Source organism: Erithacus rubecula, assembly GCF_903797595.1.
Source record: "Erithacus rubecula genome assembly, chromosome: 3".
Taxonomy (NCBI): domain Eukaryota; kingdom Metazoa; phylum Chordata; class Aves; order Passeriformes; family Muscicapidae; genus Erithacus; species Erithacus rubecula.
In genome coordinates this window covers 79820962-79872180 of record NC_136689.1, presented here as the reverse complement: position 1 = coordinate 79872180, position 51219 = coordinate 79820962, and the positions used below count along the sequence as shown (strand labels likewise).

General features: G+C 49.3%; 2 protein-coding genes across 2 annotated transcripts; both read right to left on the bottom strand.

Moving 5' to 3' along the window:
* Positions 1-3564: 3564 nt before the first annotated feature.
* On the bottom strand, positions 3565-12028 carry LOC306798958 (uncharacterized protein C7orf57 homolog; the record flags this gene model as incomplete). Its single annotated transcript, XM_079299366.1, has 6 exons — positions 3565-4001; positions 6119-6255; positions 7335-7435; positions 11232-11394; positions 11521-11629; positions 11863-12028. The coding sequence occupies 6 exons, from the start codon at positions 12026-12028 to the stop codon at positions 3961-3963; spliced, it is 717 nt and encodes a 238-aa protein (XP_079155492.1). The 3' UTR covers positions 3565-3960.
* A 3166-nt stretch (positions 12029-15194) lies between these two features.
* LOC306798956 (uncharacterized protein) lies at positions 15195-45482 on the bottom strand. The gene is given in 78 exon segments (XM_079299363.1): positions 15195-15286; positions 15369-15503; positions 16000-16095; positions 16523-16798; positions 16904-17029; positions 17230-17433; positions 17513-17821; positions 17904-18028; positions 18107-18272; positions 18348-18531; positions 18739-18935; positions 19339-19457; positions 19559-19685; positions 19775-20164; positions 20427-20517; positions 20593-20738; positions 20840-21016; positions 21248-21490; positions 21577-21705; positions 21814-21940; positions 22030-22166; positions 22349-22472; positions 22553-22670; positions 22753-22840; positions 22977-23050; positions 23155-23464; positions 23598-23768; positions 24055-24323; positions 24409-24547; positions 25198-25301; positions 25430-25528; positions 26169-26232; positions 26355-26637; positions 26735-26762; positions 26927-27083; positions 27630-27773; positions 28261-28606; positions 30303-30598; positions 31712-31846; positions 32274-32369; positions 32797-33072; positions 33178-33303; positions 33507-33710; positions 33848-34156; positions 34239-34363; positions 34444-34609; positions 34839-35022; positions 35230-35426; positions 35691-35809; positions 35912-36038; positions 36128-36517; positions 37163-37253; positions 37346-37491; positions 37615-37791; positions 38160-38402; positions 38473-38601; positions 38708-38834; positions 38917-39053; positions 39246-39369; positions 39457-39670; positions 39673-39778; positions 39904-39971; positions 40055-40364; positions 40496-40666; positions 40831-40980; positions 41088-41206; positions 41291-41429; positions 41509-41612; positions 41701-41799; positions 42001-42064; positions 42188-42286; positions 42665-42776; positions 43003-43030; positions 43151-43307; positions 43727-43870; positions 44298-44515; positions 45131-45188; positions 45464-45482. Coding segments are annotated over 76 exon segments (12252 nt in total). The 5' UTR covers positions 44499-44515; positions 45131-45188; positions 45464-45482; the 3' UTR covers positions 15195-15265.
* Between the last annotated feature and the right edge of the window lie 5737 nt (positions 45483-51219).

Below are 51219 nucleotides of genomic sequence, written 5' to 3'. Positions count from 1 at the left end.
CCACCTGTTCAGCTTGTTTAGATTTCCAATGGGTGAAACAGAAGGACAGGTTCCTAATCTATCTTCCATTTTTCTGCAAATATTTGTCAAGACTTCCAAGCTACAGTAGTGGACCAACACCTTAGAAGAGTGTTTAATTCTGTGGAAGAAAGTTTTCCTTTAAACAGGAATATTACCAACCCCTTCATCTCAGGCTCCAGTGAAAAGTCTTCTTCAGCTTTTAGGTCATTTTCTATTCAGTTATATATTAAGACACTAAAGTTACTACAGTTACCTTGACTGAAATGTTTAATAAATTATGCATTTCTGTGAGACCAACCTTTGTTCTCAGTTATCACTAGAAAACTTTAAATCTCCTTTTAGCTTCCTGGTTTTGTAGTGTAGTGTTTGGGGTTTCACTCCATTTTGTACTTTAGTTGGAAGTATTTTAATGCTGTTTGGAAAGGTGAAAAACACACAGCCACATACTGGGGTAACAACAACAATATACAGCTGGTGTCTTTTTTCAGGTTTTTATATTACATGGATGAAAATTTGAGCTATAGAAAATAAGGCTGTCGTCATAATCAAATGTATTCTTCTTTTTGCTCACCATAAACCATTTTTACAGTCAACTGATCAAATAATTCAATGCAGCTGTTTTACCCACTTCATTGTGATTCTTCAGTTATTTTGGATGTTTTTGTATCATGGCAACTATTAATAGAAGGACAAAATATGCTGAGACTGAACTTCTATATTTCTATTTCTAGCTTTTTCTCCCACGCTATAGCCAAATATGTAACCACATTCTGAAAAATTATTTGCAGAGAAGAGCAAGAGCAAAATATGAAGATATTTATTTACAGAAATAAATTTGGCTTCATCCTACATCTTTTACAACTCAGCCTGCTTATTCAGCACAGATAATACTATGTAAAAAATAGATAACCCAAAATCAATGGAATTGTAGATGCTTCAGAAGCACATGGGTCAATTGAAATTTTGTTTGTATTGCTACACAAAAAAAGTTAATGCACATGTACCCTTGATCTCTGAAAGCATGTTTACACTTTAGTCTGGTCCAAAACGACAGAAGTGGCTAGAATTATATATTAGATGTATATTAGATTTCATTACAGTGCAATGGCTGCATATAAAAGGAAAATTACTCTCTGGTCATTAAATTGACAAGTTATTAATAAATCTTGATCTGGAATTCGCTTTTAGAAACATTCACATGCTCAGTATACTTGGATGCAATTCATAAAATGTAACTGCACTTTGTTTTATCTTTGGGCTTGCAAAGCAATTAGTATTAAAAACAAAATCTCACTTCTTAAAGGTATTCAGAGCACAAGACAATGAAACAAATGTTTCAGCATTTAAAACAATAAGGCAAGATTTTGTAATAAGCACCCAGCTTTTGACTTTGGCATTTCTCTGAAAATCAGAAATAGAAAAACAGAAGCTTCCACTGTTTTTACATGGAACTGATGATGATTTTGAAACCTTCCAGCTGCATGACTGCATTGACACAGAAGTAAATAGAACAACGTGATTACTGCAATAAGGTGAATTCAAGCAGCACACTTCCATCTTTGGGTTCAGCTGGAGATTTTTGTTATACCACTGTTATACCACTTTGACTTCATGTCTCTTAGAGAACAGGCAAAGTATGTGTCTGCTGCAGCTCCTTTTATTCTGAATGCACAAACAGAATCCAGGATCACACCTCTTCTCTTGTGAAAAGAAATCTCAGGCTGTTAATATTCTAACTAACAGTATTCAAACTGTGATCCATTCAGACTCAGTTGACCAATAGTGCAAATCAAACCTCTCCTTGGCTTGACTAAGGAAAGCTGAATACACATTAATGGCAATCATTTAAGTTGGAAAAGACCACCAAGATCATCAAGTCCAACCTTCAGCTGAACACCACCTTGTCAACTAAGCTAGAGCACTGTCATGAACAGTTGTTTCTTGAACACTTCCAAGGATGGTGACTCCATCACTTCCCTAGGCAGTCCAGTCCAATGCTTAACCTTCCTCTCACTGAAGAAATTCTTCCTAGTGTCCAACCTGAATCTCTCCTGGCTATTTCCTCTCACTATCACTGGTTGGCTGGGAGAGACCAACCCCACCTGGCTACAAACTCCTTTCAGGCAGCTGTAGAGAGTGATAAGGTCACCCCTGAGCCTCCTTTTCTCTGAGCTAAACAACCCCAGCTCCCTCAGCTGTTCCTCATATGACTTACTCTCTAGAACTTTCACCATCTCTGCTGCCCTTTACTGGAGTCACTTCTAAAAGTTGTGTTCTAGCCTATTTTCTCTCCCCTGTTCTGCTGGGAAGGGGAGTGATAAAGAGGCTTGGCAGGCACCTGGTGTCCAGCCAAGGTCAACTCACCACAACTGGTCAGGTTTTGGTGCTCTGAGCTCCAACTCTGGCATCCCCTGCTATGCTAGCCTAAAAAACTGGATTTCCCCAAAAGCTCTGCCTCCACAGCAAAATTAATGGTTTCAACATATCTGGACATAATCCACAACATAAATTGTAAGTGAAAAAAGATATAAGGTAAGTAATCTCACACACCACTGAAGTTACAGCTTGATGTAAAATTTTCTACTATTTAGAAAAATTTGCTGAGTAGCCAATAACCGTACGTTTAAGCATTTGTGTATGTTTTAGTAATTTATTTTTTTAAATACAACTTAGTTAATTGTTCAAATTAATGGATAGCAAAGACAGACTCGGGTGCTAGGTCTAACAACATCAACAGCAAAATTTCTACAGTTTGCTGAAAATTTTGAAGGTTCAGATTAACAATGGTTTACCTATTTCAAATCAATTCATACATCAATGCTCTAAAGAAGAGCAGTATTAAACCAAATACTCTAACATTCTGTTCAAAGAAATTTATATTTAGTAATAAATTCTGGAATCTTCAGGACTTGGATTCAAAGGTTTAAAATGCACTGAATGTAATCTAAAGAGGAAATTCTAAAAATTAAGTTTACTTTTCATGGTATTAGCAAAAAGCATGGTAAGGAAATTGCATCCACTTTCTAGTGGACTTTATAATCAATATTTAATTATTAATAAGATTTCATAGATATATCCTAATCCAAGGAGATAAAATAGCAAGTGTTGAGCTATCAGTGTATCTTAACTTTTTCAAAATATTAAAGTACAACTTCAATACATTGCTATTTCAAAGTACAAACTTCTACTGGTGTGAATAAACACAGTGATCTAGCACATAATATTTTTGTTGCAGTCAAGACTTCAGGATAGATAATTTTTTTCTCTAACAGCTGAAAGTGCAGACATCATAGATAGCTGAGTCCATATAACAGGAAATGCCACCAGGTCTTTAATTATGTAGTTGAATACTATGACTGATCAACTAGTTCTTGTGCAGCAGGCACAGCAATAGAACTGTCCTAGAAAGCTGTTCAAAGTAAATGAGCTTTTGAGATGAAGGAGCACTCTTTCAGTGAAGGTTTGACTTTTTTACTTCAATTCTTTCCATCTACATTTCATCCCATACTACACAGGTCCCCTTCACCTTTCTTTGTGGCATAATTCATGAGTACAGCTGTACTTACCTGAAGAAACTCACTGATTTGGACACATTAATAGCATAGCTGTGTCTAGTCAAATCAGCAGCAATATGGTAACCCTGTTTGAGAACAGCAAAGCAACAGGAGTCTTGTGCAGGAGAAAACCACACTTTTGCTTTATTTGGTTTATTATATTAAGAAAAGGACTAAGCACTGACAGCTATTGTCTGCTCTTTAAATTTTGCTGTAATCAAGCCAAATGAAGTTCATCCATCTTTCAAACTTCTCAATCAGGGATTGGTTAAATTACAAAACTAATCTAGTCAATATGTAAATATTGGGTTATATAAGCAAGGCAAGGCTGTAGTTTCCCCAACAGTCTATCAAGTTACTTATTACATCCCTGAAATGGTGGCTTTCACTCATTGCTTGCAGATGGTAACTCAGTTCGTTCTGAATCTGAAATAGAAAAAAAAATTAAAATTTACAGAATAACTTCAATCATAATAACAAAAAGGTCAGCTAAAATGTTTGGTTTCTTCCTCATGTTAAAATACACATAAATTCCACTACTTTTAATTTTGAATTAACAAGATAAATAAGATACCTAAGAAATTTGCAGTATTATGCAAATCTGTATGTCAAAACAAAGGGTTTACAGATTTACATGTGGAACATCTCCTTCCTGATGTGTCTAGAACTTATTCTGTGCAAATGAGAACAGAGAAAGCTCCATCTCAAAAGGGAGCTGCAAGCTGCTCATGCTGCCAATTGCTCTGGATGAGCAGAACAAGGTACACAAGTGGGGGAAAAGTAAAAGCACTATCTTCACCAATCATCTAAAGAATGAAAAGAACAAGATCAAAACTGAATGAAAATACACATCTGGATGAAACCATATTGTTAAGAGCATTAAAAGCAATCTTCTTTTACACTGAGATACAGAACCAATCAGAATAGCTGTGATTGCAAACAAAGGCAATAGAAACAAAGCAGGTATCATGTTATAAAAAATTTTGAAAAAGAAAAGCAACTAAAAACTTAGATGTATCTATATGTCAATCAATGCTGCACACTGACTTTTCAGCAGCCTTTACAGTGTACCCACATTTTTCTTCTCTATTGCCTAAGTGGTATAACCAAACCAATTTCATGCTTACTCTGAAAAAATTCCAAGTTTTTTCTATATCTCAGATGTTTCATTAGAGGCACACACATTAAAGAAATCAACTATCACCAAATTAATGAAATCAAGATTTTTAAATCCCCTTTAATTTTACTCATAGTAATGGGGAAGAAAAATGTCAGCACATAAGAAAGTTAAATACAATCTGAAGACAAGGAAAAATATTCAAGATTTTCTTTCACGCTGAGGAAGAACAGTTTTAGATTGCATGGTTGAATTGCTGGGTTACTGAGCCTCTCAAAGCAGCATCCACTGCATGATCAGAGTTTGGATACTTTAGTTAACTTGAAGAGTGGCTTCTAAGGTTATGAATTCTCCTTCAGATCCAGACCAAAATCTGGCTTCATCCCTCAGTTTTATGACATTTTTTCTTCTGAACAAAACCACACAACTTCTAGTTCTCTGTTTTCTCCTGACACTCACCTGGAGGAAGAGGTTTTGCACACCAAAAAAAAAAAAACAAAAAAAAAAAACCTATACTGTAGCTACATTAATGGAAGACACAAAGATAAATTAAGACAGAGCTAAAATGCCAGATAAATTAAAATACATAGTCTCTAAGACTTTCATACATTAATATATCAAGGTCAGGGGAATAATGACAATGCCTAGTGTATACCAAAGTGTTCCCTGACACTAATTTTCTAAACAATTCTGGTGCATGAAATGGGAGGTCCAATAGCATTTCCAAACATTGCTATAGAAAACTGATACAGCCAGCATGGTTACCAAAGCAAAAGGTCTTTGACAGAAGTAAAGGAAAATTTCCCACCCTTTAACTTTTATATTTAAATGTTTCCAAGTGAAGTCTTTCATAGCTATTACCATTTTGCATGACAAAGTAAGGTTTGAAAGTATAGGGGAACATTGGATAACTTTTCTCTTAAACTGTTGAAATTCCACTGCCCTCAACAATGTGTATCTATTTATTTTGACAAATTTCTACAAACAGTGATCTATTTCTTAAAGACAGAGTATCAACGACACTCATGACAAAAGTTTTTGGAAAAATATTAGGCGCAAAAGAATATTCATAAGAAAGAGTCAACAAATATTTTACAGTCTGCTCAAATCTAGGCAGGATGGCTGTGCCTCTGCAGCATTTTACAGAAACACATCACAGGGACGCCCCTGGATGAGAACACAGAAGCCCCTGGATTGGAACAGAGCATACTGTAATTGTAGAGATGAAAAAAGTCCATGAAAGCACCTGCCTTCACTGACTACAAACAGGAGCACTCCTTTCTGTGGCTGGTCATAGGGTACTGTAAACTAAGCACAGTAATTCAATGTCTCACCACATTCAGAGCCACACAAATATTGAGGCTGCCCTCTGCTGTTACATTGGCAGTACAGCTCTTTTCAAAATGAAACCCTTCAGTGACATTACCTTCAGTGTTTTCACAATTTTCTGATGTTTCTTCAATCTTTTTTTCCCATCCAGAGCACTGCTGAAACCAGTCAGTCGCATAACCATTGCTGATTAATTTGCTAAAATTTACAGCTTCACTTTTTCTCTGAGCAGGCCTGTAAATACAAATATATTCCAGGAAAACAAAAGCAAAAGTAAACAAAAATGGGGGCTAAGTGGAAAAAATCGTATTTTGAACAGAAAACGCCTTTCAACATAATTTATTTTTAATTTTAACATTAATCTAAAAATACATCCATTTATAGTCTTTTAATTTATTTATAAATAACAAAACATATATTCTACATGTAATCATCTAAGAAGAGGAACCAAAAATAAACAAACAACAGTACAGAACTATGCCTGATTTAGTACTGTGTAAATTCACATGAGAAGAGCCATTTCTTTCATTGGAATTTTACATGTATAATGCCTACACAGTTCTGGTCTTCAAAACAAAAAGCACCAAAGGGAAATCCCAGGAAGAATGTGTAAGTGAAAAAGGCTGACAGTTCTCATTCTGCTCAGTATTCATTTTGGTGCACAAAAGTAAAATTGTGTCAACAATTTTCTCTTAAATTCATTCAACAGCTTAATCACTTATTTGGCAGCATTAACATAGTTCTAAAACATACTAGAATTACTGATGGCTGAGCAATAAATTTTAAAGACAAAGAATACAGAAACAATTTAACTGTGCACATCACACACGACACTAAAATTTGCTTAAAACACCTCTTCCAGGTGCTCATTAGAGTATTTTTCCTCTGCCAGGCCTTATAAAGGCTACAGTTTGTCTTTCCTTAGTGTTGGTACTACTTGTTTCTCTGTAGCCTACACTGACAGAACTAATATTGTAGATTATAATTTCACCTGGCATTAAGAAAAAACCCAATTTAGAATACCATAATAGTCTGCTGCATGAAGATATACAACTCTACACTTAGTTTTCCTAACAAAAAGTTATACTAAAATTTTTTCTTATATGAGTTGAAGTACTGTTATTTTAGTTGCTTTAGATGCTTTTAGAACTATTTTAGAATCACATATGATAGCAAATTTAACAGCAATAAAGATCCACAATGTCCATACACATATCCATAAATTCCTGAAATTTCACAAGGAGCATTTTACTTGTATGCATGAATAGTTGCAGGCTTCAGTGTTTAATGATTTTCATAAATGTACTACTTACATGGGTGGGAAGGAAAGCTTATTTTCTCCACTAAATTCCTTGTTTGTAGAAACAGTTGGCATTCTGCTTGGATATTTAGGGCTTATAGGTGGGAGCTTTACCTGTGTTAGAGAAATCTTAGCTCAAAAAAAAAGAAGTTACGAAAAAAATAATGAAGAAGATTATATGATGGCATAGACTTCAAAAGTGAGGGTGATATTTAAAGGCCTAAACGTATTCAAAGTTCCCCATTTTATTTACATCATTTCCATAATTTGAGGATTATTGAGGAATAACAAAAGATAAAGCAGGCCCTTAGTTAGTTATTCTGCATGAGATTGGTTGTCTGCTCTCTCCACAATGTGCTCCACACTTTCCCTCACTTCTATTCAAAATTAAGCTTCAAATTCAAACTTATCCATTGCAACCTCTCATCTTAGTCAATTTCTCCGTATGCAGAATATGAAAACAGAGCAGTCTTAATAAAATCAGGAGGCTGTGAGCAAGAGCATTGTTTTAAATGTTGTCTTTCTTGGCATTAAATGAGAGGCTTGCATAAGCTGCAGGGATCCAAACACTCCCTACTAGTCAAGTAAACTAATTAACAACAAAAGTAGCAAGGGAACAGATCAGAATTTGGCTTTGGAGGGCACCTGTAATCCATTCAGGTGCTAGTTGTTATTTTGCTGGGGAAATTCAGCACTAAAAGCAGACTCTTTTGCCACTAGACTCCAATGATTACAGCTGAGGGGGCTTTTTCCCTTTGACAAGCTTCTATTTAGTAGCAGCCATCAATTTTCCCAGATAAAACAAACTACAGAGGGCATTTTTTTACAAACAAACTACACGGGGCAAGTTCTTAGTTTAAAGTGTTTTCTCCCTTTGTGAAGGGACGGCAACAACATATTCTAAAAATTACTATGCTTATTATAAATACACATTTATTAATCTTGAATTCAAGAAACATGATGCAGAACATGCATTGTGCCTTGTTAGTATGTGAAGAACAATGGATATCTGCAGACAGCATGTAAGGTAAAAGCCTTTAGATGAAATCCTGGCTCCTGTGCGATCAAGGACAAAATTCTAGATTACATTTCAAACCTCTCTCTGAGGTAAAATCCTCAGATGAGCAATCATTTTGCTACAGCACATACCTAAGTATATTTGCATCAATACACAGACATTTCAGGCAATGTCTTTGAGTTTGAATTCATTCCCCCTTCTCCTGTCACTACATGCCCTTTAAAAAGTCCCTTTCTATCTTACTTGCAGGGTGTTATGGGTTGGACACAGGGTCCCTTCAGGTAGTGGAATGTCATAACTAGGTCATCACAAAGCCCTCCATTCTGGATGAACAATCCAAATTCTCTCAAGCTTTCTCACAGGAGAGCTGCTCCATTCCTCTAATCACCTTTGTGCCTTCCTCTGAACTCCTCAGTTCCCTGTCCTTCCTGTGCTGGGGCCCCCAGAGCTGGATGCAGCACTGCAGGTGGAGTTCCACCAGAGCAGAGGAGAAAATCCCCATCCTGGCCCTGCTGCTCACTCTGCTTTGGATGCAGCCCAGAACACATTTGGCTTTCTGGGCTATGAGTATCCATGACTGGGTCATCCCCCAAGCATCCCAGGTCCTTCTGGGTAGGGCTGCTCTTGATCTCTTCATCCCCCAGCCTGTGCTGATATCAGGGGTTGTCCATGCACAGGTTCAGGACCTTGCCTTTGGTTTTGTTAAGCCTTGTGAGATTTCCATGGGCTGCTTCTCCCTGGACCAGAAGTCCATTACTTTGCTATGAGAACAAAAATACTTCATGCACTCGTTGCTGATTTGCAAAATCCCCAGAAGAATAAGACTTATTGCTGTGATTAAGGCATTAGGGAGGAAGTACAGGATCCATCCTGAAGCATGGAGAACCATGTAGTGGTCCCCCAGATCTCCAGTCCTCCTCCTCACAGTAATAAACACAAGGAACAGTGGAGATTTTAATCCTTCAGAACAAAGCAGCATAAGGACTTAAACCTCCAGAGAAAGGGCCCACTTGGGAACAGTGTTTTCCAAACCGAGTTGAAGAGGTACCCTTAGAGGTTAAATGGTTTTGCACTTGTTTCTAAGGGCACCCTTTGGGATTTAACTCCACAGTTGCATCATACATGTCTCTTCTGAATAACTGCTTAGTCACACTGGACTGAAAAATATTTTCAATACATTCAGTCTCATACTACCAGAAATACTTGAGTAGCTTGCTGCTGCAGCAACATCATATAGTCAAATAAACAAATTGGATATTCCTTAGAAATTTTCCTGTGTTGTTTTGGAACACATTATTCTTACCTTTCAACATATAAGACATATGGCAAAAAACTAAAACTGAGACTCTGGTAGGGCTAGTTCTATTCTCTCACTTTGAAGACTCTTTGGGAAGGTACTCTAAACATGGGATAGAAACTTCCCAAAACAGTATACACTAAGCAGCCATGAGAGAAGTACCACGTGACATTCAAGGTATATAATATGCTTTTCAGTGCACAATAAATATATTGTGAAGCACAGCCAAATGAGATGGTGGAGGTAGAGCTAAACCTAGCAACACAGAATCTGTCTTCACAAGCACCTCATCTCACAGAAAAAGACTTAGTAGATGTAGAACCTTAGAAAAAACTTAACTTCAGCTTCTAGGAGAATAGTGAAAATTATACGTGAGGGCCTCAGCATATTCACAATCTGAGCTGAATATATAACATATTCACTTTGCATTTAGTCATAAAAAAAGCATGACTGAATGAAACTGGGTCTCAAGCAAATTCCACCAAAACTTAAATAAACCTCAATTTCACTTTACAAGTCAGCACATGGGTTTCAATTACTGTTATCGAAGTTGACTCTTAGAGCATTGAACGTAATTGGTTCTTAAGTAACGGAACAGCACTTCCTCTCTACCCTAACTTAACTCCTTGGAGGCACTGGAGCAGGTTTCTATTTTTCATGCCTTAAATCTATGATAAAAAAAAAGTTTCACCTACAAGCATCAGGCAAATTACAGTTCAAACATATGTTGCTTGTTTGCCTGTTACCACAGGCTCAGTAAATATTCCCCAGCCTATTCAGTAATGAGGTGTTTGTTTGCATTTACACCTGAATTCTGAATTTGCATCAAGTATTCATCTCAGCAGAGGCTGAGGATTTTTCTCCTAAAATGTCCAACATCTCCCCTTCTGCTCAAGAAGGGAGGTACTAGTGTTCAAGTCCATTAAATGCCTTTCCAGGTATACCCTAAAGGCCTATGGTAAATGTGGCAACTGAGATTACAGAGGACATTTTAAAAACATAAGGCTTCAGCATCTAAATTGGGCAGGGGCAAAGAGGATGAAAGAGGGAGGATAGTAGACGTGTCTAGTACAAAACACCAATGTCAGTACAGAAAGGTTTGTTTTGGACATCATAGCTTGTGCTATATTAATTTTGACTTGGATACACCTTTCATTCAAAGACAGCTAGCACAGCATCTTTCAGAACCCCATTGATTTCAAATTTAATTAAACTACTTTTCCAGAATCTTCTGTTCTTATCCTCTTTCTTCCTCACCCAAGGTTACTAAACAAGATAGTAACTCTCTTCACCAAGAATGAATTGCAGGGGAAATAAAGCACAAGAAGATAGAAAGTAACTACTGCTTTTTATTTATACTGAAGTATATGTACCATATAATGTGATGGAAAACTGCATTTCTGCTTCTTACGCTACACCTGAAGCACTTAAGAAAACATAGATTTCTTCTTGTTCTCTCACTGCAATATAAAAGCTGATTCTGGAATACAGAAACTCACACAGCTTCCCTCCTATAAGAAGCAACAGGCCCAGACAGAGATGTGTTCACAAGTTCTACAAACAAAGCATCATCACAGGATGCCTTTCCATCCTACCTTCTTTTTCTCTGTGTTTTCTTTGTCCTCAGCTTCCCGCTGCCAAACACTTTTTGTATCAAAATCAAAAGGCCCTCTTCTTGTCTCATAACTGTTACCACGATGGTCATCAGCCATAAACTCTCTGTGAACCATATAATCTGGTAGAGAGAAAACACACCTCCTGCAAGCAAAGATTTAATGCTTGTTTGTACAAGGTATACAAATCCTTCACTTTAGTACAGAAGCATTCAGAAATGTTATTAGATGAAAAGAGAGGCCAAGATGTGTTGGGCCTCAGCAGTCTTACCGTGGCTTCTCAATCCCTGCAGGACTGGCACAGTGTGAGAACCAGGCAGGTGCAGCATATGCTGCTGGAGGGGTCTTCATTACCACAGGAGTGTAGTGTTTCAGTAGGTCTGGAGAGAAAAAGACAAAAGCCAGTACTTTTCAGATTTTTTATCTAGTTGCAAAAGCACTACCTTTGTTTTCAGACTGCTGTTTTGTCAGGAAAAAATTAATGTCCTCATTTTTTCCACAAGTTCATTTCAAAAGTCCAGAGGATCCTTCCCTAGCATCTACGAGCACTTTATACCACACTCAAGCAAAGCCAAAGAAAACAAAGGAAAACCAAAGCAAGACAGATGCTCACCAGGTCGGCCTCCTTGCTTTGCCAGCCTCAAGTAGGCTGAATCAGTATCTTTGATCCACCTCCTGGGGTACCCAGACAGTGGCACTTCATGGGGAGCTCTTGAAAAGTCACTGAGATCCAGAATATGAGAGGAAAGTGGGCTCTTCTCTGGTTGCTTCAGTGCCATGGGGTATTGTTGTCCTGCAATAATGGAAAAGAAAATGTTTATGGTAAAAGTTAAATGCTAGCATCCCTTTTTCAGGCAACTTAACAAATTGAGCCCACCTGGAACATGAATGAGATGCTACATTTCATTATGAAGACAAAAGACCAGGCTTGCTCATTCTGGGGGATATGGCACAAACAATTTCTAGAGAATAAGATGCAAAACACTTTTGTTGCAGTTCTCAGATAGCATTCAAGTTTTCTGTAAAGTATTCTCATACAGAGAATCATGCCTCTTCATTCAGAAAACTACTTCCAAGGACACAACAAAGGGAGTGACAGGCACACGAGACAGAAAAAATGCACCTCAGCCTTTGCTTTCCTTTTCCCTCTAACGCACTAACTAAAAGCAAAGACAGTAGCTGTCTGTTGGCAGGTCTTTATTTGTGAAACAACCGCACCCAATCCCCAAATTAAGAAAACAAACAAACAAAAAAAAACAACACTAAACACTCTACCTCTCTATGCATCAATTTCTCAACTTCTTGTGAGCAAAAGAAAACATAAACGGGACGGGAGAATGGACAGCAGATAAATAAGAAAAAGTCAGTAGCAGGTATTGTGCCATAGCAGATGCAGAGGCACTTACCGGAGTGACTCCAGCTGCAGCTGATGCCGTTCCGCCGCTGTAAGGCACCACTTGCAGGCAGCAGCTCTCTGAGGAGCTCCGGGCACACACACACACTCTGGCTGTGCCCAACTCCGCCCCAAGAACAGCCCAAAGCGCTGCCTGTCCCTGGGGTCAGGATCGCAAGGCACCGCTGGTGCCGCCCCCGGGCCGGTCCGTCCCCGGCGCTCTCCGCTGATGATGCTCGGGGACCGCGCTGCCGCCGCGGCCGGAGCTCACAGACCCAAGGGCGATTCCCCGAGCGCCCGAAGCCCCGGGGAAAGGGCAAGGGGAAGGAGGGGAGAGGCGGGCGGAGCCGGATCCCGCCGGGAAGGAGCGGGACAGCGCGGCCCACGGTACCTGCCTGCCTCCCTCTTTCCCCTGCGGGCTTGGAGCTCGGCGCGGTGCGGAGTGGGGACGGCTCCCGGCGGGCTCCCGGCTCGGAAAGCAGGGGGGCCGTGCCGGGATGCCTTCCTCCCGAAGAGGGGAGGACGCCCTCCCACTATCCGACCGCCCGCCCGGACCTTGCCACTACTGTGAAACTCCATCCCAGCTGAAACCAGGACAAAGTCCATCCTTAATTCCATGTCATTTACCATTCTGTGCTATTTAATCTTTGCCTTTCATACTCTAGAAGTCTGTTGGTACCCTTCTGGGTCCTTGAAATACCCTCCTCTGAGATTTGCTTTGTATTCCTGGAATTGGCAAGTCTCTTTATCCACCACTGCTGTTTGTTCATCTTTCCATGTCTGGGACCTGGAGAACATGGAAGGATGATGCATATAGTGGGATGGTGAGACTGGGAGAACGTGCAGGAATGGAGGGATGTGAAGAAAATGGTGGGGTGGGGGAACATGGAGGAGATAGTTAGACATAGGAGATGGAGGGCCAGAAGAGTGGTGGTATGGGGGAATGATGAGTCATGAATATGCTGGAATGTGCAGAGGATGGACAGGGAGACTGTGGGATGTGTAGGGACGTAGAGGAAATGGCTTGGTACAGAACATATAGTGATACTGGGATATGGTGGGACAAAGGGCTATGGAGGAGAGGGAGGGACACTGAGAAACGGAGGATAACAAGTTGGAAGAGACAGGGCTGTTGGACTGAGGGGTGGTGGAACAAACAATGGAGAGGCCAAACAGATGAAAGCATTTGGGACAGGACAGTGGGACATGTGGGGAAGTGGAACATAGTGAGTAGTGAGACGTGCAGTTGGTGGCTAGGGGAACACTGAGACCAGGAGCAGCAGAAGCTGCAAGCTCAGGAACCAGGAGGTCCCTGAAGGGCTCACCCAGGCTCTGTGCCACATGTGGAGGTACCAGATGCTGCCCCCCACATCCTGGGGACCCTCCCTCCCCAATGCTGTATGTGCCCCCAGGCACATCTCTTCACACTCACAGGCATGGATTGGTGTGAGGCAGCTTGAGATACCCTGTGGAGCAGTTTGAGGTCGAGATTTCACCCATGAGTGAAATCATACTGCACTGTGGGGCAGGTTTCAACATCCTGTGGGCAAAGGTTGGCAATCCCCAGCATTTTTAGGGTTGGAAGGAACCTCTGAATATCAACCAGTCCAACCCCCTGCCAAGGCAGAGTCACTTAGAAAATTTACACAGGAACATGCCCAATTGGGTTTTGAATGTCTGCAGACAGGAGATTCCACAAACTCCCTGGGCAGCCTGTTCTTGTGCTCTGCCACCTTCAGTGTAAAGAATTTCTTCCTCATATTGAGGAAATTCTTCTTGTATTTTAGTTTAATGTCATTGCTTCTTGTCCTGTCTCTGGGCACCATCGAAAGGTCTGGCACCAACATCTGGACACCTGCCTTTGAGATACATTGATGAGATCCCCTCTGAGTCTTCTCTGGACTTTGATCCAGCTCCCTCAGTCTCTTTCTCTGGAGAGATGCTCCAGATCACAGATCATCTTTGTGGCCTCCACTGGACCCTCTCCAGTAACTCGTCTTTCTTGTGCTGAGGAGCCCAGAATGGAACCACTGTGCTGCAGATGTGGCCTCACTATAGCCAAACAAAGGGTCATCTCCTTCAATATGCTGGTCACACATTTGCCAATGCACCCCAGGACACTATTGGCTCTCCTAGCCCCATAGTCAACTTGTCATCCACCAAGACTCCCAGGTCTTTCTCCATAGAGAAGTTCTCTCATCTGATTCAGATACTTTCCCTAGCCTTTCTTTTGCTGCTGATATACTGATAGAAGCTCTTGTTCTTGATATCCCTAGCCAGATTCAATTCCAAGGGGACTTTGGCCATCCTCACTGCATCTCTGAATATTCTGACAGTGTTCCTATAATACTCCCACATGGCCTACCTCATTTCCCACATCCCATAAATTTCTTCTTCATAAATTTCAGATTTACTAGAAACTTATATGGGCTCCATCCATAATACAAGTGCCATATAATGGGGTAACCCCACCCTCCCAACACAAACCCAACCCCACACAAACTGCTGTTGCTCAATGCTTTTTATTTGCTGACCAAGCTTGGGGGGCTAAAGGGAAATGGGCACATGGAAGTCTAAGTGGGACAGCTGCGAGTTCAGATAGGATACTTGAGGATCCAAAGCTTCACTCTTCATTGAGCCCCTTCTGATGGAGGAAAAAAACAGGGCTGTGGTGGGGCAGCCATGGGGTGGCCCACGAGGCACCTGTGGGCAGGGGAAAGTCCCACCTTGGCTCCAATGTCGCGGCTCTTGGCCCGCAGCTTGTTGACCTGGGACTCGGCGATGTCGGCACGCTCCTCTGCTTCATCCAGCTCGTGCTGCGCCTTGCGGAACTTGGCCAGGTTGGTGTTGGCCTGCTCCTCCTGAGGAGGCAGGGACACCAGTGAGGCTCCCACACGGCTCTCTCTGGCCTCCTGACACCCCACCTGTTCTCCATACATCTGACTTTCTTATTGTTCCATCTGGCCCACAATAGAACCACCGGTTTCTTCAGGCATTTTCAAACCACCAAAACCATCTACTCAATGATCAATCCATCAATCCACCCATCCATCCATCCATCCATCCATCCATCCATCCATCCATCCATCCATCCATCCATCCATCCAATCTTCCACCCACATAAACTTCAAGCCGTCTGTCCTTCCTTCCATTCACTCGGCCATCCTTCCCTTCCTTCTTTCACACATCCAACCATCATCTCTCAGTCCCACCAGCAACCCACCCTCCTCACTCCCTGACACCCCACCCTTTGACCACCCCAAAGCCTCCTGCTACTCCCCACATGCTCTCCCACATCCTAAACCCACACTGTCCCCTCCTGGGGGGTGTTCACACAGCTGCCCGCCTGATGCTCACCGCCTCCTCTGCCTGTCGCTTATAGGCCTTGACCTTCAGCTGGAGCTTGTCCACGAGGTCCTGGAGCCGGACCATATTTTTACGGTCCTCCTCTGTCTGTAGGATGAGATACACATGGATCGTGACTTGACTCTACCTGCTCTTCAAATCACCATCAGAGCAATGAGGGTCAAGAAGCAGTTAATGTTATTCTTGGGGAGTGAAGTGAGGCTTCTCTAGATCTGTGGGTGGCCTTAGCTCTGTAAGCAGGAAGTGGGATGTCTTCTTGCCCCTGAGGTTCTGGATCATGCAAAGACACTGGACGGTGGGACACAGAGAGGTGGCCTGGGTGGCTCATGACCCAGACAATATTCTGGATCCCACTACAGTAACAGACATACAAACAGTGGGTGGTCTAGTATTGAGTCTAGACAGCTTGCATCTCTCTGGCCAGCACGTCATGTTCTAGATCATGTACAGGATAAGATAAGAGGCCCTATGGCCAAGGGGCAGTAGTTGACCTGGGCCAGCCCAGGAGTCCCACCTGGTAGCTGAGCTCCTTGACACGACGCTCAGACTTGCGGAGACCCTTAATGCTCTCGGCATTGCGCTTCTGCTCAGCCTCCAGCTCATTCTCCAGCTCCCGTACACGAGCCTCCAGCTTCTGCAGCTGCTTCTTGCCTCCTTTCAGGGCCAACTGCTCAGCCTCATCCAGCCTCATCTGCAGGTCCTTGATGGTCTGCTCCATGTTCTTCTTCATCCGCTCCAGGTGGGCGCTGGTGTCCTGCTCCTTCTTCAGCTCCTCTGCCATCATGGCCGCCTGCACAAGGACACAAGTAAGCAGAGAAGGAGGAGGGCCAAAGCATGTTCTCCATCACCCTCCAGTGGAAGGTGTCCTAGATGTTGGTCCCACCATGGCACTCACATCAGTGATGGCTTTCTTGGCCTTCTCCTCAGCATTCCTGCACTCTTGGATGGCCTCTTCCACCTCTGTCTGCAGCTGGGAGATGTCAGCCTCCATCTTCTTCTTCTGGTTGATGAGGCTGGTGTTCTAGAGTTACAGGAGAGGATCTCAGGATGTGTCTGTTGAACTGTTGACCCATCCTTCTTCAACCCCTCCAGTACTTAATGCACCCCTACTCCCTGCCAACTCTGCAGGCTTAAAAGATCTGGAGGTCTTGGTAACTCAAACCATTAGAAGCCCACATTCGTGGAGGTGCTGTCTCTCCTTGAAGGTATGTGAGGTCTCACCTGTGAGTGGAGAAGCTGAACCCTCTCACTGGCCTCAATCAGCTCTTGCTCAGCCAATTTGCGAGCCCTCTCAGTCTGTTCCACCACTGCCTGCATCTCCTCCAGCTCTGACTGGAGAAGGTTGTTTCTCCTCTCCACAATGGCAATATTCTCCTTCAGGTCTTCATTGGCTCTTACGGCATCATCCAGTTGCAGTTGGGTGTCCTGTTGGGATAAATAGGACGGACATCATCCAGCAGCTCCAAGGGGCTAGGAAGACCCCCTTAGAGGTGAGTGATCCCACCTTGAGGTGAGCCTGGGCTCCTTTCAGGTGGGACTGAGCTTCAGCAGCCACGCGGTTGGCATGGCTGAGCTGGATCTCCATCTCATTGAGGTCGCCCTCCATCTTCTTCTTCAGCCTCAGGGCCTCGTTGCGGCTCCGGGTCTCGGCGTCCAGCGAGGTCTGCAGCGAGTCCACCACCCGCAGGTGGTTGCGCTTGGCCTGCTCCATCTCCTCGTCCTTCTCGGCCAGCTTGCGCTCATAGTCTGCCTTCACCTGGTTGAACTCCAGCTGGGCCCTCAGGATCTTTCCCTCCTCATGCTCCAGAGACGCCTGGTGGAGACAGAGAGAAATTAGAGGCCCACACAGAAGACTGGGACCAATTAGAGCTTCATGGGGATGCGATTTGGCTCACCTCAGCCTCTTCCAGTGCAGCCTGGAGCTCCAGTTTCTCGGCATCCAGCTGCTTCCGGACTTTCTCTAGTTCATGGATGGTCTTGTGGCTGCCACCCAGCTGCTCTGTCAGGTCCGAGATCTCCTCTGCACAGATGATAACCCATCAGATTTGGTGGAAGGTGGTGAAGAACAAGGTGGGCAGGGGGAATACCATGCTCTTACCCTGGAGGTTCTTGTTCTCCCTTTTGAAGGTCTCCAGGTGCTCAAGTGACTCCTCATAGGCATTTTTCAGCTTGAAGAGCTCAGTACTGAGGGACCTGGCTTCTTTCTGTGATGCGTCCAGCTCCATCTGTGACTCTTCAAACTTCTGCTTCCACTCAGTCAAGATCTGGAGTAAAGTAGGAGGTTATCCTCTGTCCCTGTGTCTCCCATCACCTCCTGTCTCACCCCTGTGTCCACCTACCTTGTCAAAGTTCCTCTGCTTCTTGTCCAATGCAGCAGCTGCTGCATTTGATCGCTCCACATCTGCCATCAGGTCCTCAATCTCGTTCTGCAGCCTGTGCTTGGTCTTCTCCAGGGAAGAACACTTAGCATTGACTGCCTCCACTGCTTCCTCAGCCTCCTGCAGCCGCTGGGCCAGCTTCTTCCTGCCATGGGAGAAAACCTGGCTGAGGTGACCCATGGACCAAATGGGTTAACTCAAACTTTCTCCCACCCACTATTTGGCTGAAGCTCTGCTCTGGATCTCCTCTACCATCTCTAGATTCCTATAGATTCTCCAGGTCCTTGTACTGTGGAAGAGTCTGCACTCTGCCCTACCTCACAGACGCTCCCTTCATGGGGAGATGACTCACTTGGCCTCCTCCAGCTCCTCAGTGCGCTGGATGGCATCTGTCTCATACTTGGTCCTCCACTGTGCCACCTCAGAATTGGCCTTGGAGAGTGAGCGCTGGAGCTCAGCCTTGGCCTCTGTCTCCTCCTCATACTGCTCCCTGAGAAGGTCACAGTCATGCCGGGCTGACTGGAGGGCATGAGCCAGTGCATTCTTGGCCTGGGAGGGAGAGGCAAGGAGAAGGTGAACTTGAGCTATGTATAGGTGTTCAGAGTCAGTAAGCACTCAGCCAAATCTTCTCTAGATCATACCAAGCAAATTCCGCACATCTAGACTCAGAGAGATCTAAAGATGGCTGTTTCTAGTCTGGCCCAGTTTGACTTCCCCTCATCCAATGCCATCCAACTCCCCATAGGCTAACCCAGCTGCTTCAGAGCTGACCTGCTCAGCACAACCTGCTCAGCTACTAGACCAATGCAACCCAACGCAACCACTCTGAAATGCAACCACCCCACTGAACTGGCCTGAACTTGACTCCATTTGGTGCTACCACCATGAGGGGGAGGGACACCTTGTCTTGTGGCCTTTCTGGAAGCCTTATCAGCCATCCTAGAAATTTCACCTTCATCTCTTCCTCCAGCTGTCTCTTCAAGTCCTCCATCTGCTGAGTGTATGACTGCTTGCCCCTAGTTAATTGAGAGACAAGGGCCTCCTTTTCTTCCAGCTGGCGTGACAGCTCTCCTGCAGAGATAGGGCAAGTTTTCAAGGGTGTGGCAGGGATGGAAGATGTGAGGGAGGGGCCAAGGACATGGGGTGAGGGGTATGGGGGTCAGGGTTCCCACCATTCTCAGTCTGGAGCTTGGCCCGTTGGGTGCTGGTGTCATTGAGGACTCGTTGTGTCTCCTCCAGCTTGGCCCGGTGTTCAGCTGCCTGGTCCTCCATGGTGCGAGAGACCTTCTCCATGCCCACCTTGGAGGAGAATAGTATGGAGGGAAGGAATGAAGCAGGAGAATGGTGCCCATAGTGGAGATAAGATGTGTACCGTGGCCTCTTTCTACCTTGGCCTTTATCAGTTGCTCCATGTTGGAGCTGAGGTCATCCAGCTCCAGCTTGAGCTCGCTCTTCTCCTTCTCCAGCTTCTGTTTGACACGCTGTAGGTTGTCAATCTGTTCGCTGAGCTCAGCCACACTGTCGGCGTGTTTCTTGCGCAGAGCAGCGGCCGTGGCCTCGTGCTGCAGCGTGGCCTCCTCCAGATCCCGCCGCATCTTCTGGAACTCTGCCTCCCGCTTCTTGTTGAGCTCGATCTGCACTGACGTGGCACCACCAGCCTCCTCCAGCCGCTCACTGATCTCCTCCAGCTCCCGTGACAGGTCTGAGCGCAGCTTCTCCACCTTGGCTCTGCCTGTCCGCTCCGCTTCCAGCTCCTCCTCCAGCTCCTCAATCCGCGCCTGTGCTCCAGGGATGAACATGTTTTCAGCAGACTTGGCTCCACCCAGCTCCTCCACTCAACTCAACCAATTGAGCTGGAGAGTTTTCTACCCAACTCACCCCAATAAGCTAAAAACTCTTCAGCTCGTCCCAGACATCTGAACATTTGTCAACCAACTGGAAACTCCTAAACTCAGCCTAATCAGATAGAGATTCTTCACCTCAACCCAACCAGCTGGAGGCTCTACAGTCCAGCCCAAATCAGAAGAATAGATCCCTCACCTGCAGCTCTTTCAGCTTCTTCTGGAGCTGCAGAGCCAGAGCCTGCTCATCCTCAATTTTGCTGTTCTGTTGATTGATCTCAAACTCTTTCCTGCAAATGAAAGCAGTGAGGTCCCTGCCCTTGCCCCCCAACCAGTTTAGACTGGGAAAAGAGGTCTATCTTTACTTCTTGAGCTTCTCCTCCAGCTGCTGCTTGTCATTCTCCAGGTCCATGATGTTCTCCTGGGTCAGCTTCAAGTCACCTTCCAGCTTTCTTTTGGCCCGTTCCAGATCCATCCGGACCTTCTTCTCCTGTTCCAGGGAGCCTTCAAGCTGTGTGGAAACATGGAAATAGGGGGAAACCTCAGTTTTCCATCATACCTGCCCCAGAAAGCTCCTCAGCATTACCCATGGTGGGACTAGACCCCACTCACATCATCCACTTGCTGTTCCATCTTGAGTTTGGCCTTTGTCAGGGTGTTGACTTTGTCTTCCTCTGCCTGCAGGTCATCCAGTGTCTGCTGGTGAGATTCTTGCAGGGCCTTCTTTTCCTTCGTTAGCTTGGCAATGGTTTCATCCAGCCCAGCCATCTCCTCTGTGAGGTTCTTGACCTGAAGGAGGAGAAACACTAGGCCTCCAGCAAAGTACCAGAGGCAGAGCAAAGTTGGGTAACACTACTGTTGTCCTTGGCCAATTAAGCCACTGCAGTGGTAGAGAACCAAAAGAATGTTGAGTCTTCATGTAGCCCAGATCAACTAGCCTTGAATCTCCTCAGCCCAACAACCAGGTTGTGTTGACCCAAATCCCCACAAGTTAAGGTCAAGGCTTCTCTCCACACTCACCTTGTTCTCAGTGGCGTGTTTCTCTTTCTCCACCTTGGCCAGAGTCAGCTCTAGATCATCAATATCCTTTTTCAGCTCCGAACACTCATCCTCCAGCTTCCTCTTCCTAGCGGTCAGCTCTGCGTTCATCTCTTCCTCATCCTCCAGTCGCTCTGTCAGCTCCTTCACCTTGGCCTCCAGCTGTATCTTGTTCTTGATCAGCTGGTCACAGCGCTCCTCAGCATCATTGAGGTTGTCCTGCTCCTGTATTGGAGTGGTAGGTGAAACAGAGTGGCCCTGTAGGGATGCTGGTCACCCCCTGACATGGTTTGGGGGGCAGTCTCACTCACAGCCTGCACTTGGAGCTGAAGGTCATTCTTCTCCTGCAGCATGGAGACCATCTTCTCCTCCAGATCCTTGCGCCGGGTCTCTGACTTCTCCAGGGCCTCCTTCAGCCGCCCAAACTCTTCCTTCATGTTCTGAAGCAAAGCCCAGGAGACCAGTAGCTACATCCAATCCCATCCATCCATCAACCCCACCCAACCCATTTTGGATCCCAAGCTGCCCGCCTCATCACCTCCTCCCACCTGCATCTCCTTCTCTGTCTCAGCACTCTTCAACAAGGGCTTGATCTTGAAGTAGAGCTTCATCCAAGGCCAGTTCTTCACCCCCATGAAAGCCCTGATGTTCCACTGGATCACCAGCAGCGAGTCCCTAGAATGGTGACACAGATGTCACTACACCACAAATCTGGTGACCGACCAGAGGACCCTTCTCAAGGAGAAAAACCCTTCCCCTCTCACCGGCGCTCCAGGATCTTCTTGAACTCAATGCGCATGAGCTGCCCTCGGGCCTGAGCCTGGATGCGGGTGATGATGCGGGAGAGGCGCTCATCCCGCATCTCCTCCAGAAGTCCCAGCAGCCCAGCTTTGAAGAAGACCTGATGGAGAAGTGAGAGGGTAGATTGGTTGGGAAGGATTCGTGGACAGATGGATAGGTTTTTGGGGGGGATGAAGCAATGAATGGTGGGGTGGATAGGCAGGTGGACATATCAGTGGTGAGACCTTGGGGTCCACATGACCCCATGGTTGGTAGGAACATGGAGAGATCATCTGCCCTCACCTTGGTGTGTCCAAATTTGTACTGGTTGTGGTCAATATCAATGGATCCCAGCAGCTTCTCAGCGCCCTTGCGACTGTCAATGAACTGCCCTTCAGGGATGGCAGCAGGGTTCAGGATGCGGTACCTGTGACCAGAGAGGACATGAAAGCCCTGAGGTCAGCCCCAGTGGGATTGTCCATCACTGCCCCATATTTCTGTGCCTACCGCTGCCGGAAGTCCCCATAGAGGATGCGGTTGGGGAAGCCCTTGCGGCAGATGCGGATGCCTTCTAGCACTCCATTGCAGCGGAGCTGATGCATTACCAGAGGATTGTCCATCACACCTAGCAGTGGGTTAGAGGGGTGGTGTCAACACAAGCAACATTACCACCCTTTTTCCTGCCCTCAGCCCTGCCCTTCGCTCACCTGGCTCCTTCCGCTCATTGGGGATGATGCAGCGGACAAAGTGAGGATGAGTGGTCTTGAGGTTGGCCATCAGCTTGTTGAGGTTCTCCTGTTGAGGAGGGAGGAGGGAAGAAGCTGACTAATGAGAGAGCAAGAGAGGGTCTGTGGGTCTGAAGGGGTGATCCACCACTCAGGAGGTTGTCCTCCTACTGCCCCACACTGGGTCTACTATGTAGGTCCCTCACCCGATGCAGGGCTGAGACGGTCTGAAAGGAGGAACCTTTCTTCTTAGCTCCTTTCCCCTTCCCTCCATCACCACCTGCAGAAAAGAAGGGTAGGGTAACACAGGAAAGAGGGTGACCAGTGGACAGTATTCTTCTCCATCAATTCATTCCTCCATCACTCCAACATCCATTCACCCACCAGCATCTGTCCCAGCATAGTTGGAGAAGAGGTTGGCCAAGAGCTTCAGGGCTGATTTCTGGTAGAGCCCCACCACTGTCTCATTGAGAGGGTCCTTGTTCTTCTCCAGCCACCCGATGATGTTGTAGTCCACTGTGCCAGCATAGTGGACAAGAGAGAAATGGGCCTCTGGCTTCCCCTTGACATTCCGTGGCTTCCCAAAGTTGGCTGATTTGCCCAGGTGATTATCAAAGAGCTTGGCTTTGAAGGTCATGTCCGAGGCTTTGGGAAACATGCACTCCTCCTCTAGAATGGACATGATTCCCATGGGCTAGGAAGAAAAGTGGTGGAGGACATCAAGCACAACTCAGCTGACCAACTCTGGGGCCCCTTACAGGCTCCAACTGAAAGGGCCCTTCCCCAGAAGTTCCTTCACCCCCACAAGACCCTGGGGCAAGTGGTACCTTCTCAATGAGGTCAATGCAGGCTTGGAGGTCCATGCCAAAGTCAATGAACTCCCACTCAATGCCCTCCTTCTTGTATTCCTCCTGCTCCAGCACGAACATGTGGTGGTTGAAAAACTGCTGCAGCTTCTCGTTGGTGAAGTTGATGCACAGCTGCTCGAAGCTGTTGAACTGGGGAAGGAGAGAAGAGATGGCCAATGGGTTTAACTGGATCAACTCAAAACCCAACAGAACACCTGATGAGACCCATAGATGAACCTGAGCCCCAGCTGGGTCAACAGAATGCCCAGTAGTATCAATGAGGTCAACTCAACACCCAAGAGGATCAACATAGGGCCCAAAAAGGTTAAGTTTCCAGAAGAACTCAACATGAAGCTTCAGAAGATCATCTCAACACCCAATTGGATCAACTCAACCCCTAAGAGGATAAATACCCTGTCGCCCCCTCAGTCCTCACATCAAAGATCTCAAATCCAGCGATGTCCAGCACACCAATGAAGTACTGCCTTGGCTGCTTGGTGTCCAGAGAGTTGTTGATCCTCACCACCATCCAGTTGAACATCTTCTCATATACAGCCTTGGCCAAGGCCCCAATGGAGTAGTACACCTGCTGGACATTCTGCCCCTTGGTGACATATTCATTGCCCACCTTCACCCGGGGGTGACACAACCCCTTGAGAAGGTCAGCTGAGTTCAGCCCCATCAAGTAGGCTGACTTATCAGCATCTGCAGAGTGTGAAGAAGAAGACATCCTGTCAGATTCTACCTAACCTGGTGACCCCAAGACCAATGTCATCCTGTACCCACTCACCTTCAGTACCATCTGGTTCTGCCTGCTCTTCCCGTTGTTTCTGCTTGAATTTCATGTTGCCAAAGTGCATGATGGCGCCCGTCAGCTTGTAGACACCAGCCTTTTCCTCAGCTGTGAAGCCCAGGACATCAAAAGCGCTCTGGGTGGTAGATAGAGGGGGGTGGGAGAGGGTCTTGCCATCAGCTGTGGTCATGCCTCTTTGCTGGCCACCATTTGTGTCCCTCTGCCCTTCCAGCTCATCAACTCCTTCATCCATCTGTGGACTCGTACACCCATTGATTCACCCATTATGGATTCACCCGTCCATCCATCTGAGGACTCATATTCCATGGATCTATCTGACCATCTATCCATGGATCCATCCATCCATCTGAGGACTATAGCGATCCAGTCACCTATCCATGGACTCTTCTAACCATGGATCCATCTGTCCATCCATCCATCCCTCCATGGGCTCATCCATTCACCATTAACTCCACCCATGCATCCATGTACTGTTTGAGGACTTGTTCACCCATGGACACATGTGTCCACCTAAGTACTCCCCCACCTGTTTTTATCTCCACCCACAACCTCCTCTACCCCCTGCCTCCTGTCCTACCTTCTGTCCCTCACCCCACATTATTCCACTCCATCAATCCACCATGTTCCACCCTTCGTCCTCCATCTCTCATCCTATGTTCCTTCTCTCCTCCACCCATCCATCTTCTACTATCTCAACCATCCACCTGGCACTTCACCTTCAATTCATCATGGGGATGTCTACATGCCCGCCCACCCACCACTTACGTCGGTTGCCAACAGCTCTTCAGAGTCATCGATGGAGGCTACAGTCACCTCTCCTTGGGAGACATAACTGTAGTCATAGGGGTTGTTCGTGATGAGAAGCATCTCTGCTCCGTGGGCCCAGGACAGAGAGAAAAACTGAGCATTTGCACTGGCTAAACAGCCCCAAATCATCCTCAACTGCCCCAGGAAGGAGCAGAGAAGTCAAAGACTCAGGGCCAAGCACCCTACTCACCCAGCAGCTCTGGCTTCTTGTTGGAGAGGATCTGGTAAAAGATGTGGTAGTTCCTCTCAGCCTTCAGCTGGAAAATGACACGGGACTTCTCCAGGAGGTCTGAGGTAGGTATGGAGAGAAGGAGGATGGAGGTTGGCATGAGGAGATGGATTGAGATATATGGAGAGATGGATGGTAGGATGAGGAGATGGAAAAGGAGGGGTATCTGGATGGTGAGGTGAGGAGATAGATGGAAGAAGAGAGGAAAATGGAAGGTCAAATGGATAATGGGATGAGATAATGGATCCATCAACCATGGAAACAGATGAAAGAATGGACATGGGTGGAGGGGAGGTAGACACAAGGAGATGGAGGGACAAAGAATTGGAGATGGAGAGTCAGGTGGATGGTGGGATAAGGAGATGGAGATGAAGAGGTGATGGGAGGGAGGGAGGGAGGGAGGGAGGGAGGGAGGGAGGGAGGGAGGGAGGGAGGGAGGGAGGGAGGGAGGGAGGGAGGGAGGGAGGGAGGGAGGGAGGGAGGGAGGGAGGGAGGGAGGGAGGGAGGGAGGGAGGGAGGGAGATATGTATGGATGAATGAAGTTCCTGGATGGATGGATCCAGTTCATGGGTGGATGTGGGAGTCCATACATGGATGAGTCCTAGGATGGATGAACAAATCCATGGATAGGTAAGTCCATGGATGGATGGATGAATGAATGACTGCAATACATCTTCAATTGGGCTCTCAACCCACTTACAGGTCTCAATATCAGCTGATGCCAACTTCCCAGTGGCCCCAAAATGGATCCGGATGAACTTCCCCTGGGAGATTAATGAAAGGAGGAGGAGGTGGCTGCATTCATGCAGCAGACCCTACACCACAGACCCTGTCCCACAAACTGCCCTACAGACCCTTCCTCACAGAACCCACCCCCATCACTCACAAATCGGGATGAGTTGTCATTTCGGAGGGTCTTGGCATTGCCGAAGGCCTCCAAAGCAGGGTTGGCCTGGATGATCTGGTCCTCCAAGGTGCCCTGGATGGGGTGGGACAATGTTGTGTGTGGACACCCCTGGGGTGCACTCTGTGCTAAAGGTACATGGACTGAGGCACTCACCTTGCTGCTATTGGTCACCTCCTTCTTGCGGTCGCCAATGGCAGCAATGCTGGCAAAGTATTGGATGACCCTCTTGGTGTTGACTGTCTTCCCCGCCCCAGATTCTCCACTTGGAGGGCAACAGTGAGAAATTGGATTACATCCTGGTGGGTCCTTCATCCCACCCCCACTGCTCTGGGAAAGGGCTGGACAAAGCAGGGTCTTACGTGATGAGGATGGACTGGTTCTCTCGGTCTGCCAAGAGAATAGAGGAGTCAGGTGGGATGAAGATGAAAACATGCTTGGGTTTGGGGTGAGGCTGAAGTTCTCCATCCTCACAGGTGAGAACCATTTCTAAGTCAGGAGTCATTCTTTGGAGTGGGGTCTTCTAGTTTGAGATCCTCTCAGGACATCCTTACCTGTCAGCATGCTCTGGTAGGCATTGTCAGAGATGGAAAAGATGTGGGGTGGAGCTTCACTCCTCTTCTTTCCCCGGTAGGCAGCCACCACCTCGGCATTGTAGACCGGCAACCACTTGTAGGGGTTGACAGTCACACAGAAGAGCCCCGAATAAGTCTGAAGAAAAGGGCAGGTGGGTCAGAGCCAGGAGGTGCCCCCCCATTAGGTGGGGACATCCTAAGTCTAGGTGGCCCAAGGGATGTGGTAATGGAATGTCGTGATTTTGGTTGTTCCAAAAGGGGCTGGAGAAGTGACATCTTGCGCCTGGATGGCACACAACATGCAGAGATGGGACATCTCAAGTGTCAGTGGCCCAAGTGACCCATCAATCGGGCTACTGAAGTAACATCTTGGATCTGGATGGCCAAAGGGGTCGAGGGATGCAACATCTCAGGTCTTGGTGGCTGAAGCAGTCTAAAAATGGGATATCTTGGCTCTGGGTGGCCCAAGGGAGCTGGAGAAGGGACAACAGGTTCTAGGTGTCCCAAAGCTCGTGAAAAGCCACACCAGGTTTTAGGTGGCCCACAGAGTCTCTGGAAGGCCATCTGATTCTAGGTATCCCAAGAGCTCTAGGGAAGGGTCACTAGTTTCTAACTACCCCATAGGTTGTGAGGAAAGCCCCGCCTAATTCCCAGTGCTCCAGGGGCTTGTGGAAAGGCTCACATAGATCAGCCAAGAGGCATAGCGCTCCTTGAGGTTGTAGAGGACAGCAGGCTCATGGAGGAAGGTCAGCATCGCCATGTCCTCGATCTTGTCAAATTTGGGGGGGTTCTGCTGGTGAATGTCAGCTTCCTTCACCGTCACCGTCTGGGGAGAATGAGGAGACATGGGGGGGGGGCTGGAAGTGTCCATGGTTTTGGGGGTACCTCATGGTGTAGGGGGGCTGCTCTGTTGGTAGGATTTCTCCCATGGGTTGGGAGGGGTCTCCTATGGGTTGGGGGGTATCCCCCATTAATTGTGAGTCTCCAATGGGTCAGGGCCCCCACCACTATCAGCCTCCTTTGTTTGCTCCCCCCACAAACCTTCGGTCCCTGCTCCCTCCTTATACCCATCCCCCATTAGTTTCATCCCACTTATCCCTCCATCCTTAACTCTTCACCCCCTTACTTCCACCAACCTCTCCCCCCCCATGATACCCAATCCCCCCTTCTTTTTCCCACCCCCTATGCCTTCACCTGCCCTCAACCCTTCCCACCCTTAACCCCTCTTTCCATTACCCCCTCACCCCCATTAGTCCTTTGCCCCCCATGGCCCTTGTCCCCCTCCCCTCATCCCCTATCCCGCAGCTGCCCACCTCTCCCAGCTCAGTCTGGACGGTGGCCTCCCCTCCTTGCCGCCCCGTCACCCGTCCCCGGACGAACTCCTCCCGGGGGTGGGGGACGAAGCACTCGCTGCGGGGGTCGAAGGGTCTGGTCTGCGCTGCCAGCCGCTCCCGCTCCCCCGGCCGCAGGAAGGGGGCTGCTGCTCCCAGCGCTGCCAGCACCGCGTCCGCCATCCTGCCCCACACAGACAAGGACCCGGCATCACCGGGGCTGCGCGGCTGCGGCCGCGGGCTCTCGCCCTTTATTTCATGGCCCCGCACATCCCCGTTGGCCAGAGCCCCTGTAGCCATGCCCAGACCCCTACGGCTGAGGCAGACACTAGAGCCAGACACAGCGCTTCGCAGCTGTGCACAGCCCCATGCATGGTCCCATAGATGTGCAGGGAGCCCGATATATATACCCTCTGCACACTCATGTATACATGCACTGCCCCACACACAGACTCCTGGAGTGATTCAGGGACTCCCTGCAGGGACCCCTACAGCCATTATAGGACCCTTAACAGTATCTCATAGTTGTGCATGGCCCCATGCACAGAATCCTATAGCCATTCAAGACCCCACGTATCAATCCCTATACAGTGCACAGACCTCCTGTAGCTGTAGGCAGATCCCTATAGTCATGCAGGGACCCCCAATAGCCATGCACAGCCCCATGTACAGACTCCTGCACTGATGCAGGCACCTCCACAACCAGGGACCTCCAACCCCTGGAGTGTTGCATGGATCCCTGCAACACAGTGATCCATAGAGGCACGCACACACCCCCATAGTGATTCAGGCATCCCTACAGTGATGCACAGAGACCCATGCATCAGGGTCCCCTATAAAAGTGCAGGGAACCTTGGAGTCCTGCACACCCCCATAGCAAAGTATGGATCCCCTGTATTGATGTGCAGATCCTATAGCAACACATAAAACCTACATCAGCATAGCTGCACCCCCCACTCCCAAAAGCACCCTCCCCCCCCCGCCATGCTGCCCCACAGCATCACCCTCACCTGGAGTCTGTGGATCTGGCAGGTAAGATGAAGGGAGCTGGAAGAACACGAGGAGGGTGAGTAGGACTACTCTCCATGCCCCCATAGACCCCTTTATACCCCATAGATCACTTTGCCACATAGACCCCATGAGCCCCATAGGCCTCCTGGGTGCCCCACAGACCATCAGTGTCCCCTGGATTGCTGTGCCCCCACAGATCTCTTTCCCCCACAGTTTCCCTCGGTACTTCTTAGGTCCTCTGTGCCTCATAATCCCATGTGCACCCCACAGGTCTCCACATCCCAGAGAACTCTTATGTGTCCCATAGGACCCCTGTGCCCCATATTCCCCACAGATTCCTGTGCCCCATAAATTCCCATATGTCCCATAACCCTTCTGTGTACCCCATAGCCCCCCATATCGTCCCTCATCCCTTCATATCCACATCCCACATTCCCACTACGTCCCCCACCCTCTCCTTCTCTGCCCCACACCGACACCTATGCCAGCCCTGCAGCCCCAAGGCCTTTATAGACCATCATGGGATGGGGAGGGGAGGAGCATTCCTGGGGAGGGGGTGGCTGATAAGGGAGAAGGAGGGGGGCACCTCCCCCCCCCCCCCGCTTCCCCAGCCACAAGGTGGCATCTCTCCAGAGACCCTGGCATCCAGGACCCACATATGGAATGATCTATGGGGCAGAGCTATAGGGGTGAGCGAGGGATATCCAGACCCCTTGTAGGGGTGGGATGAGGGGTGGGCTAGGGGTCCTGGATCCCTGGGGCTCTTATGTAGGAGGTGTCTATGGAGCCCAGGTGCCAGGGTGCCTTATGTGTGTGGGCAATCTATGGGGACCAGTATGCTTTGGTGGGGTTTGTTATGATTCTATGGGTCTCAGATGCCTGGGTTCTTTGTGCATGGAGGGGATCTATGGGGCTGGAATTCCAGGAACCCTTGTGAAGGGGGTGCCTATGGAGCCCGGAAGCCTGGGTCTCTGGCCAATGTCCTGGCACCCGCGGGCTGGTGACAGCTCTACCCTGCCAGGTCTATATTGGGACACGGCCGCAGAGTGGTGGGGGGGGAGATTGTTATCTCGTCCCCCCAGTGAGGCGCCGTGGGGCCGGCAGGGGTCTGAGGGACGGAGGGGGTCTGGCAGCAGTCCCCGAACACCATGTCCACTTTGTCATCAAGGAGGTGACAAGTGTTCCCGCGAGGTGACACATTCCCGCGGGCGGGGAGCTCCCCACCTCCCCATTGTGCCCCATAGATTCCTCCTCCCCTGTCCCACAGAGCATCCCCTCTGCCCCACAGAGCCCTTATAAAGCCCCATGACTGCTCCATAGAGCCACAGAGAGTCTCCACAGAGTCTTTTGAGACCCCATAGACCCCACACAGGGCCCCACAGAGACATTAGCCCACCCCTCCTCACCCGGGTTGGGCGGGGGTGGGGGGAGCCGCCGGGGTCCCCTGGGGTCCATCGAGTGGCGCCGCCAGGACCGGGAGAGATGGGGCGACAGATGGACGGGGGAAGGGAGGGTGACGGGGGAAGGGGGAGGGACAGAGGAGTTGGGGGGGAGGGACAGGCAGGACACAGAGGGACGGTGAAATAAAGAGAGCATACAGGGAGCAGGGGGACATGGAAGCGGTAGAAGGACTGTGGGAGCTGGAGGACACATGGCTGGTGGCCAAGAGGTGGTGGGGTGATGATGGAAAGTCCAGAGCAATTGAGGCACATGGAACAGAATGTCAGTGGGGCATGGGGGGGTTGTGGGACACGGTGTGAAGCGCCAGTGGCTAGGGGAACACTGAGGCCAGGACAGAGGGACGTACAGCAGAAGAAGGTGCAACCTCAGGAGCCAAGACATGCCCAAGGGTCCACTCAGCCTCTGCCCCTTATGTGGGGGTCCCAGATGCTCCCCCCCACCTCCTGAGGTCCCTCCGTCCCCAACCCCACATCTGACCCCAGATGTATCTCTCCCCCAACAGGGATCTGGGCTGATGTGGAGCAGGTTGAGGTTACAGAATGCCATGGAGCAGATGGAGATATATTGTGGGGCAGCTCAAGGTTGAGCTCATGGTTCACATCACTCTGCATTGTGGGTCTGGTTGCATTGTGCTATAGGGCACACTGTGCTGCACACTGGTTGGTGATCTTGTGTGGGCTACAGATCTCTTGCGGGTGCCCTGCCATGGGGACACCCCACCCTCCCAACACAAACACAGCCCCATAAAAACTGCTGCTGCTCAATGCTTTTTATTGACTGACCAAGGTTAGGGGGCTGGGAGTGAGGGCGGGCCACTTGGAGGTCCAGGGAATATTGCTGGGGATCCAAAGCTTCACTCTTCATTGAGCCCCTTCTGATGGAGAACGAGAAAAAGGGATCGTAAGCATGAGGAAGTTGTGGGGCAGCCATGGAGCAGCTGTACGGCAGGGGAAAGTCCCACCTTGGCTCCAATGTCGCGGCTCTTGGCCCGCAGCTTGTTGACCTGGGACTCGGCGATGTCAGCACGCTCCTCTGCTTCATCCAGCTCGTGCTGTGCCTTGCGGAACTTGGCCAGGTTGGAGTTGGCCTGCTCCTCCTGAGGGGGCAGGGACACCAGTGAGGCTCCCACACAGCTCTCTCTGGCCTCCTGCCACCCTGCCAGATATCCTATCCTATTTTCTTATTGCTCCATCTGGCCCACCATGGACCCACCGGTCTTTCCAGACATCCCATCTTCCAGCCACCCGCACATCTACTCAACAAACCATCCATCCATCCATCCGTCCATCCATCCATCCATCCATCCATCCATCCATCCATCCATCCATCCATCCATCCATCCATCCATCCTTCCCACCACCATCTCTACATCCCACCAACCAACACTTTCTCTTGACCTGCTCTCCTCACCCCCTGACACCCCCACCCCTTGACCACCCCAAAGTCCCCTGCTATTCCCCCCATCCTCTCCCACACCCCAGTCCCTCCTGGGGGTGGACCACAGATGTTCTTCTAGTGCTCACCGCCTCCTCTGCCTGTCGCTTGTAGGACTTGACTTTCATTTGGAGCTTGTCCACAAGGTCCTGGAGCCGGACCAGGTTCTTGCGGTCCTCTTCCGTCTGTGGGGTGAGTCACATGTAAGTCAGGACATGGGACATGACCCAACCTGCTCTTTGAATCACCACCAGAGCAATGAAGGTCAGGAGACAGTTAATGGTGTTCTTGGGGGTTGGAGTTCAACTGCGGGGCAGAAAGTGGGTTGTCTCCCATATGGAGCTTTCTGCTTGCCCATGATGAGGTCCCACCTGAGTTTCTAGAGCATGCAAAGACACTATGGATGCTGGGACACCAAGAGTGGCCTGGGTGGGTCATGACCCAGACAATATTCTGGATCCCACTACAATATCAGACATAGAAGCAGTGGGTAGTCTTGTTTACCCGTGTCTCTCTGGCCAGCAGGTCAGCCATGTTCTAACTCATGTGCAGCATGAGATATGTGGCCACAGGGAGATTGGATGGCCTCCAGCACCACCTCAGGCAACCCACCTGGTAGCTGAGCTCCTTGACACGACGCTCAGACTTGCGGAGACCCTTGACGCTTTCGGCATGGCGCTTCTGCTCAGCCTCCAGCTCATTCTCCAGCTCCCGTACACGAGCCTCCAGCTTCTGCAGCTGCTTCTTGCCTCCTTTCAGGGCCAACTGCTCAGCCTCATCCAGCCTCATCTGCAGGTCCTTGATGGTCTGCTCCATGTTCTTCTTCATCCGCTCCAGGTGGGCGCTGGTGTCCTGCTCCTTCTTCAGCTCCTCTGCCATCATGGCCGCCTGCACAAGGACACAAGTAAGCAGAGAAGGAGGAGGGCCAAAGCATGTTCTCCATCACCCTCCAGTGGAAGGTGTCCTAGATGTTGGTCCCACCATGGCACTCACATCAGTGATGGCTTTCTTGGCCTTCTCCTCAGCATTCCTGCACTCTTGGATGGCCTCTTCCACCTCTGTCTGCAGCTGGGAGATGTCAGCCTCCATCTTCTTCTTCTGGTTGATGAGGCTGGTGTTCTAGAGTTACAGGAGAGGATCTCAGGATGTGTCTGTTGAACTGCTGACCCATCCTTCTTCAACCCCTCCAGTACTTAATGCACCCCTACTCCCTGCCAACTCTGCAGGCTTAAAAGATCTGGAGGTCTTGGTAACTCAACCCATTAGAAGCCCATACATGGATGGAGGTGATCTCTCTCCTTTGAAGGTATGTGAGGTCTCACCTGTGAGTGGAGAAGCTGAACCCTCTCACTGGCCTCAATCAGCTCTTGCTCAGCCAACTTGCGGGCTCTCTCAGTCTGTTCCACCACTGCCCGCAGCTCCTCCAGCTCTGACTGGAGAAGGTTGTTTCTCCTCTCCACAATGGCAATATTCTCCTTCAGGTCCTCATTGACCCGTACCATGTCATCCAGCTGCAGTTGGGTGTCCTACAAAGTGGCATGGGGAAAGAGAGTGAATGGACATGGTGGGGAAGCAGGTCAAGGTCTACCTTTCAAGGTCCACTCTGGAGTGATGAGACCTACTAAATCTCAACATGTTTATGGAATAGAAGCCTGATTAGTACCTTGAGGCATCCCTGCAATGTCTTGACTTGCTTCTGAGCCTCAGCAGCCACGCGGTTGGCATGGCTGAGCTGGATCTCCATCTCATTGAGGTCTCCCTCCATCTTCTTCTTCAGCCTCAGGGCCTCGTTGCGGCTCCGGGTCTCGGCGTCCAGTGAGGTCTGCAGCGAGTCCACCACCCGCAGGTGGTTGCGCTTGGCCTGCTCCATCTCCTCGTCCTTCTCGGCCAGCTTGCGCTCATAGTCTGCCTTCACCTGGTTGAACTCCAGCTGGGCCCTCAGGATCTTTCCCTCCTCATGCTCCAGAGACGCCTGGTGGAGACAGAGAGAAATTAGAGGCCCACACAGAAGACTGGGACTAATTAGAGCTTCATGGGGATGCAATTTGGCTCACCTCAGCCTCTTCCAGTGCAGCCTGGAGCTCCAGTTTCTCGGCATCCAGCTGCTTCCGGACTTTCTCTAGTTCATGGATGGTCTTGTGGCTGCCACCCAGCTGCTCCGTCAGGTCCGAGATCTCCTCTGCACAGATGATAACCCATCAGATTTGGTGGAAGGTAGTGGAATACAAAAAGGTGGACAGGGAAGGACCACAGTCTCACCTTGGAGATTCTTGTTTTCCCTCTTCAGAGTTTCTAAATGATCAAGTGACTCCTCGTAAGCATTTTTCAGCTTGAAGAGCTCAGTGCTGAGAGATCTGGCCTCTTTCTGCGATGCTTCCAGCTCCACCTGTGACTCTTCAAATTTCTGCTTCCACTCAGACAAGATCTATGAGGACACCACCTGCTCAGCTGCTGCTATGCCATTGAAGATCATTTTTTCCATCTTCTTCCTTTCCCCAATACTCTCCTGAACGGGACTTAAAACTCTGCTAAAACATGGCCCTTGAAAATTGTTCAGCTTTCTTCTGGACTTCTGCATTTTTTGGATTCTTGGGACCCATATCTCTCTATCCCCTTCCCACCCCTCTCCTTCCACCATTTCTTGGTCTTCCCACCTTGTCGAAGTTTCTCTGCTTCTTGTCCAATGCAGCAGCTGCTGCATTTGACCTCTCCAGGTCTGCCATGAGATCTTCAATCTCGTTCTGCAGCCTGTGCTTGGTCTTCTCCAGGGAAGAACACTTAGCATTGACTGCCTCCACTGCTTCCTCAGCCTCCTGCAGCCGCTGGGCCAGCTTCTTCCTGCCATGGGAGAAAACCTGGCTGAGGTGACCCATGGATTAAATGGGTCAAGTCAAACCTTCTTCCACCCACTATTTGGCTGAAGCTCTGCTCTGGATCTCCGCTACCATCTCCAGATTCCTATAGATTCTCCAGGTCCTTGTACCGTGGAAGAGTCTGCACTCTGCCCTACCTCACAGACGCTCCCTTCATGGGGAGATGACTCACTTGGCCTCCTCCAGCTCCTCAGTGCGCTGGATGGCATCTGTCTCATACTTGGTCCTCCACTGTGCCACCTCAGAATTGGCCTTGGAGAGTGAGCGCTGGAGCTCAGCCTTGGCCTCTGTCTCCTCCTCATACTGCTCCCTGAGAAGGTCACAGTCATGCCGGGCTGACTGGAGGGCATGAGCCAGTGCATTCTTGGCCTGGGAGGGTAGAGAGTTTGAGGTGTGGAGAAGCTGGGTCCACATCAGCTTGAGATACATTGTCATGCTCCAACTCCAACAACTAGTTACCAATCAACCAACCCAACCCAACCTCCTTGTAAACCACCAACCCTACTGAACTTCTGAGGATCCTAAATTAATTTTCTGCTTTGAAGGCAGGCTCATAATCTGAATTCCAAACCAACTGCATCCTTGACACAGGATGTGTCTTTCAACCCTACTGACTCCCGAACAAGGCCCTACCTTGACTTCTTCCTCTAGCTGCCTCTTGAGGTCCTCCAGCTGTTGTGTGTAGGTGAGTTTCCCTCGTGTCATCTGGTTGATGAAGGCTTCTTTCTCCTCCAGCTGCCTGGAGAGCTCACCTGTTGGGTGGAATGGTGGATAATCATTTGCAAGAGATACCCCAAAGCCATTCCACTGGCCTAGAGTTAGGAAACTGTGTTAAGGAAGAGCAGGCCTTTCACCATTTTCTGTCTGGAGCTTGGCTCGTTGAGTTGTGAGGTCATTGACCATGCGTTGAGCTTCTTCGGACTTAGTCCGGTGCTCATTCATCTGATCTTCCATGGTGCGGCACATCTTTTCCAGGTTGGCCTACAAACAGGAAGGACAGGAAGATGAAAGGGAACCCGGAGAGGGCAGTGGAAGTGTTGTCCCTTCATGGCTGGAGATCTATTTCCTACCTTGGCCTTTATCAGTTGCTCCATGTTGGAGCCAACATCATCCAGCTCCAGCTTGAGCTCGCTCTTCTCCTTCTCCAGCTTCTGTTTGACACGCTGTAGGTTGTCAATCTGTTCGCTGAGCTCAGCCACACTGTCGGCGTGTTTCTTGCGCAGAGCAGCGGCCGTGGCCTCGTGCTGCAGCGTGGCCTCCTCCAGATCCCGCCGCATCTTCTGGAACTCTGCCTCCCGCTTCTTGTTGAGCTCGATCTGCACTGACGTGGCACCACCAGCCTCCTCCAGCCGCTCACTGATCTCCTCCAGCTCCCGTGACAGGTCTGAGCGCAGCTTCTCCACCTTGGCTCTGCCTGTCCGCTCCGCTTCCAGCTCCTCCTCCAGCTCCTCAATCCGCGCCTGTGCTCCAGGGATGAACGTGTTTTCAGCAGACTTGTTTTCACCCAACTTCTCCATTCAACTCAAGCAATTGAGCTGGAGAGTTCTTAAGTCTATTCAAGTCAACCCAGAAAACTGTAGACTGTTAAGCTCAACCCAGACAGTTGTAGACCCTTCACCTCAACCAGTCTCCATCCCATCCAGTTCTCTTCAAACTAGTCAAGATCTGAGCTCTCCAGATCAACCTGGCTATATTTGAAGACACTCCACCTTCTCAAATTACCTTGAGATCCTTCAACTCAACTGGTCTTGAGGACATTCAAGTCAACCAGACCTAGAGTTAACTGGATTAACAGTCAACTCAGCACTAACTTCTCTAAGGACATTGGAATTAATGTGATTCAACCCAGATCGTCTGCTCAGCTCAGATGATTCCACCTACTTTGAGCACTCCAAATATATTGATTCAGCTTAACCCCAACAAAAGCCAACCTGTCCAGTAGCCCATGAATCATTTCAAGACAATAAATGACAAAGAAGTTCTGGGACAAGGGATGTGCCAAGGGTGGCACACTGGTTTAGGTTCTTCTCAAAAAGATATGAAGAATATAATGGGGAGGACCAGTTCCTCCTTCTGCTTGACCCCCAAACTGAAGCCCACCTCACCTGAAGCTCTTTGAGCTTCTTCTGGAGCTGGGCTGCAACTGCTTGCTCGTCCTCAATTCTGGCATTGAGGGCATTGAGCTCAAAGTCTTTCCTAGGTGTGGGGAGAAACACCAGTAAGTCATTCTCCCAAGTGCTCAGCAGAGGTGTTATAGGCAAAGAATGAGCAAGTGTGTGGACCCTTACTTTTTCAGCCTCTCATCCAATTGTTGCTTGTCATTCTCCAGGTCCATTATATTCTCCTGAGCCAGCTTCAGATCACCTTCCAGCTTCCTTTTGGCTCGTTCCAGGTCCATCCGGACCTTCTTCTCCTGCTCCAATGAGCTCTCCAACTGCAAGTGAGGAGGAGACGTACCCATCAGTCCCCGCACACGCACACTCCAGAAGGACTTCCACTGGAGTTCATCCTCCAAGGAACCAGGTATGTGCCCATCATGGGAGTGGCCTATACTCACATCATCCACTTGCTGTTCCAGCTTGACTTTGGCCTTTGTCAGGGTGTTGACCTTGTCTTCCTCTGCTTGCAGGTCATCCAGTGCTTGCTGGTGAGATTCTTGCAGGGCCTTCTTCTCCTTTGTTAGCTTGACAATGATCTCATCCAGCCCAGCCATCTCCTCTGTGAGGTTCTTGACCTGCAGGAAGAGAAACATCAGGCCTCCAGCTTGGTACCAGACGTAGGACAAGAGACAGGAGGTTGTTCTTGCTCTTTGTGAAGCTGGGTATAAGTCAGGAGATGTAGGAAAACACAACCAGCCTTGGCTCTTGGTGATGCAGTCCAACCAGCCTTGGACCATCACAACCCAGCCCAAGGAGCTTTGGGTCTTCATGACCCAACTCATTCAGCCGTGAATTTGGCCACTCAAACAGTCTTGATTCTTGGCAACCCAACCCAACCCATTCCTACACAACCAGCCTTGGGTCTTCACCAGACTCTATGCACTTTGGCTTGAGTCAGCTCAATTCCCCACAATTTGAGGTCAAGACCTCTGCCCACCCTCACCTTGTTCTCAGTGGCGTGTTTCTCCTTTTCCACCTTGGCCAAAGACAATTCCAGGTCATCAATGTCCTTCTTCAGCTCTGAGCATTCATCCTCTAGCTTCCTCTTCTTTGCTGTCAACTCAGCATTCATCTCTTCCTCATCCTCCATCCTCTCAGTCATCTCCTTCACCTTGGCCTCCAGCTGTATCTTGTTCTTGATCAGCTGGTCACAGCGCTCCTCAGCATCAGCCAGGTTGTCTTGCTCCTGGAAGGTGTAAGCTCAGTTTGAGGTGACTGCAAAAGAAGCATAGGGCCAGGACATCTAGATCACTCACAGCCTGCACTTGGAGCTGAAGGTCATTCTTTTCCTGCAGCATGGAGACCATCTTCTCCTCCAGCTCCTTCCGCCGGGCTTCTGACTTCTCTAAGGCCTCTTTCAGACGCCCAAACTCTTCCTTCATGTTCTGTGGGAGGTACAAAGGTGCCATGTAAATCTCATTTCTTCATTTTTGTCCTCACACACCACTTCCTTTCCATCCACCTCCTTCCCTACCCATGGCCCTGTCCTACCTGCATCTCTTTCTCTGTCTCAGCACTCTTCAACAAGGGCTTGATCTTGAAGTAGAGCTTCATCCAAGGCCAGTTCTTCACCCCCATGAAGGCCCTGATGTTCCACTGGATCACCAACAATGAGTCCCTGGAGAAGCCGCAACAAGATGTTGGTCACCAGGAGCTTCCACTCAACATGGATGCAAAACCATCTCCATCTCACTGCCTACCTGCGCTCTAGGATCTTCTTGAACTCCTGGCGGGACAGGAAACCACGGACTTGGGCTTGCAAGCGGGTCATGATCCGGGCCAGGCGCTCATCCCTCATCTCCTCCAGCAGCCCCAGCAGCCCAGCCTTGAAGAAGACCTTTGAGGAGAGATGAAGATAAGTGCTGCTGGGATTTGGAGGTCTGGAAGAGAGATTGGTGGTGGTACGGATGGAGGGAGCTCAGATGGGCAGGTAGATAAAAGACATGATGAGACCATAGAATCTATCTGGTCCCACCATAAAAACCTTGTGGATAGTGGGACCACCAGAACTGAGACCAAGTAACCTCACCTTGGTGTGTCCAAATTTGTACTGGTTGTGGTCAATATCAAGGGATCCCAGGAGCTTCTCAGCACCCTTGCGACTGTCAATGAACTGCCCCTCAGGGATGGCAGCAGGGTTCAGGATGCGGTACCTGGTGACCAGAGAGGACAGGAAACCTCTGAAATCTGCCCCAGTGGGATTGTCCACCTCATTCCCACATTTTCTCCTCTGTGCCTACCGCTGGCGGAAGTCCCCATAGAGGATGCGGTTGGGGAAGCCCTTGCGGCAGATGCGGATGCCTTCTAGCACTCCATTGCAGCGGAGCTGATGCATTACCAGGGGGTTGTTCATCACACCTGATGGGTCATAAATACCAAAGAGTGAAGGCCTGCCCCACAGCAGTGCTCCCCACCACCACCTTTGGCCAGTGCCTAGCACTGTCCTCTGGATCAATCCTCAGGGACTGGCTCACCAGGAGACTTGGTCTCATTGGGGATGATACAGCGGACGAAATGTGGATGGGTAGACCGCAGGTTGGTCATCAACTTGTTGAGATTCTCCTGAAAGATGAAAGATGGATGAAGGGAATGAAGACACCCCTCCATCCTGTCCCACCCAGGGTCATCCCTTGATGTTTTCCATGCCCATACTCCCTGGGGTCCACCAATAGCCCTTGAACACTCACCCGATGCAGGGCAGAGACAGTTTGGAAGGAAGAACCTTTCTTCTTAGCTCCTTTCCCCTTCTCCACAGCTGTTGAAGAAGAAGAATGGATAAGTTAAGACAGGGACAGTGTGGGAAGAACTCCAGATGCTGAGAAAGGGCGTTCCTCTTACGTGCATCAGCCCCAGCATAGTTGGCAAAGAGGTTGGCCAAGAGCTTCAGGGCTGATTTCTGGTAGAGCCCCACCACTGTCTCGTTGAGGGGGTCCTTGTTCTTCTGAAGCCACCCAATGATGTTGTAGTCTACTGTGCCAGCATAGTGGACAAGGGCAAAGTGGGCCTCTTGCTTCCCCTTGATGTTCCGTGGCTTCCCAAAGTTGGCCGACTTGCCCAGGTGATTATCAAAGAGCTTGGCCTTGAAGGTCATGTCCGTGGCCTTGGGAAACATGCACTCCTCCTCCAGGATGGACATGATCCCCATGGGCTAGGAAGAGAACACCTTGTTGGCTACAGTGAACACCAAGTACAGCCCAGCTGGCCAACTTTGGGGTTCCTGCCAAGCTGCAACTGAAAGGGCCATTCCCCAGCCTCTTAAGGCCCTAAGGGAGGGGATACCTTCTCAATGAGGTCAATGCAGGCTTGGAGGTCCATGCCAAAGTCAATGAACTCCCACTCAATGCCCTCCTTCTTGTATTCCTCCTGCTCCAGCACGAACATGTGGTGGTTGAAAAACTGTTGCAGTTTCTCATTGGTGAAATTGATGCAGAGCTGCTCGAAGCTGTTGAACTGGGGAAGGAGAGAGCTGATGGTCAGTGGGGTCAACAGAATAACCAATATGTTTAGTGGTGTCAACCTCAGTCCCAGCTGGGGAACATAAGGTCATCTGACCATCCAGTAGGATTAAGTCTGCACACAAAGGGGTCAACACAACACAGTCAAGCACGGCTTACATCAAAGATTTCAAAGCCAGCAATGTCCAGCACACCAATGAAGTATTGCCGTGGCTGCTTGGTCTCCAGTGAATTGTTGATCCTGGTCACCATCCAGTTAAACATTTTCTCATACACGGCTTTGGCCAAGGCTCCGACAGCATAAATCACCTAGAAGAGGGACACCCCACCAATGAGAGGGTGTCTTGCTGTCCTCCTTGCCAGAGATGGCACAATGTGACCCCAAAACAAGGACATTTTGGGGATGTCCTACTCACCTGCTGGACATTCTGCCCCTTGGTGACATACTCATTGCCCACCTTGACCCGAGGGTGGCACAACCCCTTGAGAAGATCAGCTGAGTTCAGCCCCATTAGGTAAGCTGACTTGTCTGCCTCTGAGGATGAAGAAGAGAAAATATGAGCCTGGAAGGATAATGGAGTTCACCCCAGTTTCCACCTCAACCTTGGTTGGACCCAACCTTCTGTGCCATCTGGTTCTGCTTGCTCTTCCCGTTGTTTCTGCTTGAACTTCATGTTGCCAAAGTGCATGATGGCTCCTGTCAGTTTATAGATGGAGTTTTTCTCCTCTGGGGTGAAGCCCAGGACATCAAAGGCACTCTGTATGGCAAAAATATGTTCAAGATCTTGTCCAGCCAAGAGAGACACATACACACTGCCAGATGGCCTCCCATCTCACATCTGTGGCCAGGAGCTCCTCTGCATCATCAATGGATGGAACTGTGGTCTCTCCTTGGGAGATGAAGGCATAGTCATAGGGGTTGTTGGTCACCAGCATCATGTCTGAAAGGAGAAAAAGGGGTTGGAAAAGGCAGGTCCCAAAAGGGGTGTGGGATCAGGTATTTGCAGGTAGGTTAAGAGCATGGCTCACCCAGCAGCTCTGGCTTCTTATTGGAGAGGATCTGGTAGTAAATGTGATAGTTTCTTTCAGCCTTTAGCTGGAAGATGACACGGGACTTCTCCAGGAGGTCTAGGGTGGGGATGAAGAGAGGATGAGTGCAAGTTAGGATGAGGAGATAGAGGGTCAGATGGATGAACGGAGGGAAACTTGAGGATGTGGAAGAGTAGATGGATGATAGTACGAGGAGAAGGATGGACAGGTGGATGTAGAGACAAAGGGAGAGATGGTAGATAACAAGGTGTCCTCTCATGAAGTCCTCAACCTACTTACAGGTCTCAATATCAGCTGATGCCAACTTTCCAGTGGCCCCGAAATGGATCCGGATGAACTTCCCCTGGAAGAGTAGTAGAAGGAGGTGGAGGTGGTCATCTTCTCCCAGAACACCCCAACCCACAGATTCTTCCCACAGACTCCACCCCACAGACTCTTCCTCACAGACTCCATCCCCAGCACTCACAAATCGGGATGAGTTGTCATTCCGGACAGTTTTGGCATTGCCAAAGGCCTCCAAGGCAGGGTTGGCCTGGATGATCTGGTCCTCCAGGGTGCCCTGGACAGAGTGAAACTGTGTTGGGGGGGTTCTCACAGTGAGGGGCAGGGGATGTAGGGTACGAGGTTGAAATGGATAGATGAGAGAACACAGCGGTCCATGAAGGTTTGTGTGGGTGGTTGGGTTGATGGACAGAGATGTGGGTTGATTCCATGGGTGGATAGAGGGCTGGTTAGTTGGTTTATGGGGATGGGACAGATGAATGGAAGGTTGGATAGATGGTTGGTTGGTTGGTTGGTTGGTTTGTTGGTTGGATGATTGGTTGGATTTTTGAGTGTTTGGTTGGGTAATTGTTTGGGTGGTTGATTGTGTCATTGGTTGGACAGACAGGCAGCAGCATGTTGGCCACACCCCAGGGAGTTATCCCCCACTCACTGCCCTTACCTTGCCCGGGGCCCCCGCCTCCTTCTTGCCACGGTCGCCAATGGCAGCAATGACAGCAAAGTACTGGATGACCCTCTTGGTGTTCACTGTCTTCCCCGCCCCGGATTCTCCACTGAAGGTAGCCAAGGAGAGCAGTGGTTGGATAGTGGTGCTATGGTGCTGGGGGTGGGGACTCACTGGGGAGGGATGGATAATGGACCTCCACAGACAAGTCCATGTAGTGATAAAGGGTTGGCCAGTGGGCATGACTTCAAGGGGAGAGGGGAGGGGCTCTGTGCCAGGTGAGGGGGACTTAGCTGTGAGCAACACTAAGACAGTTTACAGATGAGACCACTCACGTGATGAGGATGGATTGGTTCTCCCGATCTGGTGGGAGGAGGAGAAGAAACATGAGGTTTTGAAGCCCACCTTGGCTCTGCCCCACATACTCTGCTCCCCAAAAAGGATCAGGGAATATGGTTATGGGTCCCTGCAGAAGGTCCCTACCTGTCAGCATGTTCTGGTAGGCATTGTCAGAGATGGAGAAGATGTGGGGTGGAGCTTCACTCCTCTTCTTTCCCCGGTAGGCAGCCACCACCTCGGCATTGTAGACAGGCAACCACTTGTAGGGGTTGACAGTCACGCAGAAGAGCCCTGAATAAGTCTGAAGAAAAGGACAGGTGGGTCCAAGTCAGGAGATACCAGCCACCCCACCAGCTGGTCCAAGGGGTCTGCAGAAGTGACCTCTTGATTCTAGGCGATATCTTGGATTTAGATGACCCCTGTGGTCTGGAGATGGGACATCTTGGGTGTGGGGGACCAAAGAGTTCTGGAGAGGATGTCCCAGTTCTGGGTGGCCTATGTGATCTGGAGAAGTGACATCCTGTTTTTGAGTGGCCCAAAGGGTCTGGGATATCTTGGATATAGGTGCCTTAAGAGGTGTGAAGAAGGATCATCCCAGTTATGGGTAGACCATGAGATCTGGAGAAGGGACATCTTACATCTATGTGGTCCAAGGGGTCTATAGAAGGGGTGTCTGATCTCTGCATGGGGTCTGAAGAACCTCATGGGCTCCCAACTCACATAGATCATCCAAGATGCGTAGCGGTCCTTGAGGTTGTAGAGGACGGCGGGCTCATGTAGGAAAGTCAGCATGGCCATGTCCTCGATCTTGTCAAACTTGGGGGGGTTCTGCTGCATGATCTGGTCCTCCTTGACCGTCACTGTCTGCTCAAGGTAAGGAAGACCCCATGGAACAGGAACATAGGGCAAGGAGTTGCCCCAGTTGTTCCCTCCCAAAGGGTTGGGACCTGGGAATCTCAGTGTTCCCTTAACAGCCAGAGGAGGTCTAGGTGTCCCTCAAGTGATAGAGAAGATGTTTTGGGGTCTGAGTGTCTCTGGGGTAATAGAGGAGGTTGGGTGGGGTCTAGCTGTACAATGGATTCTGGGAAAGGTGGATCAGGGTCTAGATATTTCCTGGGTTCTAGAGAAGATGATGTAGAATCTGAGCATCCAGTACGTGCTGGAGAAGGCATGTTAGGGTCTAGATGTTTCTTGGGTTCTAGAGAAGGTGGGTTGGGTTCTTTGTGTTCCGTGTGGAATAGAGTTGCTATTTTGAGGTTCTGGTGTCCCATGTGTGAATGGAGTCCCCCACCTTGCCATGTTCGGTCTCAGCAGTGATCTTGGAGCCCTCACGGCTGACAATGGTAGCCTTGACATATTCCTCCTTTTCATCAGGGACGAAGATGTCCTTCTTCAGGTCGAAGGGGCGGGTCTGGGCAGCCAACCGTTCCTTCTCCGACTTGCGGAGATAGGGGGCGGCCTCCCCAAATTCGGCCATCTCCACGTCAGGCATGGTGCCACTGGAAAGGGCTGGGTGGGGTAGGAGGGATCAGACCTCCAAGTGCTGCCAGTTCCTCCCAGTTGACCCTATTGCAGCTCTTTCCCTGGTGAACCCATCATTTCCTGTTCTTCTCCACATCCACCACTTCCTCCTGGTCAACCCAACTCACTCATTCCTCCCCAGTGCTCCCAGTTTCTCTTCAATGCTCCCACTCCTCCCAGCTGGCCCATCCCAAGTCCATCGTCAGTGCTTCCATCATCTAGAGTTCCCTCCCAGTGCTTTCAGTTCCTCTCCACTGCTCCTGGTCAGCCCCATCCAAAATCCATCTCATGGATTGGTGATCTCATCTTCTCCAGTGCTCCCAGATCCTTTCCAGTGCTCCTAGTTCCTGCCAGTTGTCCTCATCTCCATCCCAAGTCCCTTCTTGGAAGTCTCTATGCCCCCCACAGTGCTCCCTGCTCTTTGCAGTGCCTCATACTGCTTGCCTTTTATCCCACCCCAGCACCTCCCAGCCCCCCAGTACCCCCCAATCCCTCCCATCCTTCCCAGTTACCCTACACACCCTTCCAGTATCATCCCACACCCTCCCAGTCACCCCCAGTCTCCCCAGACACCCCTCAGTTCCTTCCACTACTCATCCCCACCTCTCTCTGTGTTCTCCAAGTCAGGGGATGACAGTGCAGACTCAGGGCGGTTCTGGTCCTGCTTCGGGACACAATACACCCCCCACAGTATGTCCCAGTATGTCCCAGTATATCTCCATATGTCCAATTACATCCCAGCATCCCTTCCCAGCCCCACCAGTACTTCTCCAGTACAACACCGCACAGACACACACACACACACACACAGAGAATACTGATCAGTAAGTCCCAGTATCCCTCTAGGATTTACCCAGTACCCCCCCTCCTCCCCCAGTATCACTCCAGTCCCTCCCAGTTACCACATAAATTCTCCCAGCATCATCCCAGTCCCACCCTGTTTCCCCACAGATGCTCCCAGTATCATCCCAGTCTCCCACAAAGACCCTCCCAGTTCCTTCCTAGATCCTCCCAGTCCCTCCCAGTCCCTCCCAGTTCCCCCATAGACCCTCCCAGTATAATCCCAGTCCCTCCCAGTTCCCCCATAGACCCTCCCAGTTCTCCTATAGACCCTCCCAGTCCCTCCCAGTTCACCCATAGACCCTCCCAGTTCCATCCCAGTTCCTCCCTGTTCTTTCCCAGTCCCTTTCAATTGCCCCCAGTTCCCCCATAACCCCCTCCCAGACCCTCACAGTGCTCCAAGTGCCCCCTGCCCCACCTGCCCCTGGGTCTGCAGGCGCTGGCTGGGGGACCCCCCTTATATCCCCCCCTCCCCCCTGCAGCTGCGTCACCAGGAGGGGGGGGCACAGACAGACGGCTGACCTCAAGGCCACCTTACTGCCCTATAGGGACACGGTGACCCCTATGGATCTACAGTACACTCCCAAATCCACAAGGCCCTCCCTCTGCTCTGTAGTCCTATAGGATCTTCACCTCCCCATAGGGTTCAGTGACCCCTATGGAACTATAAAGCTCCACTAGCCCCATGGGACTTATTTCACACTCACATGGACCCTATAGCTCCCCCCTACCTCACAGGACCTACTTCAAGCTCCATAGGACTCCCCGAGCCCCACAGGGCATCACTCCAGCCCTATAGGACATGCATCAAACCCTTCTCAGCCCCACAGAATTCCCATTACTTTCTTTCAGTAGGACCCCTGTAAGTGCACACAGACACATAGAACCCACTCCCAGACACCCCTCCCCAGTCCCATGGTCCTATAGGACCCACGTGCAGCCCCATGGGACCTCTAAATATTTCCCTGTAGGACCCTCATAGTTTTCCCCCCTTACCACAGGCTATTCCTGGCCCTATAGACCTTCCATATAACCCACTGCTAGCCTCATAGAATTCTCACAAGGCTCCCCCAGACCCATAGGATCCCTCAGACCTACAGAATACCCCACTCTCAGCCCCTACAGGGGCCCCCTCTAGCTCCCCTTCCCCTCCACCCCCCCAGTTTATTACGGGATAGATGAGGCAAGCCAAAAGACTCGCCTGAATGCCTGGGTCCCCCTGGGGTGGGGGAGGGGACAGACAGACAAAGGACAGGTGTGACCCCCCTTCCCCCTCCAAGGGAACTCAGGCATTTGTGCCCCTCCTCCTATCCCTTTGTTCCCTCTCCCTCCCCTCCCAATGGGATATTTTTGGGACATCCCCCCCCCCACAACCCCTGACATCCGATCAGCCTGTGACGCCAGTGGGGCTGTGGGGCACTTTCACCTCATAACCATATATGGGGCTGGCCCTACAGGTTCCCCTTCCCCCCTCGACCCCCATAGCTCACCCAAGAATAGACAGGGGCACCCAGGCACCCAGGCCCCACCAATCACATTAGATGCCCTGTATAGGACCAGGTGTCTGAATTTCACCTAATTATCCTGATTCCCCCTAAAGTTTCCTCATTTTTCCTCAAATTTCCTTCTTTTTCCACTGATTTTCCTAAATGTCCCCAAGTTTGTCACAAATTTCCTTGGTACTCCCCTGCTTTCCCTGTATTTCCATCAATTTGCCCTGAATTTCCTTGGTGTTCTCTAATTTTCCCAAACTTTTTCGATTTTTTTCCCAAATGTCCTCATTTTTTTTTCTGCAATTTGCCCCAAATTTCCTTGTTTTCCCCTTCGTCCCCCCAAATTATGGCCAAGTTTTGTTTTCTCCAATTTCCCCCTAATTCCTTCACTTTGCTAATTTTCCCTCTATTTCCCTTTATTTCCCCTAATTTCCACTGATTTTCCTCCTCTGACCTTTTACACCTACATTTTCTCTCATTCTCCCTCAATTTGCCCCATTTCCCCCAAGTTTCTTTATTTCTTCTACATGTCCCTAATTCCATCCTACTTTGCCCCAGTCTTCCCTAATTTTCCCCCATTTCCCTTGATTTTCTCACAGTTTCCACAATTTTCTCAATTTCACCCCAAATGGCCCTGAATTTCCCCTCTATTTTCTCACAGTTTCCACTGTTTTCTCAATTTCACCCCTAACTGTCTGATTTTCCCCGATATTTTCATAACTTATTTTGTTTTCTCCATATTTAACCTAGTTTGCTCAAATACTTTATTGGATGTGTGGGGAAACATAGTGACAAGGATGAGGAAAAGGCTCAGGTACCTAATGTCTCCTCAGCTTCAGTCTTTAAGAATAAGAGCACTTGCTTTCAGCCTACCCAGGACCCTGAACTGGAGGACTGGGATGGGAACAAGAACAAGGTCCCCCCATAAGCCAAGGACTCAGGCTTTTCCCTCTCAGACATTCCCTCCCTGGTCCTGCAGAAGCTCCTCATCCTCCCAGGACTGGTGATGTTGGTAATTGCCTCTCCCTTGGCTGAACAGCCCTTGACTAGAACTTGGTTCTGACTGACAGTTAGAGCTTTCCTTGATTTTTGTTTTGGCAATTCAGCCTTTTGTGTCTCTCTAGAAAAAAAATATCTCTGGGCTTCCAACCCCCACCCACTCTCTAATGGCAGGGCTTCCTTTCCTGGTGCTTCCTCAGTGCCAGGAGCAGTCTCATCTATTCCATTCGGCTATTTGTGTTCCCTGACCATCACACAGAGCTGTTTCTGTGCTGCCCCATCTGCCATCCTGCCTTCCATATGTGCCAAGTGCTGCCAGCTGCCAGCACAGCCACCTCCCACCCGCCCCAGCCGTGCTTCCCCACCCTTTTGAATCCCCTGACAATGGCCTTGCATTCAGTCTGGGGAAAATAAATGGGATAAAAGTGACCCAACACCTTCCCCTCTTCTTCACCACGGTCCTGTGGGACCTGACTCAAGGCAGGCAGGAACTGTGGCTCAGGTGCCACAGTGGCCCAGCACCTGCAGCCCGAGGTAGTTCAAAATCCCAGAGGGCTCCTTCTGAAATTAGAAGGGGAAATGAGTGGCCTTTTCCTCAGTGGTGTGTTACTGCTGGCAGAGCAGTGCCACAGGGATCAGACCACAGCAGCACGTGTAAATACAGACTGCTGAGACTGTCCTTTCCTTACAGTGCTCCCTCGAGGAGAACTCGAGACACAGATGGAGAGGAAGGAACGACTAAGGCAACTCTAACTCCCACCATGGCACTCTCTTCCTCTGTCAGGAAGCCTGAGACAACAGGAAAAGTAAGTGTGGCCATAAACACGGTCTGTTTTATCAGCAGCAGTCTTTTGGCTGGCTATGACAGGAAAACAGAGGACAATACGTGCTGGAGGGAGGAGAGAAACCTCTGTGTCAAGACTTCTGCAGTGTGCCCTTGCTCACAGCTCCTGTAAAGCCTGGCACTCCAGCCTGCTCCAAGCTTGGCAACAGCCTTTGTGCTGCCATCATGGAGTCCTGCACTTCACTCTCAAAAGAAGGGACAATGGATTTTATTGATGCAAGAGTGGGTTAACAAAGTTCAGTAGCAAGCGTGACAGTGACTTAACAAGTCTCAAGGTTGGAGCGTCACTCAGCGCCTGCCTTGGCTTTTTTTCTGCAAGGGAAGAAAAAGGAAGCAATAGAGGCATGGAAGTTCCTATGGAAAACACCATGGAAACCACAGGTGGTTGGCTTTTTCTTTTAAAAGCAGTCTCCAGGCGGGTGCTGCCAGCTCAGAGGCACCCGACAGGTGCGCAGCATTCTGATCCAGTGCACGTCTGCTCAGTCTGAGCTCACAGCTCCTGCTGCGCCTGTAGCTCGGGCAGGGACAGGGAAGGCTGCAAGGCACAAAGAACAGGGAAAGCTGCTGCTGTTGCCAAGTGCTTCCTATCAATGACAGTGCTCTTCTCTGCTTTCTTGCTTGTTTCCCTCCCTGAACACTGGTCCTACCCTGTATGCCTGTCCTGAATGCCCTGCCCCACTCTCTCCCCCTGCACTAGCCCAGAACTTCTCAGTCTTTTGGAGCACTCTCCAAATAACCCTCTCTTGTCCATCTGGGCTCAAAGCAGTTTCTGCCCACTGCCAAATTTCTGAAATGGCCCCATGCAGAAGGTTGGGCAGCAGGACTCTAATGCTGATGAAAACCAAAAGATTCAAGTCTTCATGCCAAGACAATGCTTGTTGAAACCTTCACAGGCCCAGTCAGTTCTGCTTTAGCACTGCTCTGTCAGCTGTGTGCAATGCCACAGACTGTGGGTTCACTGCTGGTGGGTCCAGCTGACCTTTGCCTGAATGGCCACAGTGGCCACTGGGTGACCAGAGGGTGGCCATTCACAGCCCTGACCACAGGAGTGAATGTGGCAGTGAATGTGTGCTCTGGCATTACACCAGCAGAACCAGCCTTGACTTGAAGAAACCCTGACATCCCCACTGTTGACAGGGACAAACACAGAAGGAGACACAGGCCTGGCACATTGCTGCCTCCTCTGGAGGCATTCTCCACCAAGTCAGACACATGTCAAAGCTCTCCTTAGGCTTGCAGCTCAGTCTAAGATGGGGTCATGCCTGCTTCACTTTCTGCAGTCACAAAGGCACTACAGGGGCTGTCAGAGGTGGACATCTCCTACCCTAGAACATGATCCTGGTCCTCCAGAAGCTCCTCAGCCTCCTGGATCAGGTGATGTTGGCCACTGCCTCTCCCTCAGCTTCAGAGAACTGGCTTAGCCCTCCCAGGGGAGTTAAGCCCCGACTTCCTCTGAGGCAGGGGACACTGGCACATCCCTGTGAGCAGGTTTTCCCTTTTAGCTGGGCTATTCTGGTCACAGCAGGGGAAGTGGACCTGAGGGATATCCTAAGGTACCACCCTCAGGTGTGAGCTGCAGAAGGACTTGTTGAAAAAGAACAGGCAGACACACAACACCAGGGTCACATCTTCAGAGTCTGTTTTCCTGCAGGGCAGCAAGGAGGAAAAGCACCTTGAAGCCTTCAGTACCCATGCAGTTCAGCAGCAGACTCAAGAGCAGCAGTAGGGACTGCAGGTCTTGAAGCTGGCATGCCTGGCTTGGATCAGCTTGGTCCTGCACATGCCTGAGTCAGTTGTAGAGTTATCACCAAGTGCACCACAGGTCACCTGGAAAGGCAATGTTTGGCACCATTTTGTTAGGGACAAAGGGCTCTGGCTCCATAGAATGATAAGGAGCTGCCGCAAAAGTTGTGGCCAGATCTGTCATCTATGGGAATGGAGAGGAATTCTTTGGAAGTGGAAGAGACATATTGAACACCCATTGCTCCTGTCACTATTCCATTATTCCATACTATGCTGTTGCTGCTCTCCACTCCACCTCAAGAAAAGAATCAACCTAGTGCCAGTACAGTTTAGCAGCCAGCAGGGCTTGTGTTTCTCCTCTCCAGCAGCATTTCTTTACTCAATTGAAGTTTGTCAATGACACCAAACTGAGTGGGGAAGCAGACCTTTTTGAAAGGGAAGACACCCTGCAGGAACATCTGGATAGGCTGGAATAATAGGTTAGCAAGATATTTATGAAGTTCAACAAGAACAAATGTAAGCTTTTGCACCTGGGAAAACATGATCCAGGAGTGCAGCACAGGATAGGATCTACCTGGATGGGGAGCAGCTATGTGGAAAGGGACCTGGGGGTCCTGGTGGATAAGCAGCTCAATAAAGGTGAACAGTGCAGAGAAAGTTAATAGGATGCTGAGGTACATCAAAAACTGTCACCAGCAGAGGCAGACAAGTCATTATCCCATTCTATACTGCACTCATCAGGTCACACCTGGAATATTGTTCCATTTTGGTTC